We start from the raw sequence: 72,089 nt of genomic DNA, 5'->3' as shown, positions 1-72,089 counted from the left end.
TGTTGACAATGAACTGCAACGATGGACCCTTCACCCACATCTGTGAGTGGAAGAGATGCTCCCCCTCTTATGGATCTTTGAGCTCAATCTTCTATATATTGGTGGTGGAAAGAATGGAGTTGGGCTAGGCATCAATAATTTCTTCCCTTTGTCATTCCCCTTGTCAGGTTTCGACTCAAAGTCGGAACATGCATCTGACTCTTAAGCCTTTAGCTCAGCTATCAGTGACTACTTGGCTCGACACTCACTTGTGATGTGAGTGGGGTTCTTATGGAACTAACACCACTTTCCCATGCCCTTATTTGCCTTCGTGGTGTTGCTCTTTGCTTGTGCCTTCAACGGGTTGTCTTGGGTCACCCCGCCTTGGCTTTTTCCTTTGTTCTGCAGTTTGGGGGTGCCTTTCCTTTGCTTCAGGTTCACAGATCCAAAGTCTCACTTCATCTGCTTAAATTTATGCTCAATATTGAAAGTGTATTGATAGGCGATGTCCACGAACTCCATCTCATCCTGGATGTTTTTATGTAGACATTTGTGGTACTTGAGTACCAGATGTCACTTAGAATCCTTGATACCCAACTTCGTGCAAAGGGTATGAAAAATATTTGTGAACTCCAACACACCTTGGTCCCTTCCCTGTCGTAGTGTGGTCCACTTTATTTACTTATCTTCATAGCTTCCGTAAGGTAATAATGTTCCTTGGTGGCATCTCAGAAATAATTCCAAGTGGGTGCGACTAAAAATAGTGATGGTTCCCTCTCATCCCTTAACTCATAGTAGGTTTCCCACCAGTCCTTGATGTGGGGGGTGGCTTTAAGTGAAAAATTAATATTTTCCCTATTGATAAAATCATTAACCAAAAAATACCCTTCCAACAGATTTAACCATTTATATATGGCATTTGCATCTATATGGCCTTCAAATATGGGAATGTCAAAATTGTCTTGTACCTTAAAGTGAGTGGTGCCTCCAAGGTGGTTGTTGGATGAATATGCATCGCCTATGGGAATCCGCCGAAGGATCTAGGGAAATTTTTCCATCATCTCATCCCTTTGTCGCTCAATGGCTTCTTAGAGCAATATTTTGAAAGGATCTCCTACTACCTCATCTTTCTTTTCTTCTGCCATGGGAGGTTGTCGAGGTCGACGAGGCCGGTCTTGCAAATGTTCAACCAGTTCAATCCCTAACTCCCTATACCCTGACCTTGTTGGGGACATGCACAAAAAACAAAGAAAAAATAGACCACTCTTATACCAATTATCTAAATTTATGCAGGAACGAAATGAAATATAGATATAAATAGAAACACAGAGATACAGTGAAAATAGAACTTTAATTCATTAATAACAAAGTATTGAAAATTGTTTACATGCAAAATGGAAATAAACTAGCTCAGGTGATGGTAGTTTATCTCTAAGAAGATATGTGGTGGCTACATGTCTTCTAAATTGTGTTAAAATGGGGCTCTAAGGCCTATTAATTATTGTGAAACAATGGAAAACCCTAAACATCCAAAAACCTAACCGTAGGAGATGAAGCACCAAATTTTGTGGGCCCTATTGGGGTAAATTAGTACATCAACTTCTCGGGGTCGTAACTAATTTGGAATATGATCTTTGTTTGGCGTGTGCGATACCTCGCTATAAATATATATCCAAGGAATAAAACTTTTGATCGCGAACCCCTACCACATGTTGTCAATTTTCCTGTTTTCCAAAAAAAACATCATTTAGGGCCTCAAAACGGCTCCGACAGTTCAGGACCCGAAAAAATGCCAAAAATAGTAAATTATGCTACAATTAAGGAAACTGAAGGAAAAAATCGTAGGGGTCCAAGTGGAATAGACGAGTGGCAACCAATATCCACCTAGATCATTCCTCCCCCTTTTGGAAGCAATCGTCCCCATAGTGTTGAGTGCCTCCATGAGATGGGGAAAGTTCTGTTGAACTTGGTCCCTGGTGAGCCACTTGCCTTAGTGCAAGAGTTGGCTAGCTTTGAAAAATTTATACAGTTGGATATTCTGTTGGCAAGTGTGCTTGATCTGCGTATCCATGTTCCGATCAATCATGTCATGTTCCATACAGTCTGGCTTTAGCTCTGTTGGTGTGAGTTGTTTTGCAATCTCTGATGTGTCCAATAATGGTGGAAAGTAAGGCTGAAGGCATTCCACATTGAACATTGGGTACAAGCCAAGGAATGGGGGAATTTTGAGCTCAAAATAATTGTCTCCCACAGCCTTGGTGATGGTGTAAGTCCGATATCAATGTGGTTTGAGCTTAGAATGGGCTTCAACAACTTGCTCTTTCTGTAAATATAACCAAACTTTGTCTCCCACCTGAAACTTATGGGGCACATGATGTTGATCATGTCGTTGTTTTTATTTAGCATTGGCTTTCTCTAGGGTTTTGGCAGATGTGCTAAATGTGCTCAATAAACCTAGTGGCTTTATCAACTTCAAACTAAACATGGGAAGATTCTTCCTATGTAGTTGCATAAGGCAGTGTAACATCAAGGAGACATAATGGTTGAAATCCAAGGCTAACTTCAAAGGGGTTGTGTCCAGTCTAGCTATGGAGAGATTTGTTATAGTTGTGTTTCACATAGGCAAGACTCTCATTCCATGTCCATAAATGCTTAGGGTTGTACAGGCATAGTATGTGCATAATCATATTGTTAACGACCCTTGCATGGCCATTAGTCTGGGGGTGGAATGTAGTCGACTTGGTGAGATTGTGTCCAATAATGACCAAAACAAGATTAAGAACATGTTATATCGATCTAATATAATGGTATGTGGGATCCCAAAATGTACCCACACTCGTTCAAATAATACTATGACAACACTACAAGGAAAAGACCTTCCAACAAATGTTTTTGCAAAGGCCCCTATAAAAATAGCCCAATTTTTTTTTCTAACTAAAGTCACTAGCAGAGGTGGGAGAGCAGATGTTTCAACGGATTTATTTTTTACGGTGCATCTCAAATCTATGAACGCACTGGTGCTTTACTATACATACAAACATTGGTTTTTCATATAACATGGTGTACCATGGAAATTTTATTTTTATAAAATAAAAAAGCATGGTACGCTAAATAACAAAAGTATCGATGCTTGAATAGTTGATAGCACTGGTGTCCATGTAGTAAAACAACTCGGTGCATACCACTAAGGAGCACCGTTGTAGTTTTAAATTTAATAGAAATGCGGAGTTATTTTCCAACGATGCTCTGGTGCGGTAAATGTACTAAAATGCCCCAGGGATTCTTCTAAAGAGCAATGCTAAGTGATTTTTAATTTCTAAAAATAGAGCAATACTATAGTAAAACAAAACACCAGTGTGGTATCTATATAGAAACTCCCCAAGGTGTCTTAAGAAAAGCTCCATGATGTTTTTTTAATTTAAAAAAAATGTGGTGATTTTGGATCTATTTCGTGCCTGTGTGGTTAGAAAAACTCACTTGAGGAGATTTAAATAAAAAACCTTATGGATTTAAATTTTATTTTTAACATCTATAATGATGGAGAGCTCTGAAGCACTGGTGCCACTCTTTCCCACTCTTTCCTCATGCAATGCCCTGATGTCGGTGATTCTCTTTTTCACCATCCTTTCGTACCATTCTCACTGTCTAAGTTACCAATTTTTTCAAACCGTGCTAAGATTTGTTTTTCTTCATTACGTGTCCACAATGCCTCCCCAATGACCAAATGTTTAGGTAATGTCTATGTTTCTTTTTAATTTAATTTTTTAGAGGATTAGAATTGCAAATTAAGTTAAATTTTCCACTATTTTGAAAAAAAATCACCATGTGGTGCGCTCAATATGTTCGGCTCGCACCGATAGTAGCGCGCCTTGTAAATTTACAGGGTGCACTACATTTTGGTGCGTGAACATAACACACTGAAGTTGTTGCGGTGTGTTTCATAATTGAAAATGCATTGGGAAAGAGATAAATTGTATGTTAGTGTGTCACACCTAGTGTGTTTATACTTACCAAACACACCACAAAAATAATATTTAAAAATATAGCTATAGCTCAGTGTGTTCGATAACCTGAACGATCCGGTGTGAATAGGTTATACATGCACACCGATGCACAAGTGTGTCGCACCGCTATCAAAATTTAAATTTTTGAACCAACAGTGTTATGTCATACTTTTGTGTGCACCGATATTTGTGCGTTTATGTTTTACAGTGCACCGATGATTTTTTTATAATTGAAAATTATGTTTCCATATTAATAAATACATTTTTCATTTAATAATATATATATATATATATATATATATATATATATATATATATATTATTTTATGTATGAAGTTGATGTATTTTATATGTCAATTATGTAGCAGTGACGTCAATGGAGGGAGCAGCCGCAGGAGCACGAGAAAATCACAAACCCATACAATATGGTCTCACCATGGGGGCCGAGAGAGAGGGAGAAAACCTAATTATTATCCTACAATAAACACTCCAAGTGTATTCCCTGGATCTCAGAGGTCCCTTCTACAAACTGCCATGGCGCCATGGAATTCGGAAATGGCATTGCAAAAAGTTTATACTTTGTTAAATGTTGTCGGTTCAAATGGTAAAATAAGAGTGAAATTAGAAGGCAGTGGTACAGAGAAAAGATATCAGATTAGGGTTTCATGGGTCTTATCAATCACGCAACAAACACCACGAAAACTTACAGGCTTACCTTTCACTCCATTGTCATATTGTATAATTGATGTCTTATATGGCTTAGGCTCGTGACATTCAATGACATGTTATTCATTGTTACATTCGTCATAGATTTATCACTATATGATGATTTATGTTTATTTTGAACTAAACAAGGAGAAAAAACATGTGACTAAACCAATAAGTACCCAAATCAAGACTAAATCTTCAATGTTATTTCTAAATTCACTATTTTGTTCTCATTTTCCTATTTGAGAAGTGTTGTGACCTTGAATTCTTATTATCATAGATAATGTACACAATTGGAAATACTTAGTTTTAAGTACTGTAAAAATGTTTCCACTGAAAAAAAATGTGTAAAAACATTTGTGAATCTTACCAATTATATTATAAAATACTAACAAGACAAATAAAAAAATAATATAATTAGTGAAATAATGAAAACAAAAATATACAACATTAGTACAAATGATGAAATAACACAAGTACATATCACTCTCCATTTTCATCACCTTGATTATCTTCCTCGCTTAGCATGATAACACTTTTTTTCTCAAAAATATGTTTTGATCTAGCATTGTATTTTAATACGAACCACCAATCCCTATCCAACACATCTGGGTAAAAAACACATGGTTGCAGTGTTTTAGGAAAACATAAGGCTTCCTAGCTTCATGCCACACATTTCTAGAGTTGATAGATATCAACGCACTATCATGATCTTCCTTTACATTATTCCGATCAAAGGTGTCCCACTTGAGTGTACCCTACACAAGGTTTTGATCGTGGTGGCTAGCACGACTAGATTGGTTGAACTCGACTTCAACTCCACGTTCTTGTGTTATGCATCCATCATTAGCATCCTTCGTGTGAAAATTATGTCCATATACCCACATATATGGGAACAAATGCACCTATAAAAAAGTGAAAAAAATCACAGTGTCATGTGTCTAATAACTCGAACATAATAAAAAGATAATATATATATATATATATATATATATATATATATATATATATATATATATATATATATATATATATATATATATATATATATATATATATATATATATATATTACAATTCATAGATGCAATATGAAGTTAAAATTGTACATAAAGAGATTATAATCATTGATTTGTTGCACCCAATCCCTATGTTTAGTGCATCCTCTTCAACACGCGGGTAATGACTAGATGCACCGTATTTCTCTCTGACTCGATTACCAACCAAACTATTAGGGCATGTCATTGGAATATTTTATTTTAATTTATTAGTATAAGGCACGCATCTACCATTCAACCATTTGAATTATTTCCTGTCACTTTCCCATTTCCTCCTCTTCTTTTAGTACAATGCAACCCACAATTGTGTCACTTCCATATCGTAAAGAATGAATTTGTTGATGGATTCAATTTATGAATTCGCTGATGAAATCAAACCAACATATATATATACATACATACATACATACATACATATATATATATATATATATAGAGAGAGAGAGAGAGAGAGAGAGAGAGAGTATACGTATGATATCAAAATATGCATTAAAATGAGGTTTAGTGTGAATAATTATTGTGTAGTAATTTGACAAATGATAAGGTTGCACTTACTCTTTATCATGCACCTCTTTCCATTCGTTTCAAGAAGATCCCCTTCTCTTTTGTCTTCATCCCTTTCGTTGTCCCAAATCGCCACACCTAGTGTGTTATCGATATGTTTGATGTACTTACTGGCATAATAGAAAGACATACAATATATAACCCTCTACCATAGACCCCTCGGGTTTTTCCCTTTGTCGAACAAAACCTTTCAATTTCTTCATATACCTCTCTAAGAAGAACATCCAATGAAAAGAAATGACCCCAACTAATTCAACCTCATCTAAAAGGTGAATTAGAAGATGAACCTGCAAGTCCATGAAACTCATCAGCAATTCCTTCTCAAACATACAAACAATCTCAACTATATCTTGACACCATCGTGGAATGTTAGCCATATGAATCTCCTTTTATGCGATCCAATGTACAAATGCAGATAATTTAGATATGGATTGTTGTAGGTATTGGGGAAAGTCATGGTTCACACACCCATGCACGAGTAGAGGATAATGACACGACACAGTAAATAGTACACTATATAGAAATTAATTATAAAATATCCCATTACATAAAAATTAAAACAAATTAAAAAATCATGTTTTTGACATATGTATGTTTAGAAGGTTGAAACAGTCATGCGACTTCAACCCCGACAAACAGTCTTCCAATGTGAAGCAACATCGTAATGTAGACCCATATAAAGAAGGAACCTTCACACTCACTATAACTTCATTTTCCAAAGAAAGATCATATTTTTTTAAAATCCATGGGACACCATCTTCTTTGAAAGACCAAGAGGGACCAACCTCTCCTCTAGTTTCTTGTCTTGGCTAATGTTTCTTTTTAGTTTTTCAAGAAATAAGATCTCTCCTAACAACCAATGTTTCATTTTACTTCTATGATATGTGCCTCCATAAAGAATATGGAACATTTTTAAATATATGCATGGGATATAGTAAGTGGGCAATCTTAAGATGCACCCAATATGGGAGCACATAAAAGACAACTTTAATTTTCATCCCAATGGGTATTTTCTCAACATAGGTATCGAAGAATTTTGGATCATCGAACATAGGCTCCCCATTTGAATCAAACATTTTTTCAAACGCCTTATCCTTCTTGCTTTACCATTAAAAGTAGGTATTTCTCTTCTATAAGGGTGTTCTTCTGGGAGGAATACCTTGGAGCAGTCATACACTGGCTTTCGTAGGTGGTCAGGCCACCTAGCCTTCAGAGAAGGTCCACAAAATTTACATCCATGATACCCTTTTGTTACAGGACCTGCGAAATTATTATATGTCAGCCGACACGTTAACAACCATGAAGATCTGAACAATTGCAATGAATTAAATTAATATGCAGAACAATATTGTTACTAAATAAATCAATAATAATGTAATTTACTAGAGCAAACTCCTAAGCTTGGATAATCATGTATGGTGTAAGCACATATGCCATATAATGTAAAACTCCTCTCTGTTGTGATGGCTCATGATACATCGTACACATGTATCCCTTCCCATAATTCATTCAATTCATCTACCAATGATTGTAAGTATACATCCATATTCTTCACTTGTCTTCTACCAAGGACTATGAGAACAAACATAATATGTTCATTATTCACGAACAACCATGGGGGTTATTGTTATTGATCACTACTACAAGCCCAATATAATAGTTGATGTGTTGGAGAGAATATGGGTTGATGCCATCCATGGCTGTGCTCACTTGTAGACTTTGTACTTCATCCTTAAATTTTTCAAGCCATGTATCCTCTATATGCTTCATGGCTATTGAATTTGTTGGAATTCGCATAACTCCTTAGTCACTTACGTGTGAGGCATTCCATCCCTGCAACATAGCTAATTGTTTGCAATGAAAGAGCCTTTGAATCCTTGGGATTATAGGCATGTTCCATAGTATATTTATGAGGAGGACCATGTGATTTACCCGTTTTTTTAATTACGGTACCTGTCAGGCCCACATATCAGACATATATCTTTGTCTTCATATTCTCTTCTATATAAAATACAATTATTCAGACATGCATGATATGATATGTACTCAACACCCAACATTTTCGCCAACTGCTTTGCCTCTTCGAAACCACCCAACAATATGTTATGACTCGAAAGAACCTTATCTTTGAATATCCTGCAGTTGGTGGGGAATATAATTGTACAATGTCAATATTTAACATTCATAAAATCTACCATTTTTAATTTTTATTGTGTGACAAAATATAAGGAACTTTATCGATCATGCAGGTCAATTACGTCAATATTGCCGAGAAACATGCATTTGACATGCCAAAATTTGCTTTCACATTGTACAACAACATCGGTGTCCCCAACTGAGTAGACTTTGACATTCTTTCAGGTCCAAAGACAAGTGGTAAAAGTATATTTCAGGCTTTTGAATAAGATATCAGTGATATGAGCTTCATCCCCTACCTCATCATTTTGGAATGCATCTAACAACATTGCCTCAATGAAATTCATATCCCACAAGTAATCATCCATACCAACCTCTATTTGATTTCCTTCATTGCCAACTTGTGATGAGCACCTGAAGATGGTTGGTGGGTCAATCATCATCACTAGAATCCTAGTTTCAAAAAGTATTGAACGTCATTAGTACAATATCAATGATATTAGTAAGCACGTCAATGCAATTAGTTTGTTTAAATTACATTATACCAAATAATTATTACCATCATTGATCCAAGATTGTGGCTAGAAGATGCCATGTTCCAATTGACAGGGTGAAGAGGTTGTTCATTTTCACCTACCAACTGCTTGCGATATGTTGCTCCTGATAACAAATTCTGACATTTTTGAAATGGAGGAATATTTTTTGCATCTAAACTTGATTTTGAATGAGGATCCAAATTTGAATACATTTTTATTCAAATTGACATGGATTAAAAAAAATCAATTAGATAATTGAAATATAAATAAAATCTGAACTTCTTGGAGATGGAAAGGGAGAACTTTTTGAAGGACTTTAATTAGTAATATGAAACGAGCTGGAATTTGAAGAATTTCCATTTCATATTATTGATATTTTGTCCCTGTATTTGAGAAAAATCATAAATAAAATTTTGTGTGCATATTTAAAATTAATCTCAAGAACCATATAGCCAAAATCTGAATTTCAATATAGTCTTCAAACCATTTTTCAAGAATAAGGCGACTTTAAGCGAAAAATGTTTACTATGAACTATTGTAATTCATGTGGATGCATCTTAAAGGATAATTTGAGATTAATATGCCATTTTATGTGAAATTAAAATTTCAAATAGCTTTTAAACCCAACCAGTGTGCTTATCAAAACAAAGTGCACCGATGCGTTTAAAAAATAACAGCACTAGGGTGTTCAAATAATACCTGCAATGGTTTCCGACATTCTTGAAAATAAATAAATTATATGCATATATATGTTATCATATCGGTGATATTCTACAAAAATGCACTAATGCATTTAAAAAAAACAACTCCGCTACACACCTAAATCCGGATTTTAGAAAATACAAATGAATTCAACCAACTTGGTGCTCTTATAACAATTAGAGCACCAATGCTTTTAAGTAGAAAATGCATCATCGCATTAAAATAATTAATTGCATCATTTCGAGATTTTGAAAATGAAAAATAAAAAAATGTATCATGTCGATGCGTTGAAAAAATTTAACGCCCCGACAATGTCAGTGCATTTTTTTATAAACGCACGGTGAGCTTGACTATCGAACACGCCCATATGCAGATAAATTGAAAAAAAAATGCAGTTTTTCTTCTTTTTTAAAAATTCAAAAAGAGCAGAAATTGACTTTTCAAAATATAATTTGATAAAGTCTTTTAAATAGTAAAAATTTATTCGCCATTTCATTATTTTAACCAAAATTTCAAGGAAGTGATTTGCAAGAGAGGCATTTCAGGAGCATTGTGCGACAACAGAATACTTTAGAGCAGTGGAACTATTCAAAAGATCAGAAGCTAAAAGGTAGGTTAAAAAATTTTAATTTTGCTATTTATTTTTTCCAATAAAAAAATTTACAATTTCTATTAAGGTTTAATTAAAAGAGAGATCATTTGCAAGAGAGACATACTAGGAGCACTGTACAGCTGTAAAATATTTTGGATCCACCGAAAGATCAAAAGTTGAAAGGTATGGTTATTCACTCAAAACCCTAGATAACAAATATATTAAATTTTAGTGTTAAAATATTTTACAATTTCTCTTAGATTATTCACAATTCAAAAAAAAAGATAACCTTGTATAATAAAAAAATTACTATAGATTTTACTAGTAAAAAAATTTACGATCTTCTTTCCTATTTAAATTTAATTAACAAAAAAAAAAAAAAAATCAATACTCACCTTAAACCCTTGCTTTTTCTCGCAAAATTTCACATTAAGATTTAACTTCTACAACTTCACAATTAGGGTTTTTCAATTTAGGCATTTTAGATTTAATGGGTTTGTGTACTTACTATATATAGGGAGTTTGGCATGTAAAGTAAACTAATCACTTATTGAATTAGATCCAAACAGTGTCATCCCTCTTTTTTTTTTTTTAAATGGCTATATGTTATGTGGTGCTCCCTTTATAATATACCACATTGGTTCTCCTTGTGTAATACAACGCATCGGTATACTATAACACTTTCGATTCTTTCAAGTTTGTTCATCGTTGCTCCTAGTGTAATATAACGCACATCTTCCAAATAACATCACTAAATCATTGGGTATGTTTATTCTTACAGATCGCACCGTCAAAATTTAAATTTATTTTTAAAAAATAATTTTTGATGACGGTGTTGAACAATTAAATGCCTAGTGCGTTTAATGTTATAAATGCATTGGTGCATTGATTTAAATAAACAAATTGATTACCAAAAAATATTTTGGCTGAAAAATATTTGATTTATTTGTAAAATATTTAATGGCTTCAATCTTGAATTGTACATGTTGTATATTGATAAAAAATGTCTCAGAAGATCTCGAGTAATAAAAATATTGAGCGACACAATAATAGCACATCAAAAACTGCAGAGAAGGCAAGTCCTTTGTAAATTCTTTAAAAAATTAATATGTTTGAACTATATGTAAGTTTAACTAATATGTATTGGTTGGTGTGTGTCATGCAGAGCCACCAAATGAACAAGGTCGATAAGGTTATTTATAATCTAAGTGCAGAAGAGCGTAAAAGCCTGATAGAAAAGTTGCATAATGATGAAGCATATATTAAAATTGAAAATATACCCAATAACTGCAAATAATCCCAAAATAAATACAAGAACAAAGTATAAAATCTTCAAATATTTATCAATAAAACCCTTGAGGTAGGTTAGCACCATACAATTACTCTTAAGGAAAGAGATCACTCCATAAGTCATATGTTTATCGATACAAAACAATACTTGACATCCTCAATGGGGAGTCTCTAGCCTCTATATAGGCTTCATACATACAGTACCATGGGTATCTAAATACTATACATCCAATACCATGGGCTTATCACATTATTTCCTAACTACTTGTGGTTCCTTGCATAATGTGGGTTAACCATTTTATTTATAAACTATAGCCCATTTATTTATCATCATTAATCATTACATCATATTATTTCATTGGGTACCTCCCTCTATACCCCATATTATCCACCATAGGTATACTACATTCCACCGCCCTTAAACATCTTTTGTCCCTGAAACATAACAAGAACACAAATAATAAGATCTACTCAAAAGAGTAGTCCACTGGTACCATGCACATGCATCTAGCCATTTCAAAGAATGGTGAACACTCGATCTAGTTGGTGCCTCGCTTACTTGATATGGAAGTTGTTTCTGGTGGTTCCTTTGCGTCGATGTGTTGTGGGTGGCTCATCGCACCTCTCTATGTGTCGTTTAAGGGTTGTTTTCCTTGTTGTTAATTCTTTTCCCCCTTGTTGGTTGTTGTTTGGCTGGGTGGTGCAAGTGGTAATATGTTTAAGTTTTAACTAATGGTGTATCTTTCTTCAATTCACCACCTAATGGATCTTGAGTGGTAATTGGTACCCGTTGTGGTGCCTATAGTTGTTTATCTTCCAGTATTACCTCCACCATCGACTCCTCATGTGATGTGTCAGTTCCTATAGCGTTTTTTGCTTGGGCCTACATGGACTCTCCTTGTTTACTGATGGAAATATCCTACAATGTATTTTTTTCTTTTTATACTAGAGCCTCAAGAATTTCTTTTACACATTAATATTGACAGTACCAATGGATTCCATCTAAGGGTATCCCAAAACAACATCCACATGATCCATATATGAAATATAAAACTCTGAATGCAACACATACTTATCCATAAAAATCTTCAAATCTTTATAAATTTGAATATCCTCATTATCCACTTATGTGATTTCAATGTGTTTTGCTGGAATTTGCAATTTTTTTACCAAATTAACATTGATAAAATTATGCTTGCAACTAGGATTGATAGAGACAATGATCTTCTCCTTCTGAATACATCCATGAACTTGTAATAAGGATATACCGTCAAATAATAAACCCTTACATCTCTCATTCTCTTGTTTTCTACCATGAGACCATTTGTCCAAAAGCACTTTTTCAAATTCTTCATCGGGAAGACTTACCAACTTCTTTTGTCAAGTGAGTCCCACCATATAGCAACCTCATCTTTAAAAAGAATCCATGTTGTATTATTACCAACCTCTCGGAAATTTTTAATTTTCCCTTTTTAGGAATCCTTCAATAGTAGGGCCATCACTTTTTCCTGTAAAACACAATTGAGTAGAAGCCATGAAGAAGAATGAGGGTTTGGAAAAAAATTAACTACTTTATGCGGCAAATCTAAAATGGCCAAAACTTGGTCAATATGGCTCAGAATATTTATTATATACTATTTTCGAAAATGGAATGGTCATTCTGCATCTTTCCATGCGATTGAAATCATGATATGGGCACTCTGGAAACTCAGATTCGCCCTGCAACTATCCTAATGTCACAATAATTTCTGAACAAAAAAAAAGGAGGCAATATCTCCCTCACCCAGACTTTGATTTGACCATTTTTTTATTGAATTTGGGTGATTTTTCAAGACAATATTAAATCTACAATTATTTTTCCAAAATTTCCCACAAAAACTGGAAAAAATTTACTAGAGAGTCGCCGCCCATGAATTATAGTCAGAAAAAAATTTCTACAAAATAAATGATTTTAAATCAACGATATCTCCCTCATCAAACCCTGATTTGACTGATTTTTTTTTTAATTTGGATTTTTTTTGCAAAGAATTTAGATATGCTTTTTTTGCCTTTTTTTCCCAAAAATTTCAGATCTGATCTGCAAACTCACCACCCAAAAATTTCCTACAAAAAAAAATAATAAAAATAAAAAATAAAAAAATATTCTTGCTTTGCCCAAGAAAATGCTATGATACCACTTGTAATAGATTTAACCTGAAAATATATTAAAATTAAAAACATACTCAATAAATGCAAATAATCCCAAGAGAAATACAAGAACAAAGTATAAAACCTTGAGATCTTTATTAATAAAAACCCTTGAGGTAGGGTAACACCATACAACTACTCCTTAAGGAAGGAAATCACTCCACAAGCCATATGTTTGTCAATACAAAACAATACTTGAAATCCTCAATGGGGACTCTCTAGCCTCTATATAGGCTTCATACATACAATACCATGGGTCTCTAAATATGATACATCCAATACCATGGACTTATCACATTACTTCCAAACTACTTGTGGTCTCTTGCATAATGTGGGTTAACCACTTTATTTATAAACTATGGCTCATTTATTTATCATCCTTAATCATTATGTTATATTATTCCCTTGGGTACCTTCTTCTGTGCCCCATATTATCCCCCCTAGGTATACTACAAATCAGGGGAATGAAAAAATACTATTCAATATAAGTTTTCTTTTTTGAATTTTCATTAATAATATACTTAAGAATATTAGATAACGTGTTTCAAATAATACATTAATTCATATATGTTTCATGTTCTACAGGGAGCAACAACAACAGAAAAGATCAATGTCGTTCTAAGAAAAGAAAAATTATAGAACATGTAAATGATGATGAATTGGTCCTTAGCTCATCTGGAGTGGTGTTGGAGGTTAATAAAGGGGGAGGGGGTGATTTACAAAACATATAGATGTACTTTTCACTTACAATACAAAATTCATTCCAATGATCCTAAGAACCAAATTGTATCTAAACTATATGAAGAATTTCCATAGCAATGGTCAATGACACATGTCATATTTGCAATAGCAAAAACATACAACAACAAAAAAGAATCATTCAAAAGGTAATATTCCTAATTATATAAATTGATTTTCTAGAATTATATGTATATATTACTACAAATAATTCATTTATTAATATCGATTTTGTTATATTTAGTTTTCATATATCATTATAAAAATAGTTTAATACTTTTTTTAGGAAAATTATGAAAATCTCAAATGATCAACATGCTGATATGCGAAACATACCAATTGAAATGTCTGAAGAAGTGAACAAGGAGATGGTCAAAGAAATGGACATAATTGCAACACAGGAGGAGTCATCTCAACAACAACGTGCTTCAAATGTATGTAATCATGATTGACTTTGTACATATAAAATTAATAATTTAGCATTAAATATTAATTTTCAAGTATTTTCTTGCAAAAAAAACAAGATGGAACTCATTCAACACATAAAACAAAATGACAAGGAAAAAAATGGTTGATTTCAAAGTTTGTGAGTAATTATTAATATTTCCTTATAGCAATTCAATGTTTTATTTTTTGTATATTTTAAGTTGTTTTACAGCAACCGTCCATGAATGTCTTCAAATAGGTGCTAACATACAAAGAAGAGCCATCGGAAGCATTGATTGATATTGGGTTAAATAAGGGTTGTGAGTATATGTTAGCATATCAAAAATTAATTGTAAAAATTGTAAGTATCTATGTTGTTTTACTTCTCTCATAAAAAAAAAAAAAAAAAAAAAAAAAAAAAAAAAAAAAAAAAACTTTTATATAAAATCAATGATTGATAATGGGGTTTAAAACATGCAAGAAACAAAGTATGGAATTATGCCAGTAGAAGACTTGTTGCAACAAGGCATGAGACTTGGTTTTGAAAACATGTGCACAATTTATGAGTCACTTCTTGTTATGGTACATTTCTATTCTATTTACATTGATGTATATTATTTATTTCAATTTTCATTATTCTCACCAATGTAGACACACTCATTACACTTTGTTTTTATGTTTGTAGATGGAACAAGGTCAAGAAGACGAAAACAATTGATGAAATCAACAAAACATTCCTCCAACTAACCCAAGTCATGGAATTAACTTGAGCACTGACATCAGTTGCAGCTAAGAATGATGATATATTTGGATATCAATGCAACCTGTTGTATTTTTTGAAATAATTGTCTGTGAAATCAGACATTTTGTTTAATTTAATGGACATAATGTCCCAGTTAAAAGACAAGGGGTTACCAATAACAATCCCATTTTGTATGAAAAAGAGTCTCTTATTGATATGTAATAAAATACATTTTAATTTATTTTATTGTGTTATCCAATGCCATTGTGAAATGTTGCACAACTGATTATATATATGGATGATTAAATATTATAATGAAGAGATGTGAAATATGATAATATAACAAATTAATCCAAACGTCATATATAAATTCACTAATCAAAATTTAATTTATATGAATATTTTTATAAGATATATGTCGGTTTTTCAATAAATAACAAATTTAAAAAATTACAGTAATTGCATTGTGACAAGTCGATGTCTCGAAAAAAGATAAAATCTCATTTAAAAAATCAATGTGTCTATGACATAAAAATGCATCAGTGCATTATTTTATATAAAAGCATCGTGACAGCATCTTTTTGCATTACCACTGCCCTTTTTGAAAATGACAACACCAGAGCTTTTATTTCTTCAAGCACAGGTATTGTTTGAGATTAACGCCTCAGTGCATTATAATTTTTAACGCACCAGTGCTCTCATAGAACTAATACCACGATGTTACAAAATACTATTTCTAGCCCACTGCATTAGAAAAACTAACGCCGCGGGAATTTTTGTATAACAAACACACCGGGGTGTTTGTACAAACGATACGCATCAACGCTGCAAGTTTAAGAAGAAACATTGGTACAACAAATACTTTTTGCATGCCCCGGTGTCATTCCTTACAAGAACACCCCAGGCTTTAATATATATTAGCACTGGTGCAGTATATATTACGTGTCATTATTCTTTGCATTCAATGCATCGGTGCATTTAGTTATGTGTGTCACCCAGTGCTTTTATATATGTAGCGCATCAGTGCTACTTGTTCCATGAAAGGCACAGCAAAAAAAAAACCACTAAAACCTTTGGGCGCCCATATTTCTTTAGTTGTGATAAAGTTCATGTAAAACCTCTGCTAAAACATCCGCTATCATTAAAAAATGTTTTAGCAAATGTTTTTTTGACAATTTTTTCCAAGTTTATAATACTAAAAACCTCCATTATAACCTCTACTAAAAGGTCTTTTCCTTGTAGTTCAGTGGCCTCGACTGTGACACTCTTCTTGCAGGCAGCTAATATGGCCATCTTAGAAAATCTGTCCATGATCATAAATACACAATCATTCTCATGCTTGTTGGAAGGAAGCCTATACATATAGTCCATGGAGATGGATTCCCAAGGCCGAGTAAGAGTAGGCAGAGGAGTGTACAAGCCTTGCTTCTTAATAGTTGGGTTGGAGATGGCACATGAAGTGCAAGATCTGATGTATTTTCCAACATCCTATTGGAGATTTGGCCAGTAAAAATACTTTTGTAGTACGACCACAATTTTCTCCACACCAAAGTGTATTGTGACCCGAATGTAGTGCGCTTCCCAAATTATCTTGCTCACTCGCTTGAAGGAAAACAAAGGCAACCCATGTAGCATAATAATGGATCCTTTAGGTGGAAGTCTGGAACTTGCTTACCATCCACTATATTCTATTATGTGGTGGTGTACTCTAGATCATTTGTATATATTTTCGATCATCCAATGATATCGGGGCCACAAGAGTTGAAAACAATGGTCAGTGCTAGAACCAATGGCCGACTGAGGAAATCTACAACATGATTGGTGTTTCCCTTCTTGTATTTGGTATTCAAATGGAATTGTTGCAGATATGTGCACCACTTCTGATGGTGATCATTCTACAACTTCTTTTGGGTCTATATAAACTACAGGGGTCGGTGATCTGTGTGGATGATTGTCTCCTTCCCCATAATGTAATGTTTCAATTTTCAGCAACCCTGCATGATGGAATACATCTCCTTATCGTAGGTGGGGTATTTATGAATTGGGTCAAAAAGTGTCTCACTATGACAGGCCGCTGGATGCCCTTGTCGAGTGAGAATTGCACCAATAGCATAGTCAAAGGTGTCTATCTCAATTTGAAATGGTTATTATAGATCTGGAAATGTGAGTATTAGTGCATAATAGAGGTGGTTCTTTAGCTCAACAAATGCCTTTTGTCGGGACTCGGACCAAAAAATATTTGTTTTTTCTCTTCCCTTGGTAACTTGACTTAAAGGCCAAGTGATATGAGAGAATCCAAACACGAATCACCGATAAATATTGGAAAGGCCAAAAAATTTGCAAAGCTCTGTTAGAGTGGTCGGGGTTGGTCAATCCCGAATGACTTGGATCTTAGCTAGATCCACATGCACGCCTTTCTCATTAATGATGTAACCTAGATATTAGACAAGGCCCATGCCAAAGGTGCATTTGTCCAAGTTGTCACATAGTTTGTGTTGTCGCAGGGTTTGAAGGACCTATTGAATGTGTTGCAAGTGCTCTTCCCAACACTTTCTGAAGATGAGGATGTCATCCAAATATACAACCATAAATGAGTTGGTAAAGGATTGCAACATGTCATCCACCAGCATCATAAAAGTTGCAAGGGCAACCCGAAAGGCATGACAAACCACTCAAAAAGTCCCTCCTTGTATTTGAAGGGATTTTTCCATACATTTGTGGGTTCTATTGGAACCTGGTGATAATCAGAATTTAAATTGATATTGTTGAAATAATTTGCCCCTTTAAGTTGGTTAAGAAGGTCATCAATTTGTGGGATTGAATACCTATTCTTGACAATGACTTTATTTAGTGCTCGATAATCAATGCAAAGTCTCCAGGTCGCATCCTTCTTCTGTACAAGTACAATCGGGCTCCCACAAGGTGAGGAACATGGTTGGATGTGCCTTTTTTGCAGCAACTCTTGGATTTGTCACTTTATTTCTTCATTTTCCATCATAGATTAGTGGTATATCGACCAAATGGGTAAAGGTTCTCTTGGATTTAGGTCGACCGAATGCTTGACCTAACAGTGCGAACGTACCCTTGTGGGTGAGGAGAATGTCCTTATATTCTTCCACTACCTTATCTAGCTGCTTCTGCTGCATGGTGGAACCCTTCGCAGGGGGCATGATCTTCCCCTTACTTTGAGAACGAATAAAAAATAAAACAAATTTCCAAGTCTGGGGGATGATCTTACTACATTGCTTAACATAGATTAAAGAGATGGCATTATGCGGGGTTACCTCTGGTATTTTGTATAACTTACTACCCAAAGTAATAATAACAGTGTGAGGCCTCAACTCATACACAAAATGACACTTCCACAAGTATGGTTGGCCTAATAATACATCACAAACTTCAAGAGGAGAAACATCACACATTACCTCATCCGTGAAGGGCTTCATGTTGTAGGGAAAACAACATTGTTGGCTGACACAGAGATCTTTTCCTTGGTGAAGCCACCCGATGGTGTATGGTTGCTAGAGTGGTGTGGTCAGTAGGCCCAACCACTTCATGACCTCTACTAGAATGAGATTCTTTTGGCTCCTGTTGTTGACAACGAACCGTAGCGGTAAACCCTCCACCCACATCTGTGAGTGGAAAAGACGCTCCACCTCCTCTAGAACTTCAGGCTAAATATTTTAGAGCTTAGTGGTGGAAAAGATGGTGCTAGTCTCCACATTAATAATCTGCTTCCATTTTTCATTCCCCTTGTCGGGTTTTGACTCAGATTCGGAACATGCATCTAACTCTGAAGCCTTCAACTCGGCCACTAGTGACTGTTTGGCTTGACACTCACTTGTGTTGTGACTGGGGCTCTTATGGAACTCACATTGCTTCTCTATGTCCTTATTTTCCTTCGTGGTGTTTTTCTTTTCTTGCAGCTTCGACGGGTTTTCCTACGTCACCCTGCCTTGGATTTTTCCCTTGTTTTGCGGTTTGAGGGTGCCTTTCTCTTGCTTCAGATTCACAGATCCAAAGTCTCACTTCTTTTGCTTAAATTTCTTAATCATGATAGTGTATCGATAGGAAGTACCAAGTGAGGAGATGTCCAGGAACTCCATCTCATCCTAGATGTATTTGTGTAGACAACCGCAGTACTTGAGTACCATATGCCACTTAGAATCCTTGATACCTAACTTCATGCGAAGGGTATGGAAAATGATGAGCCTTGGTATTGTAACAAGAATGTTACAACTCTCAAGGCTACCAACTTTAATTATCAACCCAAGGTTCGTACAAACTTAAGAGGTATCGGAACTATATTTTCAACATACAATGTGTACTTCCTTTTCTATCATGATGTAATGGAGTGCATGTAATGAAATCAAATCCTAAACTAATTTTAGAAAATGAAATGCTCGAAATGGAAACATTAACCTATTGCAAGAAATAAATTACAAGGAAATAAACCTATTTTAATTGCATAAAGTAAAGATCATGAACTAAATGTTAACCATTACATTTCAAAGAGTTTAGATCCATTAGCAGAGTTCACTCAATGTGGCAATCAAGAAAATCATCATTGTATTATCCAATTCATAAATTTGTCCATTAACCCAAATCGCTGAAATATTTTTCATGGGTAAAGAGGTAAGTCCTAAGTGGTCTTTAGTCTTCCCTAATAATTGATTTAGAGCCTAGGGGTCTCTATTAGAACATAACGGGCAATAACTAAGCTTCTTGAGAAAATATAAGCAAGTATATACGCACTGGAAGAGTACTACTGAAAACAACAGATTTACTACAAGAAAATATAATTCATCGAATGACCAAGCAAATCAAATCCAAATTTGATGGGACAATTTTTTTTATTGAATAGGATGTCTTAGGTCTCCATTACAAGTGGAATCACTCAAAAAGACCTATGTTAACTCATGTTAAAAAATAGCAGAAAGTTACTAGTCTAAAATATAGAAATTTGAAAACTAATGAGCTTGTAAATCTATCAAATGCCTAACCTAATAAAGTGCAAATGCAATGGGGTAATTTTTTTTATTCACTAGAATGTTTTTTTGATCTAATGGAAGTGGAATCAACTCGATTGAAGCTCGTTAGCATGCTCTAAAAAATAGCATAAATTTACTGTTATTTGCCACAAGGGACTTTCAGAAATCTAGAATTGGGAATAAACAAAATAATCCAAGTAGCTAAATGATTACTATGACCTTCAAAAGCTGTTCCAATGATGAAATGATGTTTTTTATCCTAAAAAATAAATTACTTCAACCATTGAACCCAATCATACAACAAGAAATCATTAATACTAAATGCAGAAATAGAAAACGAGAATAAGAGATGCATGTGAATAAGAAGTGAAAAGAAGAAAAGTAAATGATACAAAAGGGATCTGAGGCTCCTGGGATGGCCAAGCCCAAGGAAAATCATAATCCTATGGAGGAGACCAAGATTTAGAAGTTTAACTTGGCACTAATTTTCATTATTTTCATTAATACAATTACATCCTTGCAAGAAATGAGATTGGAGCTGCAAAAATATGAGTTCTCTCCGCAAGAAGATTAATAAAAATCAACCCCCAAAGAAAAATTCGACTTGGTACTTATACAAAATTATTAGGAATCTTTCCCCACCAAAATCCCTTGATTAGTAGATTTGGTTCCCAATACTATGAATCTGGATTAAATGGGAGGGAACACATTCCTAGATTTTCTCAATCATTGGAGCTCCACAATCTGTGCCATAATTCCACAATATCTTGTTGATTTATTATTTAATATTGATCCTCCTATAGTAGGGAGTAGATCCCTAGATTATCTCCTCCTCCAAATCTCCATAATTTTCCCAATATTCTCATAATATTCCACAAAAATAAATAATATTAGGCACAAATATACAATTATCCATAAACCTTCCTAATGAACATATTAAAGTTAAAAATACATTATTTAATGCAAAAAGAGAGGTTTAATGTGTTGAATTATGGTCAGATGGGCCTTAATTTATGTCTAATTTGGAGGCCCATCATACCCCTTGCTGAAAGTGTTGTTCATCCTCTGAGCAACTTAGTGACCTCATTGTGCCTCATTCATGGCCCTGGTGGCCTCCCTGATTTGTACATTCCTGCATTTTTCCCCTTATGCAAGATTGGTTCTTTAAGATTCATGGCCTCTTACATTTCTATAACATCTTTTAGGCCTTGGACAAAAGATAGAAAGAGATTAGAGACCTCTTGGAAATCCTATTTTCATCACTGCAATTTGAGTTCTATTTTGATGGCGAATGCCTTCTTGCCTTTCATTGTCTTCTTCTTCTCTTTTGTGGCCTAGATGATTGCATAATGGCCTTGAAGTTCTCTATTTTAATTAGGTCTCTCTTAGGCAATTCTATTTTGATTTTTAGCACAATTTGTACCTTTCTTCCTTCTTGTAGCAGAATTCTGCCTTCCTGTAGTAGCCATTACTTCTCTTTGAGGGTCTTCTAACTGTATGGGAGTGATGATAAATGATGTAGAGGGTTTGGAGGATGATGCTAGGGCTAAGAGGGAGTAGTGTAGGCTTGTGAAAATGGAGAGGATGTGCTCTGTGAGTTTTTTCGAGAAATTTTCAGGGTGAGACAGAGTGTAGGGTTTGTTCTTGAAAAATATTAATTTTTTTCTTATAAAATGGGATGGATGAATGATGGATAGATAGTGGATATGAAGTGGATGGAGGGCTTGGAGTGCTTTGGTGACTTCGCCTATGCACAAATTTCCTCTTTTAACTATTGTCCCCATTCCTCGAAATCATCACCCTTCTTAATTTGGTTTTTCTACATTGCATGAGTGAAGGAGTGACTTGCAATTAACTAGTTGAAGGCAGTCGAGACTGTTGACCCATCCTTAGCTTATAAAACATCATCTCTCATGCATTGAAAACAAATTTCTAACTATAATATGCTCAAGAGAAGAGGTCAAGAATATTGTATACTTGTACTTACTTGATGGTTGTTGGAAAGACATGCATGCTATTGTTGAGTTGATGATCGATTCATGGTCCTATAGAGGTGATAATTTCATTTGTTTACTTCTACACAAGTATTCATAGCGTGGTGATTATAAACCTTTGTCTTGTAGTTACCATGAGCAAGTTATCTTAGTCAGATTCGGCCTTCTTGGAGTGTTGGGCTTAGCCATGGGTGATGTTCACCTTCCATATACCTTATTCCACCATTAGACACATTTCCCACACTTTATTTCACCTTCCGTAACTTCTTATAGCTTTCAGCTTGTTTCCTGTAGTAAACTATGACATCTAGTAGTACTACAGGAAACCCTGTAGCAGCTTGTTTAAACCCATAACTCCCAAATGGTATATTGGATTTACCTGAAATTTTTTGAGCATGTTGCCATCATCCTTATGCACCTCCCCATAAAAAAACTTTCCAATTGGATGCATGAATATCGAGAAAATTCAAAAATGGTTTTACGTGATGGAGGTCGACTTCTAGAAAAATGTGCACTAGAATTTACTGAAATTGCTTGGGAATGTTACCATCATCCATATTCATCTTCCCATGAAACAAATTTTCAAATGGATGCACAAATATTGAGAAAATTCAAAAATGACTATAGGTAATGGAGGTCGATTTCTCAAAAACTATGCATTGGAATTTGTTGAAATTACTTGAATATGTTACTATAAACCATATGCATCTCCACCTGAAACAACATGGGAAATGGATGCATGGTTTTCAAGATATGACAAAAATAAATTTATGCCTTATGTATTTATGTTTCCTATTGTAAAACAAAGTCTTCCTATAGTATTTTAGGACAACAAGGAAAGTGAATGGGAAAAGCTTGGGAATGATGGGTGGATGGTGGAAATAAATGAGGGTGATCAGTTGGCATAGCCTTGGTCATTTTGGAGCATTTGAGAAAAAGAGGAGAAATTCCAAGTTTGACTTCCTTTGACTATATTTTTGACCATTTTTTTTCCTTTTTTTGGTGCCAACTTGTTTTTGTTGCTTGAATATGTTATACAACACCTGCATTCATCAGAGGGATATATGGAGCAAAGATTTTTTTATTTTTTCCTCTTTTTTTTATTCTAGGGCTACTAGAGGCCTCAATGAAGTTTTCAAATAGTAGGTTTGCCTAAGCACCTCAAGTGAGGTTTTCACCTAAGATCTTTTTTTATTATTTTATTTTTCTCTTTTTTCCAACCCATTGACTACCTCGTGTAGGTTTTCAATCAATGAGCCAATCCCATGCGCCTCAAAGGAGGTTTTCACCTGAGATTTTATTTTTTCTCTTAGTTTTCATTTTTTATTTAGTTTTCTATCCTACTCTACTTGAAAAAACAAAATCATTTTCAAGTGTAGGTATACTTTCAATGGAGCCACTTGCATAACTAAATGATAGATAAAATCATGTGTAGGCTCGAAACATATTCTTTGACATGTGCCTGAATGTAAGAGACCAAATTCTTTGATTGAGATGAGATTGGGAATTGTTAAAGAAGAGTGGGTTGTTGCAACTTGACACTTTGTTGGAACCGTATTTCAATATAGTTGTGATGCTCCTGGTCCAATTGCTGATTTGGATCATCTTGGATGTCTTCATCTTCCATGAAATTCATATTTTCTTATTTTTGTTGATTATTCTTTTGAACACATAAAGGACCTGATGGTAAACATGAGGGCACTTTCTCAATCTCTGATTCTAAGGTTTTCTCTTTGTCAAGTGCAGTGTAAGTTTTAACCCCGTATAGAAATTACCTGCATACGAATTCTAAAACACATAAAATAAACAATACGAGAGCATAACACACAAAACATATATACACAGAGATTTTACCATGGATCACAAAACCGGGACTACCAGCTTGATTTTTCATTATGTTCTTTTCAATGTTACAATACATATTTATACATGCCGAAGCATCCAATACCATGGACCGAAAAACCATTGCGTCCAATACCATGGACCGAAAACCACTGCGTCCAAAAAAATGTGCGAAAATCATGCACAAAACCATAGGTGGGTCCGCCCAACCTAACATAGGTTCCAAAACTAAAATTTTTACGAGTACCCCTCAAACCCCCTGTTACCTACATGGAAAGAATATAACACAACCCAACATTCTCCCACTTGTTGTTTTCTTTCCACAGGGGGCCACAAGAGAGCTTAGTCATTTATCCAGCCCTGCAATGCCCATTTTTTCTCTACACCAAGAGAACTTCTCAGAGCTCACATATTTTTTCATTGCGTCTGCATTATTCTTCAAAGTGTCCACCTTTACCAACAACACCTTTTTTTCCTCTATCATATCCCTCACAAAATGATATTGAACATCAATGTGCTTTGTCTTTGAATGATATGCAGGGTTCTTTGCCAAGAAAATTGCAGTTTGGTTGTCACAGTCTATCCTTACAGGTCCTTGTACTAACCCCATACTTGAACACAATCTCTGCAACCAAACTTCTTCCTTGCTTGCATGAGTGGCTACTATGTATTCTGCCTCTATAGTTGATAGTGCCACTACATATTGTTTCTTACTCATCCAACTGATTACACCTCCAAATAGGTTAAACACATACCCACTTGTAGATCTTCTCTGACCCAGATCTCCAACCCAGTCTACATCAACAAAGCCATGAATATCCAACATTTTGTCCAATTCTGGTCTTCCTTGGTAGCACAAACCATAATCACTAGTGCCATGCAAATACCTGAAACCCGCTTCACTGTTGTCCAGTGCTCCTTCCCTGGTTTTGACATAAACCTACTCAATACTCCCACTACATGTGCAATGTCTGGTTTAGTACAAACCATTGCATACATCAAGCTACCGACTGCACTTGCATATGGAACATTGGATATGTCCTCTTCCTCTTCTTATGTCTTGGGACACTGTTCAGAAGATAACGTCACACCTACAAGAATAGGAACCTTCACCGATTTACTATCCTGCATATTAAACCTCTACAGTATTGTTTCGACATACTTCCTCTGGTTTAACCAGAGCTTCCTCTTTTCCCAGTCTCTTTTAATTTCCATGCCAAAAATGTAGTTTGCAGCACCAAGATCTTTCATGTCGAATTTGGAGGACAATTGGGTCTTCAAATCTTGGACATTTCTTTGTCATTTCCAACCAGCAACATATCATCCACATACAAGACCGAATAAATAACATAGTCACCAATTAATTTAAAATACACACAGTGATCTACTTTGCTTCTACTGAAGCCAAGTCCCTGTATAAATGTATTAAATTTCTGATACCACATCCTTGGTGATTGTTTTAACCCATATAAAGACTTCTTTAACTTGCATACCAGTTCTTTCTTACCCTTCACCGCAAAGCCTTCAGGTTGCTTCATGTAGATTTCCTCTTCCAGATCTTCGTGAAGAAATGTTGTCTTCACATCCATCTGTTCTACCTCAAAATCAAAAGCAGCAACAACAGATAAAAGTAATCTAATAGAAGTTACCTTGGCAACAGGAGAAAAAATATCACCAAAATCAATTCCTGACACTTGGGAATAACCTTTTGCTACTAACCGAGCTTTGTATTTCTCCACCTTTCCTTCTGCATTTGTCTTCTTCTTGAACACTCATTTGTTGCCAATGGGTTTCCTTCCAGCCAGCAACTCCACCAGATCCCAAGCCTCATTTTTGTGCAAAGATGTAATTTCATCAACCATGGCCTATTTCCAGAGTTTTCCATCCTCTGAATGTACTGCTTCCTTCACAGTTCTGGGATCATCATCGGTAATAGATAAAGCAAAATTTGAACAGAAAGTAGATGGACTATACCTTTCTAGCTGCCTTCTTTCTTGAACTAATCTTCTCACACCTGGAGTTTGTGACTCTTCATCTTCTGATTCCTCCTCTGCTGTAGACTCTGATTCTTCCTCCTTTATCTCAAACTCTATCTTCTCAAGTTCCTTTGGTTGGACTTTATGTCTAATAACATCTTTCACCTCTCTGAATACCACATCTCGTCTATACACAACCTTCCTTGATACTAGGTTCCAAATCTTATAACCCTTTAAACCATCCTTATACCCAATAAAGATGCACTTTTTAGATTTACTATCAACTTGGTTCGTTTCTCCTTTGGAACATGTACATATTCATCACATCCAAATACCCTCAGATGTGAAAGAGAGGGTTTCTTACCAGTCCATACCTCTTGTGGAGTTTTATCCTCCAACGCTGATGAAGGTGCTCTGTTGACCAGGTAAAATGTTGTCTCCACCGCCTCCACCCAAAATTCCTGTCCTAACCTGGCACCACTGAGCATGCTTCTTGCCCTTTCCATCAACGTCTTGTTCATTCTTTCTGCAACTCCATTTTGCTGAGGTGTATATGGAGTAGTCTTCTGTCATGATATACCACACTTCTTACATAATTCTTAAAATTCGTTACTGCAAAATCTCCAGCGGTATCTGTCCTCAACACCTTTATCTTCTTCTCTGTTTGGTTTTCCACTAGAGCCTTGAATTCTTTAAACCTGTCAAAGACTTCAAATTTCTTCTTAAGGAAATATATCCATGTATTCCTTGAGAATTCATCTATAAATGATACATAGTACACAGACTTACCCAGTGATGGAACCTTCACAGGTCCAAACACTTCACTGCGCACAAGCTCTAATATTTGTTTCACCCTCTTACCACCAGAGGGGAAACTCACCCGATTCTGCTTCCCATATACACAATTTTCATAAAAATAAAAATCCAGAGAGCTATTACTCATGCCTTCTACCATACCTTTACCATGAAGTATTCTAAGGCCCTTCTCTCCAATATGTCCAAGCCTTTGATGCCACAGCATGGTCTTCTCTCCAGAGACCACTAGATTTTCTGCTCCACTTTCAGGAACCACAAAACTATTGCACCCATCAACAACAGTGCCACCTTGCATCTTGTACAGAGTTCCAATCTGAACTCCCCGCATCAATACAAGTGCTCCCCGAACCATCTTGCAGGTATCCTTCTCGAACACTGTTTTTACACCTGCATCATCCAACTTGCTTACAGAAATCATATTTTTGGCCAATGCAGGAATATGTAGAACACTCGGAAGTGTTCTAACCCTTCCACCTTGCAAATTCAATTTTACTTTTCTGCGACCAACGATTCTAGCCTTCCTATCATCCCCTAAGAAGACATCACCACCATTGTATTTCTCATACTTCTTGAACCACTCTCTATGGGGAGTGAAGTGAAAGGATGCACCTGAGTCAATCAACCATGCCTCATGATCTACATGTGTACTTGAAGAAGCCAAGTACACATCCCCACCTTCATCTGAGGTGGTTTTCACCTCTGCAGAAGGAGCATCATCAAAACCCTTACCTTTATCAGGAGATTTAGATTTACATTCACTTTTGTAGTGCCCTTCCTTTCCGCATTTCCAGCACACCACCTTTACAGGTTTTCTTGGAGATTTAGATCTCCCTCTAGATTTAGATCTCCCACTCGATGACTTAATTTTGTTTCTATTCTGGGACCGTCCTCGTACAGATAAGGCATCACCATTCTAGCTCTCCATATTTTTTCGTCTCATCTCCTCTGTCAGCAAGGATGAGACTATTTCATCAAACTGCAAGGCAGTTGCATTGCTACCTATTGCAATAACTAGACTATCCCACGAACACAACAAACTGATGCACTTATCTTCATCTGGAATTTTAATATCAACAAACGCTAACTAACTTACCACAGTACTAAATTCGTTCAGATGCTCTGTCACCGAGTCTCCATATTTCATCCTCAGGTTATACATCTTTTTCCGCAGGAACAGTTTATTCACTAGAGACTTAGATTGGTACAAAGTCGCTAACTTGTCCCACAAAGCTTTCGCCGTAGCTTCCCCTGATACATTCAGCAATACCAAATCTGAGACACACAATCGTATTATGCTCTTTGCCTTCCGATCCAACTTCTTCCATTCTTCATTGGACACTCTCGTTGGTTTAGTACCCAGATCTACCACGATCCACTGATCTTTATCCACCAACAAATCCTCCATCTTGAATTTCCACAACTCAAAACTATAACCATTAAATTTCTCGATCTCTATCTTTCCACTGCTCGCCATCTTCTTTCACCACCAGAATCGATCCCGCAGATCTCCCATTGAACGGGGTCTACCACAGGTCCGAGAGAAACACCTCAGCAACAAAGGCATCCCCTTGAAGCCAAAACAGCTCTAATACCAAATGTAGGTTTTAACCCCATACAGAAATTACTTGCATACGAATTCTAAAACACAAAAAATAAACAATACGAGAGCATAACACATATACACAGAGATTTTCACCTGGATCCCAAAACCGGGACTATCAGCTTGATTTTGTGTTATGTTCTTTTCAATGTTACAATACATATTTATACATGCCGAAGCATCCAATACCATGGACCGAAAACCACCGTGTCCAAAAAACATGTGCGAAATGTAGAAATTTTGAATAATAAACACATATTCAACAGAGATTATCCTGATCATGCACTATTGCAGAATACATGCACAAAACATAAGCTCCTCGACATTGATCAACAATTTAGCAGCATCAAAAACAATGAAACATCAATCGCATGCACACATTAACACAGTATGTAACCCAGGGAAACCTTACAGCTGAAAACCCCACACTATCTGTATATTAATGATTGAGAACATGTAACATTACATAGTACAATACTCCACACAAGTATCCAACACTATCTCCACCTGTTACACACAAAACTAGCTCAGATCCGAACAAGTCACAGGTTCAAATCTCCTCCGCTATTTTGCATGCCTCTATTGCACAATACCTGTTGAGAATCACTCACAATTGAAATCACGTGAGCACATGCTATTCTACTGGGCAATATTCATTGGCATACTCAATACATTGCTTGTGCAAGATCTCATGCACAACTATAGTCACAACTGATAGAAATCTAAACCTCTAACACCTATCTCCACTGAACTGTACATGCACTGAGTTAACTGATGTATTCTTCAGTTGCATTATGAGTTAATAATTAGTGAATTAATTTGATCAATTAATTCACATCACTCATCACTAGTCTATTTGCAGTTATACTAATTACAACTAGTTTAACAAAGTCAAACTGAACACAACTCCATCAACTCCACATCCAACTCTACCACATGAGTTATAACTGAAATCCTACATGCAATAGCTCAACTGACTCACAAGAAAAGCGTATTTCCTTTTGAAAACTGCATGTGCCACATCTGTAGCTCAAACTAAAGTTCTCCAAGAGGATAAGATAAAGTTTATAGTCTAAATATTATTATGAGACAATAATATTTGACTTTTCTATTTTTAACTAGCAGTCTAAAAATAGACTCTGATCACTCCTGTTGTGATCCAAAAATAGAAGTCCATCTATTTTTCCCAACATGACCAATCATCCATAAATAGCATCCTGCAACTCATAGACCATGATCCATATGTCTAAAAATAGACGTAGTCTAAAAATAGACTTTGCGCCATAATTTGCCTGCGGGCCCACTTAGTGAAGACGACTCCTTTCCACTAAGCTCCATCATCTTGTTGCATTCTCAACACTCCCTCTCAACAAGATATGGATTATCAGCAACCCCTATCCTGCCTCGGTGGTATTCGAGTTTGCTCCTAGTGAGCGCCTTCATCAAGATATCAGCATCCTGATCCTCCGTTGGAATGTATGAAAGTAACATGAATCTCCGCTGCACACAATCTCTGATATGATGGTACTTGATGTTGTCCATTGAGCTCCCTGCCCAATCTGCATTCTCCTATCTGTACCAAGATCCATATCCCGATGTGCCTCTCAAATAACGCAATCATGCTTGTCTGCCTTCCAGAAGAGCTTTGTTGGCTTAACCATAACTTTTGAAAGTTGGTTAACAGCATAGCATATACCGGGTCGTGTATTGACCAGATACATAAGCGACCCCACCAACTGTCGATAAACAGTGGCATCCACTTCTTCTGCCAAATTGGCATCCTCCTTCCTCCAACCTTGAGGAAGAGGAGTATCAACAGGCTTGTAGCCATGCATGTTGAACTTCTCTAGTATCTCCCGAGCATACTTACCCTGAGAAACAAATAGTCCATCACTGCGCTGCCAAATTTCCAATCCCAGGAAATAATGAAGGAGGCCCAAGTCCTTCATCTCAAACTCCTTAGCAAGATCATCCTTGCATGAAAGTATCAACAGCTCATCAACCGTTAGAATCAAATCAGCTACATAAAGTACAATGATAAGCAACTTACCCTCCACCACAATCTGGTATAGGTTAGGATCCGCCTCACTCTTGGAGAATCCAAGTCCAATGAAATAATTTTCTATACGTGTGTACCAAGCACGTGGTTCTTGTTTCAACCCATACAGCGCTCTCTTGAGCCTTCACACATGCGACTCGCTGCTGAAGATCTCAAAACCTTCGGGTTGCTCAATGTACACCTCCTCCTCAATGACTCCGTTGAGGAATGCAGTCTTCACATACATCTGATGAATGTGCCATCCCATCTGCGCTGATAGAGCAAGAATCGTCCGTATGGAAGAATACCTTGCGACAGGTGCAAAGGTCTCCTCATAATCGATCCCCTCTATCTGTGAAAAGCCTCGGGCAAAAAATCTTGCCTTGTACTTCTCCACACTCCCGTCAGCTGCCTCCTTAACTTTGTAGATCCATCTAAAACCCACCATTGATTTCCCTTCCGGTCTAGGAACAATCTCCCAAGCACTGTTTCTGACAATCGAATCATACTCTTCCACCATAACATCTACCCATGTGGGATCCTCCACAGCTTCCTCGAAAGAGGATGGCTCAGTCACAACACATTTGCTCATAAGAGCCATGTATCCAGTGTACCGATCAGGTGATTGTCTCTGCCTGCGTTGGGTTGTAGGTGGTCCTACAACTTTCTATGCATCTTGAGCCAGTTGCTCAGCTTCTGTCAAGCGCTTTCGCCCTCTGATGTTTGGCACTGCATGAGTGGCCTCTTCCACTCCATGAACCTCGTCCTGTGGCTGATCCACATCCTGAAGCTCATCCTTAGGAACTAATAGCTCCTCATCTGCATGCAAGTGTAGATCCCTCTCTATTGAACACTTCATGGCTTTCTCCTCGTGAAATTTATATCCCGTCGCACAACAGTCTTACCACTGTCTGGAAAATACACACGATAGTTGTGGGGCGCATCAGTGTACCCCACAAATATCCCAACCTCTACGGTCGGCTCTAACTTCTTCCTAGCATCCTTCGTCACATGCATGTAAACGTTAGCACCAAAAATCCTCAAATGAGAAAGATCAGGGTTCTTACCAGAATAAGCCTCCTCGGGTGTACTCATGCCAAGTATCCTGTGAGGACAACGGTTCTGCACATAAACTCTTGTATTGCATGCTTCCACCCACAAGTGAAGGGGTAGGCCCTGATCATGCAACATCGCTCGTGCAGCACCCACGATCATTCTGTTCTTTCGCTTAGCAACCCCATTCTGCTGTGGGTTATGGGGAGCTATGAGCTCTCTTCGAATCCCTTATGCCTTGTAGAAATCCTAGAACTCGTCAGAGATGTATTCACCACCATTATCGCTCCTAAGAGCCTTCACCTTCTTCCCCAACTCCTTCTCGACCAGTTCTTTGAACTCACAGAACTTTGAGTATGTCTTGCTCTTCTTCTGCATGAAGAAGATCTAGCACTTACGAGAGAAATCATCAACAAAAATCACATAATACCTGTGTTTTGTTGTCGAAGATACTGAGAAAGGTCCACACACGTGTTATAGACATTTTTGTGCCTTACCGCTATAAGCATGAAATGTCCATAATCCAAGGGATCCAAAGTCCCTAAACATGTTGTTCCTACCCCTAGAGGAACAAGGCTAACAAACCACAGCAATTCACAGAAGTTCTCCACCAGAAACTGCTCAAAAACAGGTCAATTCATAATCAATTCAGAGGCTCCACTAGCTGCCTGCGTTGAAATGCAGAGGCTACACTAGCTAGTTGCATTGCAATGCAGGTGGAAGCACTACCAGGGTGCGCTGAGCGGGAAATGAAAAATGGCAGGGTCCTTTGTGCGAGGTGTAAAGACTGTGGAAGCTTCCAGAATCTTCCTCCATGACACTTGCCTTGATGAGTTAGACTAAGTGATGAGTAAGAGGCTCTTAGTCTCCAAGTGGAAGCAAGAACTGACAGAGGGAGAGGACACTAGTCAGATCTCAAGCTGACTCATCCTCTCTCCAAACATCTATATATGGATCTCTCCTCCATGAGATCCAGGAGGCTGGAATTTTGTTATTGCAAAGAATTGTTGTTGGTTTGAGATTGGAATCATTGGGTGCTTAATGCTTTGAAGGGAGGTGAAGAAAGGATTTCATTCGTTGGGAGGTAGGTGCTGGATTGGAACTCTCTTGGTTGTATCTCCTCCTGAACCTTGTTATTCATCAATAAAGCTATCTTGGTTTCTCCTATATACTGATGTATCTTTGATGTAGGATTGCATTAGTATATTTAGTTTATTTCTAATCCTGAACTAGTTATGAATATGAATCTATGTCTTTGTGTAGTGTTCTCTTCTTATGATCTTGCAGGAACCTGTTGAAGCTGGGCAAGCGAGAAGGCAAGTAGCTGGGAACTCTCAAAGAGAAGAGAAACCAGATCGAGGGACAAATAGAAGACACCGGTTAGTCCATCCATCTCTCTTCATTCTTAATTCATAAAGGAAGAATACTAGAATAGTTGTTTCTGTTTGTTGCTAAGGCACTGTCACACCTTAGGTGGATAGGATCGTCCTGCATAGGCATTTTTCCCCACAACAAATTGGCGACTCCGCTGGGGAGATCTGTTTAGTCATTTTATTTGTGTCTCTATCATTGTTTGTTTCATAGACTCAAGAGCAGCAATCGAACTGCATCTGCTATTTTCAGATGCAAAGTAGACAGCTGCTGCTTTGATCCAATCACTGGATTTATCTATGATCTGAACAATGGACTCACAAATGATTTGATGATCCTTTGTGATAGATCTTAGCCCTCCTTCAAATCATCCCTTTTATTGTACCTAATTGATAGCTTTGATCCGGCCAAAAACTGTTGATTTAACTGCAAACCGTAACCCAGAACCCAGAAACAACTCTCGTTTCTGCTTCAGCGCAGACTCTGTGAAGAGGTTCTGCATTTCAACGCAGGTCCCGTGAAGGCTACCTGCGCTGAATGTCAAAACCTCTGTGTTGGGAGTGCGCTGATCGGTCTTTGCCTTATGCAGCTGTGGTTCTCTGTTTCTTTTAGCTCAGTTTTATCTCTATTTTTTGCAGCCTGTTATCAGTCAGTATACCTATCTGAAACTCCTTTTCTCTGCTTTAATTCCACCTCCTTTTGTAAAAAAATACTGTGAGTGTTTTTATGTGTTTGTGGCGTCATTTACAGTTTTCCTTTGCAAGAGTGAAATAGTCGACCTGTAGCCCTTGATTTAGATCTGTTGATTTAGGAGAGAATTCATTGGCTGATTGACAGTTGATTATACGTTTACTTTTTCTTTTGGTTTGAGTTTGTCTCTTTTAAGTGTCGAAACAAGTGTTCATTTCGAAAGTCGTAAAGTGTTGTATTCTCTTCTACCCTTTTTGATTTCGAAAAAGTAAACTTGTTTGTATTTGTCATTTAAAAGCAAATTCAAAGTTGTACAAAAAGCTTTCTTTTTAGGCATCAATATTAAGAGAGCGGAAAACAAACACCTGCATTGTGCATTTGCATCTTGATAGTTTGCATGCTCGATTTAGGAAAAGTGCATTTAGAGTGTGCTGATTGCTCTTTGAAAAAAGATGGTGTCTTTCTTTTCCCTTTGTAGCTAGGATTTTCATTGTTGAAAAAGAGATAAAATTTGCTTATCATCTTTTAGATTGCATTTAGGAGTTGTATCTACATCTCGTGGTGAACCTCAAAAGGCAAACTTCTAAGAAAGATCAACCTAAAATAAATTGAATGAACTTAACAACGCTTTGTAACTTAACGCACAACATAGAGGTCTAGGCTAGAGACGTGTTTTGGCGTCGTAAAGCCCGGTGACTGTCGATCTCGCTGATGGTGGGTGATTCCTCCTGAGGGACGATAGCGCCAGTACGGATTGTGCTCCCACGTACCGTCGAGTATATATTGGGAGACCCCTATAGGCATAAAACCTTTATCCTTAGGAAGCCATGTCGGCCGCCCTACTGATCGCAATGCACTGAACACAACATTCAGGAAGATTGACCGCCCGTACCTTAAAAAGTATTCTGCGGTTTTGCGAAAAGTTTGGCACACCCTCTACCTAGAACTCCAGAGCAGTTCCTTTTGGCCTTTTTCAGACTCTATAACGGAAAAAGTCCATCCGAGCATTTGTCACTTCGGGCTCGTTAAAACATCGAAGGAGACTAGAGTCATCTTTAGCTTTTTCTCGACTCTTTAAAATTGAAAAAGCAAGTTGTGTCTAAAGCGTCGTTAAAATTTATTTTAAACGGAACAATCACCCCTTTTTCCTGCGTTGATCTTTAGGTTGAGAAAATGGAGCACACCAACCAAGGAATTCCCCTTGGTGGAAATCCTAGTCCCTTCTCCTCTTGGGGAGATGTTGGTGCGCCCCATATGGCCACATTGTCACTTCCAGGACTGACAATTGGCTTGTCGGTCTGGCTCTTCTCAACCAATGTCATTCAGAACACCACTATTCCTGAACAGTCGAATCAACAGTTAGACCAGACCAGAGTTACCCACCAGCCTTCTACTTCATCTAATTCTTCCTCTCCTCCTTCCTCTTCGCTTGACGGAACTGGTAAAACAAAAAACCAAGTTCCTAAGGAGAAGAAGGAAAATAAGAAGAAAGAGAAGAAGAAGGAGCCAAAAGCGACTGGGGGCAAACAAGTGTCGTCTGACAAAAATCCACACACAGCACTGACTAGGCCTAAATCGCCATGTGTCATATGCAAGGGAGACCACTTCCACAGAGATTGTCCCTGCATCCCTCGGATACTAAGGGACTGGTCTCCCCGTTTGCACAATTCGGTGGCGTCAACCTCTGATAGCCATGTTGACAACACACCGTCAACTAGTGAAAATGAAGCCACAGGACAGAGAGGGAGAGCTAGATTTCCTTGCAAACTGTGTGAAGGCAACCATGCCATCCACTGTTGTCCCTTCTTAGACGAGGCTAAAAGAGTTTTGGAAGATTGCCCGGTTTTACCAGCGCGACTTCCTCCTGGATATCAAAAGCTCCTGCCAAGTCCTTCACCAGTTGAGAACCTGGCTAGCCCGCTCAGGTGGTCAACCGAAGCACCTATCATTAAGGATGAACCGTCTGAATCCATACCTGACGAAAGTCAAAAGGTCGAGGCGGCAGTTGACCCGGTCTTGCCTTCAGAGGTTCTATCTTCGAATGATACCATCACAGAAGAGAATAAAGACGACACCGTCCAAATTCTCTTCATCAACACAGACTCCGACGAACACGGGGGCACTCCCCCCATTCCTTTGTCGCAGGAAGGAAGTTCGTCAGAGTGATACCCGGCCGTTTACTCGGTCCCACCACCAAGCAACCTTGTTGTCTCCTTCGACTAGAACCAACTAGGCAAACCCCGTTTGCCAGCAAGCATACCATTCAGAATTATCGTCCAAATATACAGAATGGTCATGGCTGGCACCATCATTGATGAAGGGGCATCTGTGAGTATCCTTTCCTCCACTGCTTGGAAAGTGCTTGGTTCGCCAGCGCTTTTGCCTAAAATGAGAAATATGACAGGCTTTGATAAAGGAACCAGTCGACCTTTAGGGATCCTCCCCAATGTGCCCATAACATTGAGAGGGAAGATCGTTCAAATGAACGTGATGGTCGTTCAAGGACCCTTGGATTATAACCTACTCCTTGGACGAGACTATATATATTGCATGGGAGCCATCGTCTCCTCACTCTTTAGAGTAATTTGTTTTCCGCACGAAGGAAGAGTGGTCAAGCTCGTGGACCAGCTTTCATTTCCCGTATCACGCATCGCAAATAGTCATATACCATCCCTAAATGGTCTCTTCACGCAAGAAATGTCTCAACCCACAGTCCGTCCTCCCGATGAGCGCGAGTAATTCGGAGGGATATGACTGGAACCCAGGGGGCATGCGTCCTGGTCTGCTTCGGCAGGAAAACTTTGGGTATAGAGTAGGTTTCCGCGGGAGAATATGACTAGTCCGTACCCCGTCCATGATTGAGACAGGGGTTGTTCTAGAATAAGATTCTTTTGTCAAAGTTATGTGTTTGATAGAACAGAGTCACTCACCTTTGTTCATCTCGGTGGACATCGTCGAAGAAGTGTTTTGTTTGAAAGATTAACAGGACAATCTTTGGGTAACCTGAAAGAGGTAGGCCTCTCTCGGTAAAACAATTGTTTTGGTGGAAGTGAAGTAGAGGTAACCTTGAAACTCTGTTTTATACCTGGGGGCATGCAAACCTTTTGGAGTGCAAGCAAGGGGCGGCTATTTATTTTTTAAATTTTTAGGACCTCTAACCCTTTAAACTCGTAGGATTAGTCGTTTCCGAACTTGCATAAAGAAAGGATTCCAGGAGCATAGCTTTGTGAGGCGCAAGCTCCATAAAAAATGGAATCTTACATGAGACATTCTTATCATATGACTGGAAAATCGAGCAGTTTTAGCACACAGTTCATGCTCGTTAAAAAATAAACGCAAGATCCGAGCAGTTTTAGCACATAGTTCATGCTCGTTAAAAAATAAACATAAGACTGAGCAGTGTTTTTCCGCGTTTAAGCTCATTAAAAAATGAACTATCTTCCGGTAAATAACCACCGTGAATGTAACATTATCAGCCATTAAAGCCCTGGTCGTGTTTGCACCGTCACCTCCACTTTTCCATTGGCCGATCGTTCACCTCCATATGATTGTTTACCCATTTTGAGGAACAGCTGCGAAGAGTGATTTCACTAGCCATCCTTGTGACACTGCCATGATTGGAAAATTCCAACTCGTACCTAGAATCAGCTATTAACCCGTTTTATCGCTCGTTCCTCAAAAGACGAGTCTTCTTTAAGCTCTTTTCATCTGACTCGTAAAATATGAAAAGATTGTCGAGTTTCGGCCTTCCAGCTCGTTAAAGCGACCGGAAGTGCTATCCCTCCTCTAGATTTTAATCTTTTTGGACCTGAGGGATTATTGCACAAAAAGATCGAGCGCTTGTTTTGTTCGGCTCGTTAAAACTATCAAAAACTCATCCCTTCTGTATTGTTTTATAATTTTTCGGACTTAAGGGATTAGATGACGAAAAAGGACTTTCGGAGTTGACTTTACGTACCTTTTCAGACTCTCTAAAAATGAAAAGGACCGAGTTATCTTTGTCGTTAGACTCGTTAAAAGCATTAAGTAGCGACAAACTTGTCTTTAGACGAGAACGAGTTTCACTATCGCTAGGCTCGTTAAAACATAGCGATGGGTTTGCCCGAAGGGAAAATTATAGAACAAGCATATGTTATCCTCCTCAAGCTTGACAAAAATAAAGAGGTACTGGTCAGCAATGACTGGGGAAAAATTGGGAGGAACTCAAGAAAACTTTGATGGTAGCAAGTCGCTCTTGAACATGACACTTTTCCTCCGTACCACAATCGGGTTGGGTTGTTTCATTCGCCGGTCACCTCGCCATGGTCTCGCCATACCATCCATATTTGGGGTAATGCTACCGATCCATCGCATAATTGTCGCCATATGTTCAAGAGAAGTCGTTCAGAGAAGTCACCTGTGTCCCATCCACTACCATACATTATACTCTTTCATGACCGCCACCCTGAATCATATGTCATTGATGTGGGATTCATTAATGTCATTGATGTGGGATTCATTAATGTCATTGATGTGGGATTCATTAATGTCATCCATGTCATTGATGTGGGATTCATTAAGGCCCTCCTTTGACGGATCACTTCTTGTCGACATCAGCTCATTATCCAAGAAGTCGATCTAGGGACACCCCCTTCAGTACTTTGAAGCTTGCATAACTCAATGGCAAGTTTCTCACTTCCGGCGACAGGTACACATCAATGACCTTCGACCGAAAGATTTTGCGTGGTGTTCGACGCCAAGTCCTCTATTCACACCACGTGAATTGTACTGCAGTACCTTGAGGGTCATCTTCATTATCGGTGATTCCTCTCGCGCTTGTTAACAGTTTACATCATTGACTGGTAATCAAGCGATGTCTTTCCATGTTCAACTTCAGAAAAATTCTCACATGGATCGACTTGTACTTAGAGTGAAGATCGGACGAGATTGAAGACCCCGGATCTAGTTTCATCCATCCGGGCTGCGATATATATTCAGAAAATAAAGACATAGAAATGTACATCTTTACAGCACAGATAATCATCCTACCAAAAGGATGATGGATCTATCAGAATCATCAGTCTATCATCAGACGATTGTATGTTATATGTACATGAAAATGAATTTATAAAGCTGAGCATGGGAATGCCCGCCTCAGCTAGATCGTGAAAAAAGTATGAAAATAATGTATTGTATTGTATTGTATTACAGGTCTCCTCCCAGCATTGAAAGAACTTCAGATCCTCCTAATAAAGCATTTCACCCGATAAACGGCCTCATACTTTAGGGGGCAACTATTATAGACATTTTTGTGCCTTACAGCTATAAGCATAAAATGTCCATAATCCAAGGGATCCAAAGTCCCTAAACATGTTGTTCCTACCCCTAGAGGAACAAGGCTAACAAACCACAGCAATTCACAGAAGTTCTCCACCAGAAACTGCTCAAAAACAAGTCAATTCAGAGGCTCCACTAGCTGCCTACGTTGAAATGCAGAGGCTACACTGGCTAGTTGCATTGCAATGCAGGTGGAAGCACTACCAGGGTGCGTTGAGCGGGAAATGACAAATGAGAGGGTCCTTTGTGCGAGGTGTAAAGACTGTGGAAGCTTCCAGATTCTTCCTCCATGACACTTGCCTTGATGTGTTCGACTAAGTGATGAGTAAGAGGCTCTTAGTCTCCAAGTGGAAGCAAGAACTGACAGAGGGAGAGGACACTAGTCAGATCTCAAGCTGACTCATCCTCTCTCCGAACATCTATATATGGATCTCTCCTCCATGAGATCCAGGAGGCTGGAATTTTTTTATTGCAAAGAATTGTTGTTGGTTTGAGATTGGAATCATTGGGTGCTTAATGCTTTGAAGGGAGGTGAAGAAAGGATTTCATTCGCTGGGAGGTAGATGCTGGATTGGAACTCTCTTGGTTGTATCTCCTCCTGAACCTTGTTATTCATCAATAAAGCTATCTTGGTTTCTCCTATATATTGATGTATCTTTGATGTATGATTGCATTAGTATATTTAGTTTATTTCTAATCCTGAACTAGTTATGAATATGAATCTATGTCTTTGTGTAGTGTTCTCTTCTTATGATCTTGCAGGAACCTGTTGAAGCTGGGCAAGCGAGAAGGCAAGTAGTTGGGAACTCTCAAAGAGAAGAGAAACTGTATCGAGGGACAAACGGAAGACACCGGTTAGTCCATCCATCTCCTTCATTCTTAATTCATAAAGGAAGAATACTAGAATAGCTGTTTATGTTTGTTTCTAAGGCACTGTCACACCTTAGGTGGATAGGATCGTCCTGCATAGGCATTTTTCCCCACAACAACACATCTGTGTGAATTCTCTCAAGGATCGTCATGGCGCGACTATCCTTCTCGTGAAAGGTGGCTTTCACAAACTTTCCCAAAGTACACCCCTTGCACTGATCTGACTGCGCAAGAGTGCCTTTAGGAAGCCCTATAGTGATCTGCTGCAGTATCTTCAAGGCTCCATGGTGAAGATGACCCAATCTCCTGTGCCACAGTTCGCCATCATCCCGGCTCACCAATACTTCTGCCTTTCATGCCATTGTTGCGAATCCATCTACATGAAACAGATAAAGGTTCCTCACTCGAACCCCTATCCTCCGGGTTTCTCCAGTTGTCTTACTGCGCAGGAAAGCCTTTCCCTCGCTAAAAACAACATCATATCCCTTGTCTTCTAACATCGCCACAGAGATAAGATTATTTTTCAATCCTGGAACATGCATCACTTCCGTCAATACGAAGGGTTTACCAGACTCCCTCTCAAAGGAAATGGTACTAGTACCGGTCGCACTGTATCTACCATCATCGCCCATCTCGATGTGCACTCCAAGATCTTTGTCCTCCAGATCAGAAAACAAATCTCGATCTCCTGTCATGTGAAAAGACACACCACTGTCCAAGAACCACACTGATCCCATCACACTTGAAACCAAGCATGCAATCAATGAAAAATCAAGCTCAAACTACGAGGCTAGAGCCTCTCCTGCTGCAGATCCAGCAGCTTTCTTGTTCTTCTTATTTTAAGGACAATTAGTGGCATAGTGTCTGTGCTCGTGACAGTGAAAACACTTCACCTTGGACATGTCCTGCTTCTTGCCTTTCGCACCAGACTGAGAAGCTTTCTTGTTCTTCCCCTTCTTTTATTTTGCAGCCAAAGCGCAATTTTCTTCATCAGTTCCCTTTGATGAAGATCTGTCCCTGGTATTCCGCCTGATCTCCTCCTGCACAAGATCTGACCAAAGTCTCTCCCATCCTGGCAATTTCTCCTGACAATTGAAAAAGTCCTGATAGGAATGCCAACTCTTCGGAAGACCAAGGAGAGCCAAGCTCACCAAGTCCTCATCATTGACAGTTACCCCCACACTGAGTGAACTTCGTGAGATACTTGGCCATACTGTCTCCATTCTCACATTTGATGTTTCTGAGTTTATCCTTGAGCGCCAGCTTCCTCTGATCGTTCTTGCTTTGGAATAGATCTGTTAACGCTTTCCACATCAAGTATGGAGTAGCCTTTCTATGTAGGCTGGACACAATGTGATCCTTCATGCCCTCCAACAGAATCCTTCGACAATTTGTTGTCTTCCTTTGCCAACCATCAACCTACGCAGCATCAATAGGCTTTGGGACATCAGCCTCTATGAAATCCTTCAGCCCGTTATCATCCAACACTACCTCCATCCTGTCCTTCCTTGCAATATAGTTCGATCTGCCCTCAAGAGCATACTCCAATCGCAATCCGTTGAAACCACATTGATACCAAGAAAGCACTGCTGCAAATTCGAATTCCACCAGCTCCAAACTCAACCGCCTCAGATCTAAGATTCATGAGAACGAGGTATTTCTTGTACAGAGATTGACTGTATGGGCTTTTATCAGATATCTCACCTTCCAAAGGAAGGATGAATCTAGAATCTACCTGGCCCGATTACAGACTCTGCCTGAAGAAATAAGATGTAAACACTTTCTGAATAGTAGATCTGCTGATGAATAGCTCTAATACCATGTATAAATTTTGAATAATAAACACATATTCAACAGAGATTATCCTGATCATGCACTATTGCGGAATACATGCACAATACATAAGCTCCTCTACATTGATCAACAATTTAGCAGCATCAAAAACAATGAAACATCAATCGCATGCACACATTAACACAGTATGTAACCCGGGGAAAGATTACAGCTGAAAACCCCATACTATTTGTATATTAATGATTGAGAACATGTAACATTACACAGTACAATACTCCTCACAAGTATCCAGCACCATCTCCACCTGTTACACACAAAACTAGCTCAAATTCGAACAAGTCACAGGTTCAAATCTCCTCCGCTGTTTTGTGTGCCTCTATTGCACAATACCTGATGAGAATCACTCACACTGGAAATCACGTGAGCACAGGCTATTCTACTGGGCATATACTGGGCAATACTCATTGGCATACTCAATACATTGCTTGTGCAAGATCTCATGCACAACTATAGTCACAACTGATAGCAATCTCAACCTCTAACACCTGTCTCCACTGAACTGTACATGCACTGAGTTAACTGATGTATTCTTCAGTTGCATTATGAGTTAATAATTAGTGAATTAATTTAATCAATTAATTCACATCACTCATCACTAGTCTATTTGCAGTTAGACTAATTACAACTAGTTTAACAAAGTCAAACTGAACACAACTCCACATCCAACTCTACCACATGAGTTATAACTAAAGTCCTGCATGCAGTAGCTCAACTGACTCACAAGAAAAGCGTATTTCCTTCTGACAGCTGCATGTGCCATGTCTGTGGCTCAAACTTAAGTGCTCCAAGAGGATAAGATAAAGTTTATAGTCTAAATATTATTATGAGACAATAATATTTGACTTTTCTATTTTTGACTAGCAGTCTAAAAAGAGACTCTGATCACTCCTGCTGTGATCCAAAAATAGAAGTCCATCTATTTTTCCCAACATGACCAATCATCCATAAATAGCATCCTACAACTCATAGACCATGATCCATATGTCTAAAAATAGACATAGTCTAAAAATAGACTTTGCGCCGTAATTTGCCTGTGGGCCCACTTAGTGAAGGTGACTCCTTTCCACTAAGCTCCATCATCTTGTTGCATTCTCAACACTCCCTCTCAACAAGATATGGATTATCAGCAACCCCTATCCTGCCTCGGTGGTATTCGAGTTTGCTCTTGGTGAGCGCCTTCATCAAGATATCAGCATCCTGATCCTCCGTTGGAATGTATGAAAGTAACATGATTCTCCGCTGCACACAATCTCTGATATGATGGTACCTGATGTCGTCCATTGAGCTCCCTGCCCAATCTGCATCCTCCTATCTGTACCAAGATCCATATCCCGATGTGCCTCTCAAATAACGCAAAACATGCTTGCCTGCCTTCCAGAAGAGCTTGGTTGGCTTAACCATAGCTTGTGAAAGCTGGTTAACAACATAGCATATATTGGGTCGTGTATTGACCAGATACATAATCGACCCCACCAACTATCGATAAACAGTGGCATCCACTTCTTCTGCCAAAGTGGCATCCTCCTTCCTCCAACCTCGAGGAAGACGAGTATCAACAGGCTTGCAGCCATGCACGTTGAACTTCTCCAGTATCTCCCGAGCATACTTACCCTGAGAAACAAATAGTCCATCATTGCGCTGCCAAATTTCCAATCCCAGGAAATAATGAAGGAGGCCCAAGTCCTTCATCTCAAACTCCTTAGCAAGATCACCCTTGCATGAAAGTATCAACAGCTCATCACCCGTTAGAATCAAATCATCTACATAAAGTACAATGATAAGCAACTTACCCTCCACCACAATCTGGTATAGGTTAGGATCCGCCTCACTCTTGGAGAATCCAAGTCCAGTGAAATAATTTTCTATCCGTGTGTACCAAGCACGTGGTGCTTGTTTCAACACATACAGCGCTCTCTTGAGCCTGCACACATGCGACTCGCTGGTGAAGATCTCAAAACTTTATGTCTGCTCAATGTACACCTCCTCCTCAATGACTCCGTTGAGGAACGCAGTCTTCACATCCATCTGATGAATGTGCCATCCCATCTGCGCTGAGAGAGCAAGAATCGTCTGTATGGAATAATACCTTGCGACAGGTGCAAAGGTCTCCTCATAATCGATCCCCTTTATCTGTGAAAAGCCTCGGGCAACAAATCTTTCCTTGTACTTCTCCACACTCCCGTCAGCTGCTTGCTTAACTTTGTAGATCCATCTCGAACCCACCACTGATTTCCCTTCCAGTCTAGGAACAATCTCCTATGCACTGTTTCTGGCAATCAAATCATACTCTTCCACCATGACGTCTACCCATGTGGGATCCTCCACAGCTTCCTCGAAAGAGGATGGCTCAGTCACAACACATTTTCTCATAAGAGCCATGTATCCAGTGTACCGATCAGGTAACTATCTCTGCCTGCGTTGGGTTGTAGGTGGTCCTACAACTTTCTCTGCATCTTGAGCCAGTCGCTCAGCTTCTATCAAGCGCTTTCGCCCTCTGATGGTTGGCATTGCATGAGTGGTCTCTTCCACTCCATGAACCTCATCCTGTGGTTGATCCACATCCTAAAGCTCATCCTTAGGAACTAATATCTCCTCATCTACATGCAAGTGTAGCTCCCTCTCAAGCGAACACTTCATGGCTTTCTCCTCCAGAAATTTTATATCCCATCGCACAATAGTCTTACCACTGTCTGGAAAATACACACGATAGTTGTGGGGCGTATCAGTGTACCCCACAAATATCCCAACCTCTGTGGTCGGCTCCATCTTCTTCCTGGCATCCTTCATCACATGCATGTAAACATTAGCACCAAAAATACTCAAATGAGAAAGATTAGGCTTCTTACCAGAATAAACCTCCTCGGGTGTACTCATGCCAAGTATCCTGTGAGGACAACGGTTCTGCACATAAACTGTTGTATTGCATGCTTCCACCCATAAGTGAAGGGGTAGGCCCTGATCATGCAACATCACCCGTGCAGCACCCACGATCGTTCTGTTCTTTCGCTCAGCAACCCCGTTCTACTATGGGTTATGGGGAGCTATGAGCTCTCTTTGAATCCCTTCTGCCTTGCAGAAATCCTTGAACTCGTCAGAGATGTATTCAGCACCATTATCGCTCCTAAGAGCCTTCACCTTCTTCCCCGACTCCTTCCCGACCAGTGCTTTGAACTCACAGAACTTTGAGTATGTCTCGCTCTTCTTCTGCATGAAGAAGATCCAGCACTTACGAGAGAAATCATCAACAAAAATCACATAATACCTGTGTTTTGCTGTCGAAGCTACTGAGAAGGTCCACACACGTGTGTGTTAATTCTCTCAATGATCGTCCTGGCGCGACAATCCTTCTTGTGAAAGGTGGCTTTCACAAACTTTCCCAAAGTACACCCCTTGCACTGATCTGACGGCGCAAGAGTGCCTTTAGGAAGCCCTGTAGTGATCTGCTGCAGTATCTTCAAGGCTCCATGGTGAAGGTGACCCAATCTCCTGTGCCACAGCTCGCCATCATTCTGGCTCACCAATCCTTCTGCCTTGCATGCCATTGTTGTGCATCCATCTACATGCAACTGATAAAGGTTCCTCACTCGAACCCCTATCTTCCGGGTTTCTCCAGTTGTCTTACTGCACAAGAAATCCTTTCCCTCGCCAAAAACAACATCATATCCCTTGTCTTCTAACATCGCCACAGAGATAAGATTCTTCTTCAATCCTGGAACACACATCACTTCCTTCAATATGAAGGGTTTACCAGACTCCCTCTCAAAGGAAATGGTACTGGTACCATTCGCACTGTATCTACCATCATCGCCCATCTCGATGTGCACTCCAAGATCTTTGTCCTCCATATTAGAAAACTAATCTCGATCTCCTATCATGTGAAAAGACACACCACTGTCCAAGAACCACATCGATCCCATCACACTTGAAACCAAGCATGCGATCAATGAAAAATCAAGCTCAAACTACGAGGCTAGAGCCTCTCCTGCTGCAGATCCAGCAGCTTGCTTGTTCTTCTTCTTTTGCGGACAATTAGCGGCATAGTGTCCGTGCTGGCGACAATGAAAACACTTCACCTTGGACATGTCCTACTTCTTGCCTTTCACACCAGACTGAGAAGCTTTCTTGTTCTTCCCCTTATTTTCTTTGGCAGCCAAAGTGCAATTTTCTTCATCAGTTCCCTTTGATGGAGATCCATCCCTGGTATTCCGCCTGATCTCCTCCTGCACAAGGTCCGACCAAAGTCTCTCCCATCCTGGCAATTTCTCCCGACCATTGACAGAGTCCTGATAGGAATGCCAACTCTTCGGAAGACCAAGGAGAGCCAAGCTCACCAAGTCCTCATCATCAACAGTTACCCCCACACTGAGTGAACTTCGTGAGATACTTGGCCATACTGTCTCCCTTCTCACATTTGATGTTTCTGAGTTTATCCTTGAGCGCCAGCTTCCTCTGATCACTCTTGCTTTGGAATATATCTATTAACGCTTTCCACATCAAGTATGGAGTAGCCTTTCTATGCAGGTTGGACAAAATGTGATCCTTCACGCCCTCCAACAGAATCCTTCGACAATTTGTTGTCTTCTTTTGCCAAGCATCAACCTGCGTAGCATCAATAGGCTTTGGGGCATCAGCCTCTATGAAATCCTTCAGCCCGTTATCATCCAACACTACCTCCATCCTATCCTTCCATGCAATATAGTTTGATCTGCCCTCAAGATCATACTCCAATCGCAATCCGTTGAAATACATTGCCACGTTGATACCAAGAAAACGCTGCTGCAAATTTGAATTCCACTAGCTCCAATCTCAACCGCCTCCGATCTAAGATTCGTGAGAACAAGGTATTTCTTGTACAAAGATTGACTGTATGGGCTTTTACCGGATATCTCACCTTCCAAAGGAAGGATGAATCCAGAGGCTACCTGGCCCGATTACAGACTCTGCCTGAAGAAATAAGATGTAAACACTTTCTGAATAGTAGATCTGATGATCAATGGCTCTGATACCATGTAGAAATTTTGAATAATAAACAATATTCAATGGAGATTATCCTGATCATGCACTATTGCGAAATACATGCACAATACATAAGCTCCTCTACGTTGATCAACAATTTAGCAGCATCAAAAACAATGAAACATCAATCGCATGCACACATTAACACGGTATGTAACCCGGGGAAAGATTACAGCTGAAAACCCCACACTATCTGTATATTAATGATTGAGAACATGTAACATTACATAGTACAATACTCCTCACAAGTATCCAGCACTATCTCCACCTGTTACACACAAAACTAGCTCAGATCCGAACAAGTCACAGGTTCAAATCTCCTCCGTTGTTTTGTGTGCCTCTATTGCACAATACCTGCTAAGAATCACTCACATGGAAATCATGTGAGCACAGGCTATTCTACTGGGCATATACTGGGCAATACTCATTGGCATACTCAATACATTGCTTGTGCAAGATCTCATGCACAACCATAGTCACAACTGATAGCAATCTCAACCTCTAACACCTGTCTCCACTGAACTATACATGCACTGAGTTAACTGATGTATTCTTCAGTTTCATTATGAGTTAATAATTAGTGAATTAATTTGATCAATTAATTCACATCACTCATCACTATTCTATTTGCAGTTAGACTAATTACAACTAGTTTAACAAAGTCAAACTGAACACAACTCCATCAACTCCACATCCAACTCTACCACATGAGTTATAACTGAATTCTTGCATGCAATAGCTCAAATAACTCATAAGAAAAGCATATTTCCTTCTAACAGCTGCATGTGCCACATCTGTAGCTCAAACTGAAGTGCTTCAAGAGGATAAGATAAAGTTTATAGTCTAAATATTATTATGAGACAATAATATTTGACTTTTCTATTTTTGACTAGCAGTCTAAAAATAGACTCTGATCACTCCTGCTGTGATCCAAAAATAGAAGTCCATCTATTTTTCCCAACATGACCAATCATCCATATACAGCATCCTGCAACTCATAGACCATGATCCATATGTCTAAAAATAGACATAGTCTAAAAATAGACTTTGCGCCATAATTTGCCTGCAGACCCACTTAGTGAAGGCAACTCCTTTCCACTAAGCTCCATCATCTTGTTGCATTCTCAACACGAAAATCATGCATAAAACCATAGGTGGGTCCGCCAAACCTAACATAGGTTCCAAAACCAAATCTTTTACGAGTACCCCTCAAACCCCCTGTTAACTACGTGGAAACAATATAAAACAACCCAACATGCAGCCCATGATTATTTAGTCTTCTCATTTGAATATTCTTTTTCTGCATGTCATCCTTCAATCATATCAAGAGAATCTCTTTTTTGTGATACTCTTCCTGAGCTAAGATGAATACCATTTAGATCAAGAAGATATGTTTAGAAGTGTTGTACCTCAGTATTGTAAATGGGTTGAGCTACTTCATTGTGTGGGTTTGGAAATGGTAGTACAGGTAGTTGAGTGGGAGTGGAAATTTGAGATGGATTTGGTTGGGGTTGTGCTTGTAGTGGAGGTGGATGGTAGGGATAACATGGAGTTGAGTATGGAGGATATTGAGGATATTTTGGATGGCTCCCATAAGTTTCGTGCCAACCTTGTTGCCAATATTGGTTTTGGGGTTGAGATGGACAAGGTTTCCAAGGAAAGGGTGTGTTACAATTACTCTGAGATGGATGTGCATTAGCTTGAAATTGTGAATTAGGCTCTTGCATCATATCAGGTTTAATCGGTTGCCATGGTCCTCTTAGATCTACATAACAAAGTTTCATTGGCAATTGACTTGCTCCATTGTCCTCTTCGTAAAATTCCTTAAACCTTGGTAATGACGGGCAATATTTAATAACATGTGATTCTGCATGGACAACACAAATATCAACATTTTCTTTTTTCTCATCTTGGATTCTTAACATTTCTACTTGTTTGATTAGATTTCTAAGAATTTCTATTTTAAAGTCATCAAACAAATTTCCAAGTTTAGCTTGACTTACCTATCTTGATGTTGATTTACTTACTCTTGCCCTTCCTCTTGATATGTGTTTACGTGTTTCACAAATTTCTTCAAATGATAATTGGTATACATCACCTCTACTCATAATATCAAGGAGATCAATCCACTCAACCCTAATTGTTCTAAGTAAGAGGGTTTTTAGTGTATCAGATCCTAATTGATGTAGTTTTTCCCTCTTAACATTATAAATGAACCTTTCTATTAGATCCTCAAGGCTCTCATTAGATACTCAATACATTGCTTGTGCAAGATCTCATGCACAACTATAGTCACAACTGATAGCAATCTCAACCTCTAACACCTGTCTCCACTGAACTGTACATGCACTGAGTTAACTGATGTATTCTTCAGTTGCATCATGAGTTAATAATTAGTGAATTAATTTGATCAATTAATTCACATGACTCATCACTAGTCTATTTGCAGTTAGACTAATTACAACTAGTTTAACAAAGTCAAACTGAACACAACTCCACATCCAACTCTACCACATGAGTTATAACTAAAGTCCTGCATGCAGTAGCTCAACTGACTCACAAGAAAAGCGTATTTCCTTCTGACAGCTGCATGTGCCATGTCTGTGGCTCAAACTTAAGTGCTCCAAGAGGATAAGATAAAGTTTATAGTCTAAATATTATTATGAGACAATAATATTTGACTTTTCTATTTTTGACTAGCAGTCTAAAAATAGACTCTGATCACTCCTGCTGTGATCCAAAAATAGAAGTCCATCTATTTTTCCCAACATGACCAATCATCCATAAATAGCATCCTACAACTCATAGACCATGATCCATATGTCTAAAAATAGACATAGTCTAAAAATAGACTTTGCGCCATAATTTGCCTGTGGGCCCACTTAGTGAAGGCGACTCCTTTCCACTAAGCTCCATCATCTTGTTGCATTCTCAACACTCCCTCTCAACAAGATATGGATTATCAGCAACCCCTATCCTACCTCGGTGGTATTCGAATTTGCTCTTGGTGAGCGCCTTCATCAAGATATCAGCATCCTGATCCTCCGTTGGAATGTATGAAAGTAACATGATTCTCCGCTGCACACAATCTCTGATATGATGGTACCTGATGTCGTCCATTGAGCTCCCTGCCCAATCTGCATCCTCCTATCTGTACCAAGATCCATATCCCGATGTGCCTCTCAAATAACGCAATACATGCTTGCCTGCCTTCCAGAAGAGCTTGGTTGGCTTAACCATAGCTTGTGAAAGCTGGTTAACAACATAGCATATATTGGGTCGTGTATTGACCAGATACATAATCGACCCCACCAACTATCGATAAACAGTGGCATCCACTTCTTCTGCCAAAGTGGCATCCTCCTTCCTCCAACCTCGAGGAAGACGAGTGTCAACAGGCTTGCAGCCATGCACGTTGAACTTCTCCAGTATCTCCCGAGCATACTTACCCTGAGAAACAAATAGTCCATCACTGCGCTGCCAAATTTCCAATCCCAGGAAATAATGAAGGAGGCCCAAGTCCTTCATCTCAAACTCCTTAGCAAGATCACCCTTGCATGAAAGTATCAACAGCTCATCACCCGTTAGAATCAAATCATCTACATAAAGTACAATGATAAGCAACTTACCCTCCACCACAATCTGGTATAGGTTAGGATCCGCCTCACTCTTGGAGAATCCAAGTCCAGTGAAATAATTTTCTATCCGTGTGTACCAAGCACGTGGTGCTTGTTTCAACACATACAGCGCTCTCTTGAGCCTGCACACATGCGACTCGCTGGTGAAGATCTCAAAACTTTATGTCTGCTCAATGTACACCTCCTCCTCAATGACTCCGTTGAGGAACGCAGTCTTCACATCCATCTGATGAATGTGCCATCCCATCTGCGCTGAGAGAGCAAGAATCGTCTGTATGGAATAATACCTTGCGACAGGTGCAAAGGTCTCCTCATAATCGATCCCCTTTATCTGTGAAAAGCCTCGGGCAACAAATCTTTCCTTGTACTTCTCCACACTCCCGTCAGCTGCTTGCTTAACTTTGTAGATCCATCTCGAACCCACCACTGATTTCCCTTCCAGTCTAGGAACAATCTCCTATGCACTGTTTCTGGCAATCAAATCATACTCTTCCACCATGACGTCTACCCATGTGGGATCCTCCACAGCTTCCTCGAAAGAGGATGGCTCAGTCACAACACATTTTCTCATAAGAGCCATGTATCCAGTGTACCGATCAGGTAACTATCTCTGCCTGCGTTGGGTTGTAGGTGGTCCTACAACTTTCTCTGCATCTTGAGCCAGTCGCTCAGCTTCTATCAAGCGCTTTCGCCCTCTGATGGTTGGCATTGCATGAGTGGTCTCTTCCACTCCATGAACCTCATCCTGTGGTTGATCCACATCCTAAAGCTCATCCTTACGAACTAATATCTCCTCATCTACATGCAAGTGTAGCTCCCTCTCAAGCGAACACTTCATGGCTTTCTCCTCCAGAAATTTTATATCCCATCGCACAATAGTCTTACCACTGTCTGGCAAATACACACGATAGTTGTGGGGCGTATCAGTGTACCCCACAAATATCCCAACCTCTGTGGTCGGCTCCATCTTCTTCCTGGCATCCTTCATCACATGCATGTAAACATTAGCACCAAAAATACTCAAATGAGAAAGATTAGGCTTCTTACCAGAATAAACCTCCTCGGGTGTACTCATGCCAAGTATCCTGTGAGGACAACGGTTCTGCACATAAACTGTTGTATTGCATGCTTCCACCCATAAGTGAAGGGGTAGGCCCTGATCATGCAACATCACCCGTGCAGCACCCACGATCGTTCTGTTCTTTCGCTCAGCAACCCCGTTCTACTATGGGTTATGGGTAGCTATGAGCTCTCTTTGAATCCCTTCTGCCTTGCAGAAATCCTTGAACTCGTCAGAGATGTATTCGGCACCATTATCGCTCCTAAGAGCCTTCACCTTCTTCCCCGACTCCTTCTCGACCAGTGCTTTGAACTCACAGAACTTTGAGTATGTCTCGCTCTTCTTCTGCATGAAGAAGATCCAGCACTTACGAGAGAAATCATCAACAAAAATCACATAATACCTGTGTTTTGCTGTCGAAGCTACTGAGAAGGTCCACACACGTGTGTGTTAATTCTCTCAATGATCGTCCTGGCGCGACAATCCTTCTTGTGAAAGGTGGCTTTCACAAACTTTCCCAAAGTACACCCCTTGCACTGATCTGACGGCGCAAGAGTGCCTTTAGGAAGCCCTGTAGTGATCTGCTGCAGTATCTTCAAGGCTCCATGGTGAAGGTGACCCAATCTCCTGTGCCACAGCTCGCCATCATTCTAGCTCACCAATCCTTCTACCTTGCATGCCATTGTTGTGCATCCATCTACATGCAACTGATAAAGGTTCCTCACTCGAACCCCTATCTTCCGGGTTTCTCCAGTTGTCTTACTGCACAAGAAATCCTTTCCCTCGCCAAAAACAACATCATATCCCTTGTCTTCTAACATCGCCACAGAGATAAGATTCTTCTTCAATCCTGGAACACACATCACTTCCTTCAATATGAAGGGTTTACCAGACTCCCTCTCAAAGGAAATGGTACTGGTACCATTCGCACTGTATCTACCATCATCGCCCATCTCGATGTGCACTCCAAGATCTTTGTCCTCCATATTAGAAAACTAATCTCGATCTCCTATCATGTGAAAAGACACACCACTGTCCAAGAACCACATCGATCCCATCACACTTGAAACCAAGCATGCGATCAATGAAAAATCAAGCTCAAACTACGAGGCTAGAACCTCTCCTGCTGCAGATCCAGCAGCTTGCTTGTTCTTCTTCTTTTGCGGACAATTAGCGGCATAGTGTCCGTGCTGGCGACAATGAAAACACTTCACCTTGGACATGTCCTACTTCTTGCCTTTCACACCAGACTGAGAAGCTTTCTTGTTCTTCCCCTTATTTTCTTTGGCAGCCAAAGTGCAATTTTCTTCATCAGTTCCCTTTGATGGAGATCCATCCCTGGTATTCCGCCTGATCTCCTCCTGCACAAGGTCCGACCAAAGTCTCTCCCATCCTGGCAATTTCTCCCGACCATTGACAGAGTCCTGATAGGAATGCCAACTCTTCGGAAGACCAAGGAGAGCCAAGCTCACCAAGTCCTCATCATCAACAGTTACCCCCACACTGAGTGAACTTCGTGAGATACTTGGCCATACTGTCTCCCTTCTCACATTTGATGTTTCTGAGTTTATCCTTGAGCGCCAGCTTCCTCTGATCACTCTTGCTTTGGAATATATCTATTAACGCTTTCCACATCAAGTATGGAGTAGCCTTTCTATGCAGGTTCGACAAAATGTGATCCTTCACGCCCTCCAACAGAATCCTTCGACAATTTGTTGTCTTCTTTTGCCAAGCATCAACCTGCGCAGCATCAATAGGCTTTGGGGCATCAGCCTCTATGAAATCCTTCAGCCCGTTATCATCCAACACTACCTCCATCCTATCCTTCCATGCAATATAGTTTGATCTGCCCTCAAGATCATACTCCAATCGCAATCCGTTGAAATACATTGCCACGTTGATACCAAGAAAACGCTGCTGCAAATTTGAATTCCACTAGCTCCAATCTCAACCGCCTCCGATCTAAGATTCGTGAGAACAAGGTATTTCTTGTACAAAGATTGACTGTATGGGCTTTTACCGGATATCTCACCTTCCAAAGGAAGGATGAATCCAGAGGCTACCTGGCCCGATTACAGACTCTGCCTGAAGAAATAAGATGTAAACACTTTCTGAATAGTAGATCTGATGATCAATGGCTCTGATACCATGTAGAAATTTTGAATAATAAACAATATTCAATGGAGATTATCCTGATCATGCACTATTGCGAAATACATGCACAATACATAAGCTCCTCTACGTTGATCAACAATTTAGCAGCATCAAAAACAATGAAACATCAATCGCATGCACACATTAACACGGTATGTAACCCGGGGAAAGATTATTGCTGAAAACCCCACACTATCTGTATATTAATGATTGAGAACATGTAACATTACATAGTACAATACTCCTCACAAGTATCCAGCACTATCTCCACCTGTTACACACAAAACTAGCTCAGATCCGAACAAGTCACAGGTTCAAATCTCCTCCGTTGTTTTGTGTGCCTCTATTGCACAATACCTGCTGAGAATCACTCACATGGAAATCATGTGAGCACAGGCTATTCTACTGGGCATATACTGGGCAATACTCATTGGCATACTCAATACATTGCTTGTGCAAGATCTCATGCACAACCATAGTCACAACTGATAGCAATCTCAACCTCTAACACCTGTCTCCACTGAACTATACATGCACTGAGTTAACTGATGTATTCTTCAGTTTCATTATGAGTTAATAATTAGTGAATTAATTTGATCAATTAATTCACATCACTCATCACTATTCTATTTGCAGTTAGACTAATTACAACTAGTTTAACAAAGTCAAACTGAACACAACTCCATCAACTCCACATCCAACTCTACCACATGAGTTATAACTGAATTCTTGCATGCAATAGCTCAAATAACTCATAAGAAAAGCATATTTCCTTCTAACAGCTGCATGTGCCACATCTGTAGCTCAAACTGAAGTGCTCCAAGAGGATAAGATAAAGTTTATAGTCTAAATATTATTATGAGACAATAATATTTGACTTTTCTATTTTTGACTAGCAGTCTAAAAATAGACTCTGATCACTCCTGCTGTGATCCAAAAATAGAAGTCCATCTATTTTTCCCAACATGACCAATCATCCATAAACAGCATCCTGCAACTCATAGACCATGATCCATATGTCTAAAAATAGACATAGTCTAAAAATAGACTTTGCGCCATAATTTGCCTGCAGGCCCACTTAGTGAAGGGAACTCCTTTCCACTAAGCTCCATCATCTTGTTGCATTCTCAACACGAAAATCATGCATAAAACCATAGGTGGGTCCGCCAAACCTAACATAGGTTCCAAAACCAAATCTTTTACGAGTACCCCTCAAACCCCCTGTTAACTACGTGGAAACAATATAAAACAACCCAACATGCAGCCCATGATTATTTAGTCTTCTCATTTGAATATTCTTTTTCTGCATGTCATCCTTCAATCATATCAAGAGAATCTCTTTTTTGTGATACTCTTCCTGAGCTAAGATGAATACCATTTAGATCAAGAAGATATGTTTAGAAGTGTTGTACCTCAGTATTGTAAATGGGTTGAGCTACTTCATTGTGTGGGTTTGGAAATGGTAGTACAGGTAGTTGAGTGGGAGTGGAAATTTGAGATGGATTTGGTTGGGGTTGTGCTTGTAGTGGAGGTGGATGGTAGGGATAACATGGAGTTGAGTATGGAGGATATTGAGGATATTTTGGATGGCTCCCATAAGTTTCGTGCCAACCTTGTTGCCAATATTGGTTTTGGGGTTGAGATGGACAAGGTTTCCAAGGAAAGGGTGTGTTACAATTACTCTGAGATGGATGTGCATTAGCTTGAAATTGTGAATTAGGCTCTTGCATCATATCAGGTTTAATCGATTGCCATGGTCCTCTTAGATCTACATAACAAAGTTTCATTGGCAATTGACTTGCTCCATTGTCCTCTTCGTAAAATTCCTTAAACCTTGGTAATGAGGGGCAATATTGAATAACATGTAATTTTGCATGGACAACACAAATATCAACATTTTCTTTTTTCTCATCTTGGATTCTTAACATTTCTACTTGTTTGATTAGATTTCTAAGAATTTCTATTTTAAAGTCATCAAACAAATTTCCAAGTTTAGCTTGACTTACCGATCTTGATGTTGATTTACTTACTCTTGCCCTTCCTCTTGATATGTGTTTGCGTGTTTCACAAATTTCTTCAAATGATAATTGGTATACATCACCTCTACTCATAATATCAAGGAGATCAATCCACTCATCCCTAATTGTTCTAAGTAAGAGGGTTTTTAGTGTATCAGATCCTAATTGATGTAGTTTTTCCCTCTTAACATTATAAATGAACCTTTCTATTAGATCCTCAAGGCTCTCATCTTTTTTTATTCATTCTAAAGATTTCTTCTTTAAAATCATGATCTTTATATTTTTCTAGAAATATATTTTGCATCTCACTCCATAATCTTATTGAATTAGTCCCTAAACTCATGAACCATTTAAGAGCTCTATCCTTCAATGTTGTCGGAAACAATCTCAATTTTTAAGTGTTTAATAAGTAACCATAAGATCTACAAATAATTTCAAATTCAAAGAGAAAGGTTTCTGAATTCTCTAACCTTAAACCATGAAAGTTTGGAAGAAAAGATGGAAGGATGTTCTTCATATGCACATTGATATCAATATCTTGAATGGGAAATCCAAGAGGATATTCCTCATTGTCATCATCTCCATCCATTTCTTCTACCTTATTTGCCACTTCTTCTTCTTCTACCTGCAAAAGTGGATGGTGATGTGGCTCTTACTGCACCACGTGATCAAATGGGGGGGTGGGTTGGTGTTGGAGATTTTTTTTTAATTTTTATGGTTGAATGAAAACACTAACGCAATTCACTTTTCTGTTTTTGAATCGAAACATGCCTAATGAAATTTTTTTTAATTTTTTTTTGCAGAAAATAAAAGAAATTAAGCAACTAGGGAAGAAAACAATGCATACTTTGACACCTCCCCAGCAATGACGCCAAAAAGTGATGAGCCTCGGTATTTCAACTTTAATTATCAACTCGGGGTTCATACAAAATTAATAGGTATCGACACAATATGTGTAGCATACAATGTGTGCTTCCTTTGATGCCATGATGTAATGGAGTGCATGTAATGAAACCAAATCCTAAACTAATTACAGAAAATGAAATGCTCGAAATGGAAACCTTAACCTATTGCAAGAAAGAAAATACAAGGAATGAAACCTATTCTAATTACATAAAGTAAATATCATGAACTAAATGTCAACCATTACATTTCAAAGAGTTTAGATCCATTAACAGAGTTCATTGGATGTGGCAATCAAGAAAATCATCATTGTATTATCCAATTCATAAATTTGTCCATAAACTCAAATCACTGAGATGTTTTACATGGGTAAAGAGGCAAGTCCTATGTGGTCTTTAGTCTTCCCTAATCATTGATTTAGAGCCTATGGGTCTTTATTCAACCCTGAGGGACAATAACCAAGCTTATTGAGCAAATCTGGGCAAGTATATACACATTGGAAGAGTACTACAGGAAACAACAGATTTACTACATGAAACTATAATTCACCAAATGACCAAGTAGAAAATTACTAGTTTAAAATCTAGAAATTCGAGAACTAGTGAGCTAGTAAATCTATCAAATGCCTAACCTAATCAAGTGAAAATGCAATGGGCTAATTTTTGTTATTAAATAGAATGTTTTTGTGATCTAATGGAAGTGGAATCAACTCGATTGAATCTTTTTATCATGCTCTAAAAAATAGAAGAAATTTATTGTTATTAGCCACAAGGGACTTCCAGAAATCTAGATTTAGGAATAAACAAATTAATCAAGCAGCTCAATAATTACTATGACCTTCCAAAGTTGTTCCAATGATAAAAATATTCTTTTGATCTTGAAAATTAACTTAATTCAACCATTTAACCCAATCCTACAACAAGAAATCATTAATACTATATGCAGAAATAGAAAACAAGAACAAGAGATGCATGTGAATAAGAAGTGAAAAGAAGAAAAATAAATTATACAAAGGGGCTTTGAGGCTCCTAGGATGGCTAAGCCCAAGTAAAATCAGAGTCCTGTGGAGGATACTAAGATTTAGAAGTTGAACATGGCACAAAACTTCATTATTTCCATCAATACAATTACATCCCTACAAGAAATGACAGTGGAGTTGCAAAAATACGAGTTCTCTCCACAAGAAGACTAAGAAAAATCAACCCCTATAGGCAAATTTGACTTGGCACTTATACAAAAGGATTAGGAATCATTCCCCATGTATGGAGGAATGTTTTCCCACCAAAATCCCTTGATTAGTGGATCTGGTTCCCAACACTGGGAATCTACATTAAATGGCAGGTAACACATTCCTAGATTTTCTCAATCATTGGAGCTCCACAATCTGTGCAATCATTATAGAATATCTTGTTGATTTATTATTTAATATTGACCCTCCCATAGTAGGGAGCAGGTCCCTAGATTATCCCCTCCTCCAAATCTCCATAATCTGCCCAATATTCCCATAATTTTCCACAAAAATAAATAATATTAGGGACAAATATAAAATTATCCCTAAACCTTCCTAATGAACATATTAAAGTTAAAAATACATTATCTAATGCAAAAATAGAGGTTTAATGTGTTGAAGGATGGTTAGATGGGCCTTAATTTATGTCTAATTTGGAGGCCCATCAGAAAATATTTATGAACTCTGGCATGTCTTAGCCCCTTCCCTGCCACAGAGTGGTCCACTTTATGTACTTATCTTCATATCTCCTGATAGGGTAATATTGTTCCTTGATGGCATCTCGAAAATGATTCCAGGTGGGTGCATCTGAAAACAATGAGGGTTCTCTTTCGTCCCTCTACTCAAAGTAGGTTTCCCACCAGTCCTTGACGTGGGGGGAAGCTTTGAGGAGTGCAAAAGTAATATTTTCCCTATTAGAAAAATCATGAACCGAAAAAATACCCTTCCAACAAATTTAACCATTTATCTATGGCATCTTTCATCTATTTGGCCTTCAAATATGGGAATTTCAAAGTTGACTTGTAACTTAAAGGAAGTGGCGCCTCCAGGGTGGTTGTTGGATGAATATGCGTCGCATGTGGGCATCCACCGAAGGATCTGAGCAAAGTTGTCCATCATCTCGTTCATTTATCGCTCGAGGGCTTCTTCAAACAATATTTTGAAAGGATATCCTGCTCTCTCATCTTTCTTTTCTTCCTCCATGGGAGGACGTTGGGGTTAGCGAGGTCGGTCTTGCAAAGGTTCAACTAGTTCAAGCCCTAACTCCTTATACCCTAACCTCATTGGGGACATTCATACAAAAACATAGAAAGAGCAGACCACTTTGATACCATTGATCCAAATTTGTGTAGGAAACAAATTAAATACAAATATAAATAGAAACTTAGAGATATAATGAAAATAAAACTTTAATTCATTAATAACAAAATACTAAAAATTGTTTACATGTAGAATGGAAATAAACTAGCTCAGACAATGGTACCTTGTCTCTTAGAAGAGATGTGGCGACTACATGTCTTCTGAAATGTGTTCCAATGAGGCTCGAAGTCCTATTTATTGAGAAACAATGGAAAACCCCAAACATCCAAAAACCTAAACCAAGGAAATGAAGCGCCAAAAGTTTGTGGGCCCCGTTGGGGCAAATTGGTACATCAACTTCTTGGGGTCGTAACTTTGGCATATGATCTCCATTTGACGTGTATGATACCTTGCTAAAAATATCTAATCGAGGATTACAACTTTGAACTATAAACCCCTATCATAAACAATGGGTTCGCTCATTTTCCAAAAAACCATTTAGGGCCTCAAAACGGCTCTGAAAGTTTAGGACCCGAAAAAACTGCCAAAAAAATGTGCTACAATTAACGAAACTGAAAGAAACAATGGTAGGGGTCCAAGTGGAATAGGTGGGTGGCCACCAATATCCACCTGTATCAATGGTTATATGTTGCATCATTTGATAAAAGAAGAAAAGGTTATTGTTTATGAACTTGTCTCTGACTTTCTCTGACTCTGAGTTATTTCAATCTGAATATTATGATGAAAATGGTTGCAATATGAGTTATGGTTGGTTGACATGCATTGAAAATGGTTGTTTTGGTTTATATGAATAAATTGGGTTTGGTTTTTTTCTATACTATGTGTGAGGCTTTGCTCAAAACATGTCATATTCGTGGTCATGATTTAGCATAAGTACAAAAGTGTTTGTATGCAAAATATTTTAAATAACTCATTACATTCTAGTATGAATTTATTCTGGTATAGAATTTGAAGAATGGTTGTGACTATAAGCTTTGTTTCGAACCCTTGAACTACTAAGCCCTATAGCTCACTCCTTGTGGATACCGATGTGGTTTTGGTTAACATGTGTTCTATTTGCATTCTATTTTAAACAAAATAATTTTGGAGTCATTATAAAATGTTTTTGGTTTTATATAGAGGGAAGACTACTTTTGTTTTTAGTTTTGTTTGTTGATATAGTTGAAATCATAGCATTGGAAATTATTGAAAGTTTTCTTGTTTAAAAGGAAAACTCTATCTTGTTTACAAGAAGCATGAGTTGATGTTAATTGAAAGTAATTATTGCATGTTACTGAGCATGGTAGCTCACTCACAATCAACATTGGTATTGATATAGTTAAAGGTTTACAATTTACTATGGTAAGTTATAATAACCTAAAAGTCTTATTCGAATAATTGCATGATATATATATGGAAAAATTGAGGAAACAAAAGGATTAAAATGAGAAAATAAATATGTATAAAGACTATTTGATTCAACGAAGAAAATCTTAATTAGTAAGGGTCGTATAGGGATTTCCAAATTGGAATTCATGCATTATTGACATGTGGTGGGCATCATTCTATGTTAAAATTTACAGTAGAATTTTATCCTATAGCTTTGATGACCTGGTATTAAAGGTTTAAAGATATGAAGTTGTTGTAATATGTCCTCCAATATAGAGCCTATTCCCCTCCTCTTTTTTATTTCACAAATATTAAAGGTTCAATGTTATCAATGCTTATGTTTTTCATTATCATTCTACCATTTGTCATTTCATTATGCCTTTCCCTAAAAAGTTTCACACATTCCTTCCATGATTTCACTTTACGTAATGGAGGTTTAAAAATCAAAATGTTATATAAAGATACTCTTCGAATTGTTGGAAATTATAGAAGGTAATCATGAAAAGAATTATATGTCATAGTTTGATTGGAGAGACAATGAAGTTTCATGGGTAAATTGTTTCATTTGATTGTTTTCTTCATCATGTTTTCCTTTATCATATCCTTGTTTATGCTTAGATAATTAAACATTCATGTGGGTCATATTTAATACATTTAATAGAATTTGCAATTAGTTTATTATTTTTTTATGATACTTCTTATTATCGATATTTCAATTTTGACTTTTAGATGAGTTTTTTCAACATGAATAATAGATTAAATAGAGGAGGAAGGTACAAAAGGTCCAATGTTATTTAGGAGGAAGGTTGAACAAAAAAAATTAATTCTCTATACATTTTTATTCGAATTTTAAAAGAATTCATTCAGATTCTTCGGACTAGTCAGATAAACCTTGGAAATCAAGTTGCCTTGCCTCTGCTCGCTATATTAACCTAATGATGTATTGCAGCCTCATTCTAGTATTACTAATATCCATGCCTCTCTTAGGAAATTTACAAATGATGGATGGAATCATGATCCTTCCCAACCTACCTCTAGTATTCTATGTTGGTATGCCATGCCTATTCATGTTTCATCTACCCATGTTCTAGATCTTGTGATCCCTTCAACTGCTTCATTTTTCAAGTCCCTTCCAAAGTGGCCCATCAATGTACTCCTAGAAGACAAATGAAACAAACCCATGGCTAAACCTTACTAAAGCTCCATTAATCCTACCTCCACTTCTAAACCTCGTACAATTAAAGATAAAATGGAGGGAAGAAAAGAGATGTCATTTTAAGACTTGCACCCTGAGACAAGGTGAATTTTATTTACGATTATTTTCACACTTTTAGTGCACAATATTTTGGATATGATGATACTTTTTTTTTCCACTGGAAAAATCCGTAATTTTCATTATATAGAGAAAATTACATATTGTAGATGCATTCCATATGCTGTAAACTGAGTCTATCATGAGAGACTCTGAGCTGTTTAGATACACCACGCAGGGTGATCTGCTTAAAAAACAAAATCATTTGTTTATATACTGTGATATATCTGTTTTCGCATGTACATGGGCCTCGCAAGACCCCTTCCAATATGATATCTCATATGTATATTAACAAAATATGTTTCAAAATTTTTCATTTTTGATTTCTTTACAATAACATTTGAAGGTCAGGGGCTAGGGTCCCCCTGATAATGCTGATCTATATACGGCCGATGATAATAACGAAATTCATCAGCCCCCCTCTGCTCTTGTATCACCCATTCACCTCTGGGTAATGACGTGGCCTCCTTGGATAGTTGGTCAGCGTTGCTGTTATGCTCCCTGTATATGTGATTACAAGAGATGTTGTTAAAGTCAGCCTTGAAAATATTTACCTCATTTAGAATAATGCTGAGTGTGTGTATGTGGAAAACAGATATGTTATTGAACCAGTTAATGATGATCTTTGAGTCCCCAAATATATTCAAATTGAAGCACTGATGTCTCAAAGAGAAATGTAATAGGTGATGGAGGGTAATGAGTTCCGCGAAATTGTTGGTGCCAGCTCCTAATCCCATCTTTACTTTGTAATAATGATGTTCATTTATGAAAAGAATGAAGCCACCTCCACAGCCCTGTTGATTTGCAGCCCCATCAAGGAAGGCCCAGGGAGTGGCTTTGTCAATGCTGGGAGGTCGGTGAGTGCGGTGCTCTCTAGGAGGTGGAGGATCCGGCAATTCATGACATGCAGAGATAATTCCAGCCTCAATGTGTGGCCAGCTCACGGATTTGTTATCAAATATATATCTGTTTCATGCCTGCCAGACAGACCAGCTGACAAGCAAGGGAAGGCATTGAAGTTTTTTCCCATTGTGTCTTCCAAACCAGTCCTTCCATGCGCTGTAAATATCATTACCAGACCATGACCCCGTGCAACCGATAGTTGAGGATATGTTCCGCCAGAGAGTTTGTATTGTCGCACAGAGTAGGAAGATGTGTTCCGTGGATTCCGATTCGTGTTTACACAGTATGCACCAGGTTGGTCCAAAAATAGCTCTGTGTGTTAGATGCTCCCCCGTGGGCACAATGTCTTTAAGCATGCACCAGAAAAAAAGTCTAGTATGCAGGGGAGCAGTAAGCTTCAAAATGTGACTCCACCAATTCATAATCTGTTCTGGTTTTTTGTGTTGTATCAGTGCGCTAAATCCAAACTTTGGGGAGTAAATACCATTGTCTGCCAAACTCCAAACTAATTCATTAGGCCCCTCTTTAATCCTGATGTGGGATTCCATAAATGCTTGGACATAATCGCTCCATTCTTGGTGCCATCGAGGGGGAAGATTGATTTGTTGTGCCGATTTCCAAGCTTGAGAAAATATATTCGAATTTTGTTGGTCTGCAATGTGAGAGAAAAACTTGATCCCATGTGCGTGTAAATATACAATGAGTTCTCTGGATAGGATGTGTCTTCCTCCATAGCCTATCCACGGATCCATCCCAATCCTACCTAAGGAGCCATCATTAATTCGCCATGCCAAGTTGTCTCTTATAAGGGGGAGGGAGTGGATCAGTGCCTTCCATACAGATGAACAACCCATCGTCGGCCAAGTGGGAATTCGAGCCCAATCCAGCAAGTTTTGTGGCCATATGTATTTATGGTATGTGATGTGAGTCCATAGATTCTGACTTGTCATCAAAGTCAAACCCATTTTGGCAGCTAAGGCTTGGGCAAAAAGGGGGAGATCTTTCGGTCCCCAACCTCCCCATTTCTTTGGTGATGCAATTTTTTGCCAACTGATCCATGCAAATAGTCTTTTGTCCTGATTCCCGTTCCAGAGGTATCTGTTGCATAATTGTTTCAATCAAGATAGAATATTCTTGGGAATCCATGCCAGTGTCATCCAGTAAACTGGAGTAGCTTCCAGGACCGATTTGATAAGCACCAATCTGCCCATCCTGGATAAATATCTATGACTCCAAATGGATAGTCTCTTCTCCAGTTTTGTAACTAGCCAGACCCAATCTGCAATCTTGTGGCCAGTAGGTTTAAGCCAATAACCCAGATATTTGAGACCTGTGTCCAAGGGGTGGATACTGTAGGGAAAGACCTGGTGTGCAAATTGGGTTTCATTAACTGAGGTGCGAGTAAAGGTTATGGTGGATTTGGATTGGTTGGCAAGCATTCCAGTAGCGGATGAGAAAAGCAGGAGGATCTTGGAAAAAGATCTGGAATCCCAAATGCTACCATCAAGCAAAATAAGCACATCATCCACAAATAGGAGGTGTGTGAGGTAACAATCCTCAGAGATCTTGAGTCCACAGATATCTCTGTCCCTTTTGGTAGATGCAATCAATCGACTCAGCCCCTCCACGATAATAAGAAAAAGAAGTGGGGATAAAGAGCAGCCCTGGCGAAGCCCCCTTTCAGAGAGGAAGAAGTGTGAGGCCGAGTCGTTGATGAGGACACTGAAAGAGGGTGTGATGATGCAGGCCATGATCCAAGAGATGTAGTTGTGAGGGAAGTCCAAATGAATCAGCAGCATCTTAATATAAAGCCAGCTGACCCGGTCAAAAGCTTTGGATAAGTCGATCTTGAGGATGATGCTTTTAAGGTGCTTGGTCCAGATGGAGTGGATGGCTTCCTGAGCCGAACCAATGGCTTCGTGGCTCTGTCTGGACTCAATGAAGGCGAATTGTTGGGGAGCAATATGCTTGGAGAGGATCGGCCTGAGTCAATTTGCAATTATCTTTGAAATAATCTTATATAGGCAGTTCCATAAGGAAATAGGCCTATAATCATCAAAAGAGGATGGGGCATCGGACTTAGGTATGAGGGAGATGAAGGTTGAGTTGATGGCATGGTATAGGGAACCTGAAATTCTGCTTTCCTCCACTACTTTAAATAGGTCCTGCCCCAGTAGTTCATAAAAAGCCAGGTAGAATTAAATGGTCCAGCCATTCGGGCCAGGGCTCTTATCCTTTTTGAACCATTTTAACGTACTTTCTAGTTCACGAGGGCTATCTGGTGCAAAGAACTCTTCTGCTTCATCCTCATTGACAAAACCTTGGAAAGTGACCTGCCACATTGATGATGTCAGGAAGGTTTGCTTCGTGGGGACATTTATAGAGGTTCCTGAAGTGTGAAGTACCAAGGTGGGCGAGCTTATTGAAGGTATCAACATAGCCTCCCTCCGGTATAGGAAGATTCCAAATGGTGTTAGATACCTTTCTGCCCTTGGCGTAATTTTGAAAGAACCTGGTATTATCGTCCCCAACTTTTAACCATATAGCTCTACTCCTCAACCTCTGGGATTCCTCACGCTCCTTTAGGATGTTGGCCTTCTGATTTTCAAGCTCAATCAGTCGGATCTTTTACTCTACTGAAATGAATCCCAAACTTCGATCATCAAGTAAAGTGCTCAACTCAGCTTCAATATTAGTTAGCTGTGAGGTTTCCCGACCAAGTTTCTCCCTGGCCCATTTGATAGAGAGGTGTTTAATCTCAGAGAGATTGTTGCAAAACCCTTTTGCGAAGGACTCTGCTCGGTTAATAGGGTTTGCATTCCAGAAGTCGGAGACCAACTTGATGTACGTAGGGTCGCTCAGCCAGACATGGTTGAATTTGAATCCATGCATCAACCCTGATTGTTCGGGGGGTGTATCCTATAGTCAGGCCCCCAGACCTCCCGACAACATCTAGGGCTACAAACGACTAGCTCGGGGTCATGAGTTGGAGAGTATGGGAGATTTGATCAGCCATACCCAGTGTTTCTTGAAGTAAGATAATGTCAATCGGTTCGGTCTCGATGAGTCTCCTCAAGGCTAGTTTCTTTGAGGCACTAGCCAAACCCCTGCAATTAAAAGACAAGCACTTCATGGAGGGACACCTTGCGGGGTATGTCCTGCTCTAAGGACCCCATCAATAGTGGATTGGCCACCGGAAGCGACCTCCGCCCCAGCTCTCCTGATTGCCTTGGAGAGATCTGACTTTCTACCCCTAGATGATAGGGGGATGACATCAGGCATCGTAAGACCTAGACCAGTCTGACGAACCGGGGGTTCCTTGGTGTGTGACCTGGAGCGAAGGAAATATTGGTGGGGGGGAGACAATCCTGTGGATGACGACGATGCAGTGGAGGTGGAAGGAGCGGAGAAAGAAGGGGCAGTAGTGACAATGAGCGGAGGAGTAGACATAATACAATGAGATATTGAAGTCAGAATCGATGAGGCTTCCATATGCGAGGTAAGATCAAAAGATGAGAGAGTAGGGTTCAGAGAGATACCCGAAGCAATCGTAGCCTCCATGGCAGAGCGGGCCCTCATCGATGGCGAAGGCTGTCTGGTGCCACTGTCCAGTGTCTTTGATATTGGAGGGATGTCCGCTGGTGCCGGACCTGAGGGCGAGGGGCGCGAACCGACTGGAGAATTAACCCTGGATGGTGCAGGCGTGATTTTAGGTGAGTCCTCTGTTCTCCGATTTAGAGGGCATTCTTTGAAGAGATGCCCGACCTTGTGACGTCATTGTCTAGTCAATTTAATGTCTTAAATTGCTCTACATAAATTATCAATCCGGGTATCATAAACTGATGAAGTGTGGTGCACTATATGTGCTTAGTTAACCTTTCTCTTACTTCGTTGTTTTATAGTTTATTTTGTTTTTGGGGTTTTGTTCTTGTTGGTTTTCTAAGGTCTTAAGAATACTTTTAAAGGACAAGTATGGATAAAGATTTCAAGACAAGGCCTATGTCCTTAATGGTAACTTCCAAAACTTAGCACTTCAAAAGAACTTAAAACATGTTATTGATGGAGTTAGTATTTAAACAAAAGTGTAAATATACAACTAGTTCAATCAAAATAAAATGCAATAATCAAATAATGAGAGAATGACTATGAGACCCAGTATCCTTGCTACTTCAGCAAAAGGACAAGATGATTCTATCACGTCATTAGTTCATTAAAAGGCTATGTGCATCACTAATCTACAATCATCTTGAAAGAAATTTATGTACAGTAATATACATGTTAAAAAGAAAATAAAATGCAGTAATTCAAACTGTACATTAATATACATGAAAATCAGAAAAAGAAATACAAGAAATTAAAGTGACAACTATACAAGGCAGGGGCCCCCTACTACCTATGAAATCAAAGCAAAATTAAACACACTTGCATGAATTGAAATTGCATGAAAGAAAAATATAATCTACCTTACATTCTACAAAGCAATATTTACAAAATGAAATCTACTCTACTTACATCCTAATATGCTCCATGACATCTACTTCACATCTCCTTCCATGTTGAGAACATCAAAGCTTTATTCAATTTCTTCAAAAGTACAAAGTACAAAAGCTTTCAAAATCCATGGGACTAACAAGCTAAAAGGACTAAGAAAAGACTAAAAGGGAAGACTAACAAATGAAGGAGAGAGATCTCCTATTTATACAAAAAGATGAGAGCCATCTCATTAATGAGAATCCATGAATCTCTCCCTCTACCTCTAGAGTCTTAATCAGAATAGGAACTGATAAGACACATGTCTTCTTAGAGTTACAATACAATTAGGAGATGTGACACATATCCTCATGATCCCATGATTCTTTCCAACCAAATTCGAATTTGGCCTTAGAGTGCCACATAAGGGTCTTCTAGAAGCCTCCTTTCAACCTACACATGTCAACAATCTCAACCCATTTGTTAGGTATAAGCATATGCACATTATTTTCTAATGTTTAACCACAAATTCACTTAAAAGGCTTAGAAATAATAAATATTGGAAAAACATAAAGGTGGCCCAATGATAATGAAAGTGGGATGAATGTGGTGACATAGTAGTGAAATGGAGGTGAAATGGAGGTGATATAATGGACATAATAGTGAAAGTATAATGCAAATGAATGACATTTTCAAGACTCAACATACCCCCCAACTGAAGCTATTGCATGTCCTCATGCAATATATATTACATTAACTCTTTTGATCCTTGAGCTTTGGCTTAACTTTGCATGATATCATTTGATAACTTCATATTTCTGCAAAGTGTTTCACTTGAATTGCAACATGGTTGGTTCTTGTGTTACAACCATTTTTTGTTGCCTTCTATTTTGATCTTTGAACTTTGCATAATGATATTTTGATTATTGTTGCAAAGTATATCTTTATTGGATTGCATGATGGTTGGTTCTTGTGTGACAACCATGATTTTGTTTGTATCCAATTTATCCTTTAAGCACTTTTTCAAAAGCCATTGTATGCTCATAATAGCAATGTAATAATTAATATATGTTGGAAGTATGTGAGCTCTTGAATATGATATGGACATGGCAAGATATGAATATGAATGTATCCCCCCCCCCAACTGATGGTATTGGCAATTTTATGAAATGAGGAAGAGAAATGTTTTCCAACAATTATCATTCTAGCTTTTTATGGAATTCTATGGTTAAAAGTTAGAAAATTCCGTACCTTCACTTACCCTTTGGAATGGATGAGTTGTATGTGTGGTGGCTGAAAACTTCTGATCATTTTCTTCTTCAAGTGGCTGATCAAGAGGAGTCATGGATAGAGAGATAAGATGATTTTTTATTGCTTCTACTAAAACTTGTTGAATCTGCTCCAAAATGCTGAAAATAATAGTCTTCATGTCTTCAAAACTCATTGGCACAATTCCTACTATGTGAAAAGATGTTCTAATGTCGAACATAGTAGGAAATTGTTGGCTTAGTGGCCATTAATGGATGCCACTAGTCAACACGAGAACTCTCACCATTGATTACAATGAGAGTCAAGATGCCCAAACACATCTTGCTAGGTACGAATGAATTTGCTGATGTCGATTCACCTAGAAGATCTAACGAACAAGGGACATTAATGTATTCCCATTTTTTGTCAGCATGAGGACTTGCCATTAAGGCATGCAAGCCTCAAGGTGTTTTTACAAAGAACTTAGACTCAAAGGACTATGGACTCAATAATTTGCATTGAAGCAGGGCTTATTTGCGGAATGAATATGACAAGGAATGGAAAATGGAAATGGAAAATGGCAATGGAGAACATAAATGGCAATGGAAATAAGCATATGAATGAGCCTCTTGCTTTTATTTGTGGGTTGTGAATGGACAAAAAGAGATGGAAAGTGTATGTGAATGTAAGTGGAAAGCATGGAGTGGAATGAGGTGAATGGTTTATTATGAAGTATGGATGTGACGGATGAATGTGATGGAGACAATAATATCTGAAAGTTTTTCAAGTGTTTGGATCTGATTTTGCATCAACATATTTCCTCTTTGTTGCTGATCATCCTCTTATGAAACAAATTGGTCTCTTAGAGAGACGCCATTCTCTTGTAGTCATTTGTCCTTCCTCCTGGAACCTGCAAAAAAAAACTAATACTTCTTCTGCAATAGAATGTAAGATTATCAAAGGAGAGAGGTGATCAATCTCTCTAGTTATGATATTTACACACAAAACTAAGAATTTGTATTAATGAAACAAGTTCTCAAAAGAGAAATCAAAAGAATTTATACTTGCTTTGGAATTAGTGCCTCAAGTTGATGTTGCTTCTTTTCAGCAATTTATTTCATTATTTGCCATTTCAAACTCTAATGATATATTTCTCACTGTATAGATCTTGTTGAGATCTTTCCAATGGTACTTAAATCATCAAATTCTGATTTTGTATGAGAAAGATAGGCTGATTTGAACAATGAGGTTTTTCTGGCTGCGGAATTGGGGAACAGCTCTGTAGCTAAAAATCTTGAATAAAAAGTTAGCCATTCATCTTTCATTATCAGTCCAAAATTAATCAATACCTTCAGAAAATTGAGAAAATAACTTGTTCATTTCATTGATTCAAAATTATTATTTTTTCTTGACATGCAGCGACTTAGTGTGGCGACTCAGTGTGGCGACTTTGGGATAACACACATTTTGACTTCCCTTTGACCGGGGTATTTTTCATCAAATTTGACCAAATGAATAGGACACCATCCATGTACTGACATTTCCCTAGCTACCCATGTGACTTGTTTTGCTTGATGACACCTGCAACCTAGAGTTTAACAAAACAGCTGTGGAAACGTTGTATTGGCTGTGGAAAGCCTGTGTGAGCTGCGGAAACGTTGTATTGGCTACGGAAAGTGCAGAGTGTAGAAAGTACTGTGAAATGGAGTGGCTGTGTGCGTGGAAGAGAAAAAAAAAAAAATATGTGCCCCTTCAAGACAACTAACTTAACTAGTGCAATTCACGGTTCAGCTCTGCCAAGCTTTGTTTGGAAAACTGCCATGTTTTTGTTGAGTCTTCAATCTTGGAATTGGCTGCCTTCACCGATAAATGCAAAATAGCCTTCCCAAACAGGTCCCGGTAAACAACTTTCCCAAAAAAAACCCCTTCATATCAGGCCTGGGTTTAAACGTCATGAGATGCGGATATCCGTCCCCTGCATCTATAGTGGGAAGCCAACTCCATGTATCTTCCTTTAAATTGTAAACGGCAAAATCCATACATTGGTAGGATGTGAAGCACACGCAATCTTCCACTCCCACGCATTCAAACGAATGAAAAGAAGTCCTCTGAAAAACTATTGGTAAACGGACTGTAATCAAGGTTTGAAGCGTGGAGTTTGCAGCGGGAGTTATGCGGCTATGAAGAGCCGTATGAGTTTAAAACACGTCTTTATTGATGGCTGAAACTGAAACACAGTCACACGTTGCATGGGACTGTTAGTTATTAAACACATGCAATCAAGCTTGAATAACAGCACATGAGATTCCTATTTGGATTTCTCCTCCTCAGGCACGCGGAACACATTCAAATTATCTGTTAATCAATTCAACTCCAGTTTTTTTTCACGCGGCAGCAAAAAAGAGGCTCCAAAGAACCGAACATTTCTCCCAGACCGCCACGAATTTCCTCAAACGGTTTCTGGGTTATCTAATTAACCCACCTGGCAAAAAAACCCATGTTTTAGTTTTTCTAAATTCGTCTCTGTTTGGGAGAATCGAAGGTGTGAAGTTTGACGTTTTTTTGCTGTTTACGCATTTTTCTGAGTTAACTGTTTGCCTGTGGGAGGATAGGAGCGGAGAAAGACTGATAGCTGGGGTAGTTAGCTGTGTGTTAGGTCTGTAAGTCAGATCATTAGTTTGTGATTGGTGGAGTGAGTAGGGTATGATAGCTGTTGTACTTCTCTCTGTATCGGTATTGGCAGAACAACCCAAAGTTTCTACGTTTTCGCGTTCAAAATCTCTGGGATTACAAAGGGGGCAACCGATCTATATTGTAATGCTTTTAAGGCTCTCTGAGATCTTATCCTCTAGTGCGTTATTGAAATACTTGCTCAAGCTTAGGATGGGGGTTGACGCTATTCTTGTTGCCCGCAAGCTGGGAATCCCGAACGAAGCCAATGAAAAAGTAGCTTAAGTAAAAGACCCCTACCCAAAAGTAGTATTGAAAGTATAAGATCTCTTGGGTCCAGAAGCATATGAATTTTGATGAGCTTGTTACATTATTTAAATTCTACTTTCATGAAGAGGTTCAGATGGTTGTGGTTTCAGGAACATCAAAGCTACTCCGAGCTAGAAAACTGGCCATGGCTGAAGGACAAGCGCAGGGATGTAAGAAACTCTCTGTTTCTGACTGATAATGTAGCTATCCAAGGGTGAAATCAACTCAAAAATATGCCACTAAATGATGAATGCCTCCTACAGGAACCAACCTCCAAAAATGCACAATTCGGTCCTCTTTTTTTCTCATATATACAGTGCATTTTTTATGTTGCATGTTTATTTCAGGCCAAAGCTTGATCAAGGAGGCAGATTTTTTATTGAAGCCACAATGAAAACTAGGAATGGAGATAGCCATAGATTGCTTTTCTCTTTTTTTTCTCTAAAATTGTAAAATTTTATAAAAAGGATTAATGATTTTCAATTTCAGCAAATACTTCAAGAAAAACATGCTAAAAACAAACTTTGACTGAGGTCCTAGGCTGGTTTTTCATCGATCTGAGCTGAGTGACTAGGATAGGATCCATGTCAGGACGATTCTGGAGATGCCCATGTGGTCG

The sequence above is a fragment of the Pinus tabuliformis genome, chromosome 4_2 (genome assembly GCF_031772625.1).
Source record: "Pinus tabuliformis cultivar Carrire ecotype Pingquan chromosome 4_2, CPIR1, whole genome shotgun sequence".
Taxonomy (NCBI): domain Eukaryota; kingdom Viridiplantae; phylum Streptophyta; class Pinopsida; order Pinales; family Pinaceae; genus Pinus; species Pinus tabuliformis.
The sequence above is the reverse complement of the archived record's forward strand: the minus strand, read 5'-3'. Positions refer to the sequence as shown.